The 72,089-nt window shown below is 43.7% G+C and overlaps 1 long non-coding RNA gene across 1 annotated transcript; it reads right to left on the bottom strand.

The window, feature by feature from the left end:
* Window positions 1–20,758: 20,758 nt before the first annotated feature.
* LOC124605470 lies at window positions 20,759–49,745 on the bottom strand. The gene is made up of 2 exons (XR_006978646.1): window positions 49,632–49,745; window positions 20,759–20,913 (listed from the first exon to the last, which is right to left on the bottom strand). It is a non-coding gene; the product is annotated as an uncharacterized LOC124605470 (long non-coding RNA).
* Between the last annotated feature and the right edge of the window lie 22,344 nt (window positions 49,746–72,089).

Below are 72,089 nucleotides of genomic sequence, written 5' to 3'. Positions count from 1 at the left end.
CTCCGATCATGCGAAACTTAGATCATGTCTTTCATATACATATCTTAAGTGCCTTGGCTAGAGATAACCAACTGAATTCAACGTATCGCGACTTTGAAAAAGCTATTGATTTTATTGCACATTGACCTACTAAAAACAATACATTTGTATGGAATATCAAAGAGGTTTGCAATTGGATAGAAAGTTTTCGTCGGGCAGAAGGTATCACAAATCTCTGGAGGGGTAGTCATCGGCAGGCATTGATGTGATGTGGTACCTGAAGTACTCCAGGGGAATGTAATAGGATTACTTTTCGTGTTAACCCTTAACAGACCAAGCGAGGTCCTATAGGTACACCAGATAGTGATTTTTGGTGATACTGCTACACCTTTTTTTTTAAGAATCAATTTATTCTTCATTTTTATTTGTGTCTTGTTCCTCTAAACTCAGAATAGCACTTGCACCGTACGTCCTTAATTATTTGCTGGAGGTATTCCAATCTCAACCTTCCTCTACAGTTATACAGTTACTATTCTCTAAAGCTCCCTCTAGCACCAGGAAGTTGAGCTCTGATGTCTTAACAGATGTCGTATCATCCAGTCGCTCCTTGCCAGTGCTTTCCATATATTCCTTTCCTCACCGATTCTGCGGAGAACGTCCTCATTCTCTACCTTATCAGTGCACCTAGTTTTCAACATTCTTCTGTGGCGCCACAACTCAAATGCTTCGATTCTCATCTGTTCTGGTTTTCCCACAGTCCATGTTTCACCACCATACAATGCTGTGCTCTATATGTACCCCAGACTATACGAATAATGAGTCACAGCTAGTCAGTCATGTGTTACAACTACCTGAATCTACGAATACGTACAATCTTGAAGAGGAGCAACTATCTGACATCAGTCCTACGTTGAAAAAAAATCAATATTTTGCTAGTGTACTGAGAAATTAAGGTCGCCCATGAAAGAAATCGAATGCAAAATATTTCTACGTCTCGCAGAGGAATATTTCTTAGGGGTATGACTTTTTTTTTAAGAAAAATCAGTGGACCCTCTACGCGCCTGCATTTGCATGGTGACCAATACAAGAAGTTATATTGTCACCTCTGCAAAAAAACGGGCTAATAAGCTGACTGAGGACTCACAGGATGTGGGAGTGTGCCACGACCTGCGCCGTTGGAAAAAAAAAGAAAGAAAAGAAAAAAAAAAACCTATGCGAGAGGTTGTCCAAGTGGTAGGGCTGTTGGCGCATTAGTGCAGTAGCGACAGTTCATGCTTGGGTGTAACACGCCGAAGTCATCACCAGAGAGATAAATTTGATTATAAAATCTGGCGCTCGCTGTGCAGAGTCGTGTGGCTTTTTTTTGCGAGTGTTCCGCTTGCCTGTTTTTGTTGGTTAACGCAGCTGACGATGCCAGTCAGAATTGTTGTGTACAGGGGTTCACCAGTATTGTGTTGTTTGTGTTCTGTGATATCCATATCAGGCCGGAATGATAGGGAACATCATACACGTACAAGTAAAGGTGGCATTAATAGTCATAGGCTTGATTGACTGGCGGGAGAATGTAACGAAATGATGAAAAATGTTAACTCTGAGGCACTCGAAGAGAAACATTGTACAAGTGTACACCTCTACTTTGAATGGATGAGAAGAAATCCCAATATATACCTAACGTCCAAAACGTACCGAGACTAATTTTATTCCACTTCAGCGCAGTAATTGCTGTGGCAGCTTGAACTAGAAACAGCAAACAACAGATGTGCATTGGACTAATCAGTTGTGAGCAGGCAATGTTAAGTAGTGGGCGAGAGCCCATTGTGTGTGAACTCTGTCGTGTCCCAAGTCGCAGTGAGCAACATCACAATCAAATATTCAAGTCATTCTCGAGAATATTTTGAAGAAGAGAAAGATGTGCATAAAGTTTTTGCTTCACGCGCCGCATTGATTCCCAGCAAAAACGACTTGTGAACGCCAGCCGTGATTTGGCTGAAATGCAAAACGTGGACAATTCTTTGCTGGGAAAGATCATCACGGGCGATGAGACTTGTAGTTATCAATAAGAATCTACTACAAAACGACAATTTACTGAAATTCACATGACGGGTCAATGCCTTGACGAGCTAGCTGACATTCAATCCAATGCGACGCACAAGTTGAACAATGTCCCAAAGACGGACTTTTGTGACGGTTTCACGTGGTTGTATAAACTTTCTGTGCGTTTTTGTGAACTTTGTTTCTGATGATGCGACATGTTACATAAAAAAGGTATCCTCTCCCACACAGCTGCAGACTATAGATATATCTTTTCCAAATACGTTTTTCCATTACATCTAAACATCTATCGAACTAACTGAAGAACATGTAAGCGAACTTGTGCAAAATGGACTCACCAGTTACCAACCGCATGTTAGAAAGTAAGTTCAAAGCAAAACGGACGTTCGAGAAAACTCATCAAAAAAGCAAGTTCTTTAATGAAATAATAATGTTTACTCAGTTATGTTAGCTATTAGAGTCTTAGCAACGTGCCTCTCCTCGATTCACTTTCACAATTTAATAATGACGTTTACTCATTAAGGATGTGAAATCAAACACCTTTCAGCCGTTTAATTTGCAAACTTATTTTATTTGGCTACCAGCTTCGGCGATTTACTACGCCATCTTCAGGCCCTGACCGACGTGTAGGAATATTCCATCTCGATTCTGGTCAAAATAGGGGCCAGCATTCGAATACTAGTATCTGTAGAGATTTGCCGGCTGTCGGCAGCTGATGGTTGAGGCGATCGTTATAGCAAGCAGAAACCTACGGCTGCTAGTATTCGAATGCTGGCCCCTGTTTTGAACAGAACCGAGGTGGAATCTTCCTACACGTCGGTCAGGGGCCTGAAGATGGCGTAGTAATCCGCCGAAACTTGTAGCCAAATAAAATAAGTTTGGAAATTAAACGGCTGAAAGGTGTTCGATTAGTTTCTTAACACCGTGGTTCTCTTCGCTTCAGCTTTCAAGTTTCGTGGCACCCAAAAGTAAGGTTAGTGGTCAGCCCGGGTCTATAGGATGCAGCCGCTGCCTCGTCGCAGAGTCCGGTGAGACAGCACGAGGTGTGGGCAGGGCGGAAAGCTACGGCAGCGGTCATCGGCACGAGCCAAGCACCCAAGCTGTGACTGGACGCTTACACAGACCTCGTCCGTTGCGTCAGGCGACCTGGAATGCGCCTCGCGTCACTCACTGTCCATTCAGTGTTCTGCCGTGAGGTCACGCGGGGCTGCTATTCTTTCGTAAGTCCACCGCCACGTCAGGCTCTCGTAAGCTTTCCACTTCACTGTAAAGTTTCTTGAGGAAAGTCAGTTTCCTGCGCAGGCTACTCTTTTATTTTGAAATGACCAGTGTATTTCACAATTTAGCGATTAACTAATTTCGCTCACTTGGGAATTATCACGGTACTATCTCAGACATGAAATCCGTATGTAAAATGTTAAAATTGTGACCCTTGGTCACTGTATAATGGCATCCGTCCATCCTTGAGGGATGATGGTGTAACATGCTTGGTTCAGAGTCTGCAGCGTCTGCTGCGACTAAAAAGTCCTACTCGAGAGTGGCAGTCCTTACTGCAGTTTGGACATCTGAAATTTGAGGGACTTCGAACAGAAGCCGCTCTGTCTCTTCGCTTTGTCCTCTTCCTGATTTGTTCCTGTGTGCGTTCGTCCTCTGAGAGCTTGACGCCGTTGCGCACAGTTACTCGCCACTTGACACGGTCATCTGCAATGCTTTTCCAGCGACTTGGATTGATTCTGGTCTTGGTCAGGTCTCTCTTGCAGACATCCTTGAAACGAAAATGCGGTCGTCCCACTGGTCTCACACCCTCCTGAAGTTCTCCGAACAGCAGTTGTTTCGGTATCCGTTCAGGATCCATGCGCCTGACATGTCCCAACCATCTTAGACGTCGATGACTCAGGAGTGCAAAGATGCTGGTTGTGCTTGCACGATGAAAGACTTCGGTGTTGGGTACTCTATCTCTCCAAGTGATCTGAAGGATCTTCCGGAGACAGCGGAGATGGAAGCTGTTGAGTCGAGATTCATGCCTAGAAAGAGTTGTCCATGTCTCACAGCTATAGAGAAGGGTGCTTATAACACAAACGTTGTAGACTTGTAATTTAGTTTTTTTGGTAAGCATTCCGTTGTTCCATACTCTGTTTTTCAATCTAGCCATGACAGATGATGCCTTTGCGATTCTGTTAGTAATTTCACAGTCCATGGACAAGTTGCTACATATTGTGGATCCCAAGCAGGTAAAGTCATCAACTACCTGAAGAAGATTGCCATCAATGCCGATGAATGGAAGGTTGGTAGTGCTCTGCGCCATGATCTTAGTCTTTTGAAGGCTGATGAGTAGACCACGGATAACAACTGTATTTACTTTGGTCTTGGCCTTGGTCACTGTGCGACACAATAAAATACGTTAGTGTAACTATCTACGATGAGAATACCCATGCACTCCATTTGATTTTAAGAAACTGGTCACGCCATGTGCACCCCCGTCAATGCAAAAAGTTTCGCGGCCGGATTAATAAAAAAAGTAGACAAAAGTTAAGATGACGGTTTTAACGCTCCCCCCTCTTCAGTACAACGCACAGAACGTTCATACAAGCGTGTGAAACTGTCAGAAGAGTCCTTTTAGTGACGGGACATCCGAATGGTTTTATCAAGCGATTGGCCAGTCGATTGTTTTTTCGTTCGTTCACTTCTTTCAGTCGAATGAAACAATCGAATGTAACTAGTCTGTGCGGCCTTGATAGCTATATGAATGTTTTCACTCAATCGCGGAGGATGCATGGTTTCAAATGTGAGAGAGTCGACTGATAACAATTCTCTGACACTTACGGCAACTACATAAATGTTTTTCGCTCAGTCTCCGGGACTGAGTGATGAGTGACATACCATTTTAGCCTTGTCGGTTATACATTCATCATCACTAGAGTTAACAACTTTTTTTGAGACACATAAAGTGTCTTCTTTCAAGGAAAGGTGAACCAAAAGTTTATTTCTAAAAAGAAGTATTTTCAAACTTTATGTATCTATTTACTTGAATATGAATTTTTCGTACTTGTAGTATGAAATATGATTTTTTTTGTTGAAAAATGGTTCAAATGGCTCTGAGCATTATGGGACTTAACGTCTGAGGACATCAGTCCCCTAGAACTTAGAACTACTTAAACCTAACTAAACTAAGGACATCACACACATCCATGCCCGAGGCAGGATTCGAACCTGCGACCGTAGCGGTCGCGCGGTTCCAGACAAGCGCCTAGAACCGCTCGGCCACTCCGGCCGGCTTTATTTGTTGATGTTAAAAGGTTAATAACTAGAGCTACATTAAAAACTCTTTTTAAAATAAATGAGCAATTACTTTTTTATGTACAATTATTGAAGCTCTGTCTCCCTCTTCCCTCTGTTTTGGACCCATCACCGATAACTCTCTTTCGGCAAATGCTGAGGAGACGTGTACAGAAAGCATATAAGATACAATGTTTTAATTGTTTGGTGACGTAGTCACTTGCTTTTTTAAGCATATTATCACTTGTTGGATTTTTTGTGAGTCATATTTGTCATCATTCGTCAGTTTTCTTTGAATTTCTTTGATTAATGTAGTTTCGTAATATTAATGAAGACACTATATGTCGCACTGAATTTGTCTTGAGCATAACTTTTTATCCAGTCACATGATTTCTTCTATTTCTACAGAGCTAGGTCATAGTCTTAAAAGGAACTAATGGTGAGTTTGGATTGCGAATTGGAGAATCTCTTTTTGAAGCGTCAAATGTCCTTGTGACAGCATTAAAATCTGGAAAACAAACGCCTGACCAGGTCAAAAGATACTTGAAAGATGTTTTCTTTCCCAATGAGGGCGAAAAATCTGTGTTATTGTTAGGTGCTTCAGGTGGTCAGTGTCAAAAAACCGTTTAAAGTATCGTACCTGAGGACAAGGAATTTGTTCCTCTGGCGATCCCAAACTGCTCGATAGTACAGGTACAATCGTGGGACATATACGACTTCCGATGTTGGAAGAACTTCGTGAGAAGATTTTCAGATCTGGTTCTGTTGAGTGGTTAGCTCCAGTCAAGAATATATATCAGTTCTCTTCTCCAAGGTGTACCTATGAACTGAAATATGCCTGATACAATTCAAGGTAGAAAATTTTGAAATTTGCAGTAAGTTCCTATGGGACCAAACTGCTGAGGTCATCAGTCCAATAGGCTTACACACTACTTAATTTAACTTAAACTTACGCTAAGGACAACACACACACCCATGCCCGGACCTCCGACGGGAGGAGCCGCGCGAACCGTGGCAAGGCCCCAGAGACCGCGCGGCTATCCCGCGCGGCAGATGAAAATATTCTGAGGATCACCCACGACAGTTTCAAATCCTGCTGAATTTTGTTTAATATTGCTCTCCCTCGAGCATATTATATGAAGAAATTTCATTCAATTCATGTGCATGGTGTAAAAGAACGTTATGTTTTAAGTATTTCCTTACAGATTATCACTATTGTAATGATTTTGTATCGTAATAATTAATTAATTATTATTTTCAATTAACAAAATATACGTATTGAAAAACTAACGTATCTGAAAATAAAAAAACATTAATTTAAAACCTAAAGTAACAATTTTAAACAAGAACTAAATATAATTAAAATAAATAATTAGAATAATAATGGATGTTTGAATATTTTAATTAAGTATGATGAAAATACTTTGACACCACATTACGTACAGCTTATTTTCGAAAAATAGTATTTCAGAAACCAGCTTTATTACATGTGAATGTACGTAGCTTAAAAGCTTCTTTAATTTCTGTTGTAAGAAATGTTTTCATTTTTCAAAAGTAATTAATGGTGCCAGGATATTCTGAAAAATTTCATATTATTACAAAAGTTGATTATACTGTTTTCAAGAACGAACTACCCTCGATAGTGAAACTGGGCCGAAAAAAAAAGAAGTTTTGCATGATTTTTTTCCTCTCTGCACACCCGCGAAGTTTCATCAAGATCTTTTATTTACGCGTGGAAATGTTTCCCTCTTAGTGGCACTCAATAAAATGCAAATACTGGAACGGCAGTAACAGTGACGACAAGCGATAATATTGTACAGACAACAGTAATGATTTAACCATATCAAAACGATCGACTGCTTCCTCTCAGAGATTATAGCGCCGGATTTAGTCGACTGGTTTGTGTTGCTCCCACATACAGGTTTCACTCAAAGCAATGTCTGAATAGTCCAACCAATAAGTAAAGCTACAAGCGATCGATTGTTTTCCATCAACTGACTGAATCGATTATTTTCAATCGGTTGTTCTCATTACCATGTCCTTCGGGATGTTGTTCAACTTGAGTATCAAACACCCACTTTCTTCGGTCTTGGCGAACCATGAGAGATCCATTCTGCACTTTGGCGCTTTGTGGTAGGTTCGTCTCCTCACCGATGATGATTTTTTCCAATAGGGACTTATCCTTGGTTTTCATTTCACTCAAGGTGCGCCAGGCGGCATTGTTTTGGTTCGGGAGTCAAAGTGTGCGGAACAAACTTTACATGAACTTTCGTCTTCTTCAAACATTCTGGAGAATGTTTTGAACGCTTGATTTAGAGATGTTAAGTTCATTGCTCCATTGCGGTTTGCGACACAGCAACGTTCACACCCAGTGGCCGTACGTTCACTACTTAAAACTGTCTGCTCACAATTGAGTGATCGAATGCGCATCTGTTGTTTACAGTCGCTAGTTGAAGCTGCCACCATAGATAGCCCAACATCGCTTATATGCCACGAATAAAATCCGTCTCGTAACTTTCTGGACGAACGGTGAATTTTCATTTTAAATAATGACACTAACGCTTTTTAGTACCTTGTGTGCTGCCATAGTCACAAAACCTCACAAGGGCCGCAGTCTTACTATTTTGCATATGCCATTTGTGTTGACACTGTAGCTCGGTGATGACCAAGGGGTCGAAATTAGCTAATAGCTGAGTTATAAAGTGAAGTGGTTATTTCAAAATAAAACAACTGGTTGTGCAGTAAAATGATTTTCTCCAAGAAATACACAGCAGCTATGGATCCATTCTGTAATGTATATCATACCACCTACACCAAACGTCTGGGGTCAAACAGACAGTACAGGCTCCTATAGCGAGCACTTGAGTTAAAGAGCTAAGGGTCTCAAAAGAATATTTAGTTTTAAGTGACGTCAATCTTCGTTTAGATTAGCCGAATGAGGGAGGAATTCGAGCGATTGTCAGGTATTACAAAATAATTTCATTTCCCGTCTCAATGGCAAACTATGTCTAAAGCTATCGTCGATTTCGACGTTTATCATATTGTGAGAGAGCTGGTCGTGTAGGGAGACAAAGATTTACATGCACAGGAGTTGGACAAAAATATGGAAACTCCACGAAAAATGCATGTATCGACATAAATGCAGATGACAAACTGCCTATTGGCTTATGTCTCGGGTTCTTCGGCCGACGTTAATTTTTTGATTTTACTGACGTTGTCAAAGCTTCACCCTCCATTGCTGGTTCACCACCGCCAGCCACTCGTGCTGGCGAAACATCAGTAAAATCATTAGATGAACGTCGGCCCTAGAACCCGAGGCAGAAGCCCAATAGGCAGTTTGTCAACAAATGGCCACGAAAGCCTTAACAATTTTGTATAAATGCAGATGCTAGCCAAGTTGTTGTTGTGCACGGTCCGGTCACATTAATGTGACCACCGCCTGTGTTGGACGCCAACGTGCAATATCCACTCTCAGAGGGCATGACAGCACTAGCAGTGAAGAGTGTATAAAGCTTGTCGGCCGGGGGGGGGGGGGGGGGGGGGGGGGGGTCGCGGACAACAGTGCAGTCGCTATCGTAAAGCAGCAATGGAGCGATTCATCTGACGACGTCCTAAAGGGGACGATCATTAGCTTTCGCCGGCCGGAGTGGCCGTGCGGTTCTAGGCGCTGCAGTCTGGAACCGAGCGACCGCTACGGTCGCAGGTTCGAATCCTGCCTCGGGAATGGATGTGAGTGATGTCCTTAGGTTAGTTAGGTTTAATTAGTTCTAAATTCTAGGCGACTGATGACCTCAGAAGTTATGTCGCATAGTGCTCAGAGCCATTTGAACCATTAGCTTTCGGAACAGTGGTGGGTGCATTTCCGAAACGTTTAAGTTTGTAAAATGTTCGCGTGCCCTGGCGTTTAAGATATACTGTGCATGGAGGAATGATGCTATCCAAAACCGGCGCCCTGGCATTTGTGGTGCACCAAAGTCCTTAGATAACAGAGGTGGAGGACGGCTGCGGTGATGGGTAGGGGCGAACAGACGCGCAACTGATGAGCCCATAGCCGCCCAGACGAACCAAGGGGGATACCAACAGTGTCTCCACAACGACCGTTCAGCAAACGGACTGTGGGCCTGGTTCACGCAACCTTGCTGAATGCTGTCCATCGGCGACGAAAGCTGGAAGTTTCACGCCACTGCCGCACTGCCGCAGCTGGACATCCACCGAGTGGCGACTGGTGTCCTTTTCAAACGAATCACATTATATGCTTCATCTGATATATGGCCGTTGGCTTGTAAGGCATGGAACGTCTGAAAGGAAACGCCCTGCAACGGTCTTCGGAAGAATCCACGGCGGAGGAGGGAGCGTTGTGGTCTGGGTAATGTTTTCGTGGCATTCCCTGTGTGATCTCATCATGCAGGAAGGCACAACAGGTCAACACAAGTAGACAGTGGGGACCATGTCCACTCCTGCGTGCAGTTTGTTTTTTCTTGGCACGATGGCATCTACCAGCAGGACAATGTAACGCGTCACACAGCTCGCAGTGCACGTGCGTGGTTCGAAGAGCACCGGGATGAGTGTACCGTACTCCCTGGGCACCAGACTCCCCGTATTTAAACTCAATCGGGAATTTGTGAGACCACCTTGATCGGTCTGTTGACGCCTTGCATCCTCAGGCGAGAAACCTACTGCATTTCTACATCTACATCTACATACATAATCCGCAATGCACCATATGGTGCGTGGCGGAGGGTACCTCGTACCACAACTAGCATCTTCTCTTCCTGTTCCACCCCCAAACAGAACGAGGGAAAAATGACTGCCTATATGCCTCTGTACCAGCCCTAATCTCTCTTATCTCATCTTTGTGGTCTTTCCGCGAAATATAACTTGGCGGCAGTAAAATTGTACTGCAGTCAGCCTCAAATGCTGCTTCTCTAAATTTCCTCAGTAAAGATTCACGAAAAGAACGCCTTCTTTCCTCCAGAGACTCCCACCCGAGTTCCTGAAGCATTTCCGTAACACTCGCGTGACGATCAAACCTACCAGTAACAAATCTAGCAGCCCGCCTCTGAATTGCCTCTATGTCCTCCCTCAATCCGACCTGATAGGGATCCCAAACGCTCGAGCAGTACTCAAGAATATGTCATATTAGTGTTTTATAAGCGGTCTCCTTTACAGATGAACCACATCTTCCCACAATTCTACCAATGAACCGAAGATGACTATCCGCCTTCCCCACAACTGCCATTACATGCTTGGCCGAGGCACTGGAGTCGTCATGGCGCCAAAGCCCAGAACCTTACCGACTCTTTCTGCACGTCTCGCAGGGGTCTCCGCTGCGAACCGCTGTTTTCCTGGCTTTGGACAGGTGATCACATTAATTGAAACACCTCCTTAGAAACATTAAGAATGACAGTGCTGGTAAAACCTCTTAGGTTATTTGATTTTCAAACAGCTGAGCAAAACTCAACGTACTCAAACAGTTTTCTCTTTACTTATTCTGACCATCACTGAACTGACACACAATATATTTAGCGCAACGCAGTCTGACTTAAAATAATCCCTACAAAAGACTGGCCCTTACTAACAATAACCCACACCTTTCATGAATCACTTACAAAAATCTTGGTTGCTCGAACTACTGCAATACAGCAAGCGCCAATACTGCCAGCTAAATGAAAGATTCTAACTGCTGAAGGCACTAACTACTGATAGGCATAGTTCGCAAATGAAAGATTTTGATGGAGAACAAACAATGTGTTTACCTTATTAGTGTTCAAAAGTCATAATATATATATCAGTTCATGACATTTAGTGTTACAAATTTCCTTTTTCTGACGGACACACGTCCAGATCGTCCGCTCTCAAAACTCTGCCATCTCTCCCCCCACATCCACCACTGCTGGCGGCTCTCCTCCAACTGCACAACGCTACGCACTATTCACATCCAACTCCCCAACACTACAATAGCGAATATTCCAACAATGCAAACCAGCCACAGACTGCACACAGCACAGTCAGTGATTTTCATACAGAGCGCTGCGTGGCGTTACCAACATAAAAACCTAAACAGCCTACATACATAATGTGACTGGACAGTGTATTTGACCACGAGCGACACCCGCATAATGTCCTCAATACGTTACAAGTGTCAGTTGTGGTCAGAAATGTGTTGTATGTAGTTGTGAGTGCATTATGTCGGAGCTAAGAGCGTTCGAACGTGGGCAATTTGTTAGTGTTCTTTTTGTGGGTTGTTCCGTTGTAAGGTGGCTATAATTTCGCATCTTACAAGCACCCATCCACATACTTTGCCGTGATCTAGAAACACAATTAGGTATAATGTGATAGGTTGTACCTTGTGTATATGAATATATAAAGGAGACTGACATTGTCATGTACGTCTTGTAAATAACTGTTCACGCTTATTGCATGAAAAGTGACGGAGTGTCTTTATTATAAGCACGGCGAATGAATGACTAGTAGAGGTTGGAACGCTAGTGGAGATGAAACGGCAGGCAGAACTCAAGCTCTGGATGGAAGGCCCACACAGGTCTTGGTCCTGCTTAAACACAGGAAGTAGTTAGACAGACGTCATGGCACCTGAGCTCTGGAGCACAATAGGGTGACGGCCGGCCGCTATTGTAGTAGGGCCAGCAGGATAACTGGATAATACTTCCGAACTCTGCAAATCTTGGACGCAGGTGAGAGGAACGAAGGAGCAGCACCTCGGAAACCACGCAGGCTGCGTTATCTCCAAGGATTTTTACTCAGAAGCGTACCATTGTACGAGTATAGGTTTTTTCTCGCAAACTTTTCGCGGTGGACGACTAAAGACTAAAACATGGTTGGTCGGCGTTCGGAAGAATCTCTAGAGAGGGAGAATATTCCGTGGTTTCGGGAGTATGATTCGTTTTCGGAATTACGATGCTGGGTAGCTGAGCCTTGCTGGGAAGCCAGTGGTGGAGAGACGCGGTCTTCCGTCGTGAGCGCCCGTGTGTGACGGTCGCTCAATATCAGCTTTGTTGGCACAGACGGACTTGCTGTCTTTGCTCTCAGGAGAGTTTATAGCTAGAATAGTTAGGCACTCTACTGTTGCGAATCATTCCTCTATGCAGACAGCACAAGACAGTATTAGAGTGTATTAGCCAGAGGACCGCCTTCTGCTGTCCTCGTGTTTGACAGAGTTTATTTTGCGGCTGGAGTTCTTCCATCGTCGCAGACGAGTACGAGAACCATTACTTCGACGCACCGGACGCAGTACATACGGTGATATCGCAAATTGCTTCGACTTATTAGGGCTATAAAAGATAAACAGCTGTGATCACGTTAGTTTATTTCCACTGAGGTTCCACACCACGGCAGACCATCTTTGAAAGTAGTGTCTGCTAGTGTTTGGTACTTGGATGACGTCAGTCATTTCGCGTCATTGATATTAGATCGCGTAGTCATAATAAGGGGCGGAGTTGGGCAATTGATTAGTAATTTTACTTAGGAAATGTAAACTTTGCAATATAAAGTTTTTTTAATCTACAATAAATATATAAGCAAGAACAACGTTTATCATTTAGTAGGATTAGTTGCCTTCATCATTCATTTATGTTTAGATTGTAATATATAGAAATAAGGGATCTTAAGATCCGCTTCAGGGGGTAGTCAGACAGGGCCCAATCTTCATTTTAGCGTTTATTATTTTCCGTTGCGCACATTCATTTTACTCCCGCCTGGAGTAGCATCTTGGACCGTAACTAAGTCGGCCGAAGTGTTTGGTGTTGCAAAAGGCATCGTATCGTATACTGTATACAGGGAAAGCTGCAAACATCATCCGCTAGGTCACAAAGAGGACGAAAGCGTGTTCTGAATTATCGTGACAGTGTGTCTTCGAAGAGCATTCTGAAGAAAAATAAGAGATGTCAGATGTAAAAGTTATTGCAGAACTGAACGTCGCACTCGCTAATTCTGTCAGCACCGAAACAACACGGAGGGAGCTCTGGAAACAAGAGCTTGCAGGGCCAGCTGGAATTCCAACACGACTCATCGGTGATGACGCTGGCCGTAGTAGGAAAACGTGGTGCCGAAACGTGTACTAGGGAGCAATGGAAGAAAGTTTCCTGATCGGTTGAGTCTTGTTTCACACTTCTGGCAGGGTTTACGTCCCGAGAGTGAAGCGCGGCGATGGTTCGGTGGTGATTTGGACAGTCATATCGTGGTATTCCAAAGGCCTATACTCTACAAGGTCGCATCATTGTGAATTATTATATACCCATTTTGGCTGGTCAAGTCCATCTCATGGTACAAATTTTGTTCCCCAGTGGGGATGCTGTGTTCCAAGACGACAGAGCCCGTGTCCACACAGCTCGCATCGCCCAGGACTTGTTTCGTGAGCACCAGGATGAATTGTAACATCTCTCCTGTCCACCACAGGCACCATGTTTCAATATTGAGGGCTAGTTTGGAGAGAAGGTTCAAAATGGTTCTGAGCACTATGGGACTTAACATCTGTGGTCATCAGTCCCCTAGAACCTAGAACTACTTAAACCTAACTAACCTAAGGTCATCACACACATCCATGCCCGAGGCAGGATTCGAACCTGCGACCGTAGTAGTCGCGCGGTTCCGGACTGAGCGCCTGAACCGCTAGACCACCGCGGCCGGCTTGGAGAGAAGGGTTCGTGTTCGCTATTCACCCCATCATTGTTACCTGAACTTTGTTTTGCTAGAAGAGTGGTAAAAGATTCTCTTGAATACTATACACGGCCTGTATTTATCAGTTCTGAAACGACTGGAAGCTGTTATGGATGCCAAAGGGGTTGCTACATCTCCCAACTGTAGTTTGCATTGAAACCTTCCCGTCTCCTCTATATCTCTTTTGTTAGACAACCTTCCCTTCTACAATAACCTATGAAACCTCCCCTGAGGATTTCTACCTCTTGCTTAATAATAACAAATGAAATCTTCCATTTGAAATTAATTCTCATTTTCAATCTTCGCATACAAATTTAAATGCTGCTTATTAAAAATTATTTTCTGGTTATTTCGACGAGACATAGAATTTGTCGTCGTCGTAGCCCTCAGTCGTTACCTGCAATAACCCAAAACTATTCCTTACCTTTTTTACTGTTACTGGATCGTCATCTGACAGCTATATCGAACTGCGACATGAATACTTACTCTGTTTTACTATACTCTACTATTCCCGGCTACCATTACAAAATGTATTAATGTGCGGTCTTTCCCGCTCTTTTCTTAAAATGTATCCGTACGCGGTCTCTCCCGCCCTTTTTTCAAAATTATATCAATGTGCGGTCTTTCCTGCCAACAATGCTTTGGTGCAGACATTCCCTGCTACCACAATTATTTCCAACATGACAAATATTAATTATTCCTACTTAATCCTATTAATAAAATATAAACATCTTTCATAAATTGTGGTTTGACAATAGACATATACACGTCTTACAGCATTTATGTGCACATCTGAACTAGATGGCCTCGGTGGTCAGCGTTCAAGAAACGAGGTACTAACTTTTTATGCACTTATCTCATGTTCAGTTGATCAGCATTGACATATCGCATACGACACTCCAACGATTTCCGAAACATCATGGACTGTCTGCGTTCTGTTCCTGTGGTTCACTTCGTGCACTTTGGCGATCGTTGCAGGAGTTGCGCATGATGATGTTCGGCCTGAGTGTTTGCCCTCCGCAACAAACGCACCGTCATATTTAAATCAATTAAACTGCTCAGTGCTCTTGCTTGTTACAAAGCTTGCTCACGAATCGCCCCCTTAGCAGGAGGTGGATAGCAGGTACAGTTTTGCGAAGCTTCAAATATAATTGATCCTTTGTTCCTTCAATTCAACCATTTCGAGATTCACATTCACAGTAGATCACGGTGTAAGGAAATCAACTAAAACTTCCACCCCGATTGTCTCACAATGACGCTATGTGGCAGAGGGGCGTTTGAAAGGCACGCTTGGAGGCAACTTGCGGCGGAAGTTTCCGCTGCTGATTGTTTGGGTGTAATATTCAAATTCTCGCCGATTCTGGGTATCACCTCGTATTTCTATATTTCTGTAGGAGCTTCGCTTACTATACAGAGTGATCACAAAGTCCTATTACACCGTATCACGTGCCCACAAATTCATACATGGTCGCATCATATTAATGTTGGATCAAGGCAGAGGGAAACATTGAGGTACTTGGGCTATTCTTTATTATTTATTGCAGAGTGTCCGAGTTAATAACTTTATTTTCATAACAGAGTATGATTCTTCTCCATGTACGATGCAAAATGACCCTCAACATTGCTTCCGTGATGGCACTAAATGCACTTCGAACAGCGTCCTTAAGTTCGTCAGAAGTCTCATAACGTGTGGCAGCAACATTCTGTGTAATGAAACCCCTTAACGCATTGTCGCAAATCTCCTCGGGATGCCTATTCCAAAGGTGCAAGCAAGTGGACAGAACCACGTCCAATGCATTTATCAGGAAATATCTTATGGCGCTCCATCCTGCTGGAACCGTACACGACCGAGCAGTTTTCGAACTTCCAGTGTGAAATAAACCAAATTCATAACAGGGTGAGACAAGCAATGTGTTTCACAACACAGTCAGAGAAATATGAATACAGCAGGTGGGTTGCAGACACTCTAGCCCCGATAGTGACATGTGATGGGTTGTGCTTCGAATTCTTCATAAAAATTATGTCTTCTTTAATCCACAAAGAAATGATTCTCGCTTTTGTACTGGGATATATTGCACACTCGTCCGGGAAAAAGCACTTTGCCACTTGACGGGAGAAGTTCAAAAACATCGAGCGTTCGCTCACAATCTTGGCGACGTTTTTGCATTTCATTGTCACCCATTTCGTTAACTTCGAATCATTCTTCAGACATTTTTGCAACGTCGAGTATTCCTTTGACCGATTAAGAAAGAACATTTTTGGCGAACTTTCGACTGACGCTGCTGCCTCCATATACACTTCCAGTCGTGGGGGTGGTCGTCCAGATCGGGGCTTATCTTTTATGCAAAAAGAGCTTTTTTCCCCCACCGCAAAACTGCTGGTTCTGGTGGGGAAGATTTCTGAAACCTTGCAATGAGATTATGCTGAATATCTCTTACTGATTTTCCTGTATCCACTTGTTCATTACGACCCGTTCCTCCATAGTGTACGTCGACTCATCAGCCACGATTTAGATGTGTATCAGGACCTGCAACAATAAGAGACAACAGTTCATTAACTGATATATTACATAGGGCATAATGGGGCTTTGTGATCGCTCCTTATAACTGGCAGAATACATTTGCCGCATGCCGACATAGTGCGTCAAATATGTTTCTTCCAGCACGTCACAAAATCACAATATTTTACAACTCTTACACTGCAAAGGTACAGACAGAGAGAGAGAGAGTTCAAAGCTACTGAGATATGTTACGAAAATTTTAATTCTACATAACAGCTCAGTAGCATGTGATTAGTTTTTAAATTACAAATCATAATTAAAATATATTGTATTAGTGTTCTCAGTGCGCTTGTCGCGTTAATTTTCGATGGGAATTCTGGCTTTCGACAGTAACGACCTTTCATCGGGGAAGCAACTGACTGTGTAAGAAGTAACGGAATCACACAGTTGTCACAGATCCGTCGCAAAAGCCTTCGCCGCTGTAATATGAAAATATTATGAAAATCATTAATTTGGAGCTACAGATTTTAGCAAGTTTACATTGCTGCATCACGTACTTTAACCCGATTACAAATTTTATTTCTGTGGGCCACGTAAGTATTCTTTATAGCTTACTGATCTCAGAGTAACATACACTATGTCATCAAAAGTATCCGGATACCCCCAAAAACATACGTTTTTCATATTAGGTGTATTGTGGTGCCACCTACTGCCAGGTACTCCATATTAGCGACCTCAGTAGTCATTAGACATCGTGACAGAGCAGAATGGGGCGCTCTGCGGAACTTACGGACTTCAAACATGGTCAGGTGATCGGGTGTCACTTGTGTCATACCTCAGTACGCGAGGATTTCTGCACTCCTAAACATCCCTAGGCCCACTGTTTCCGATGTGATAGTGAAGTGGAAACGTGAAGGGAGACGAACAGCACCAAAGCGTACAGGCCGGCCTCGTCTGTGGACTGACAGAGACCGTCGACAGGTGCAGAGGGTCGTAATGTGTAATAGGCAGACATCTATCCAGAACGTCACCCAGGAATTCCAAACTGCATCCGGCTCCACTGCAAGTAAAATGCCAGTTAGACCGGAAGTGAGAAAACTTTGATTTCATGGTCGAGTGGCTGCTCATAAGCCACACATTACGCCGGTAAATGCCAAACGTCGCCTCGCTTGGTGTAAGTAGCGTAAACATTGGACCGATTGAACAGTTTAAAACCGTTGTGTAGAGTGAGGAATCACGGTACACAATGTGGCGATCTGATGGCAGGGTGTGGGTATGGCGAATGCGCGGGGAATGTCATCTGCCAGTGTGTGTAATGCCAACAGTAAAATTCGGAGGCCGTGGTGTTATGGTGTGGTCGTGTTTTTCATGGAGGGGGCTTGCACCCCTTGTTGCTTAGCGTGGCACTATCACAGCACAGGCCTACATTGATGTTCTAAGCACCTTCTTGATTCCGATTGCTGAAGAGCAATTCGAGGATGGCGATTGCATCTTTCAACACGGTCGAGCACCTGTTCATGTTCGAAACGTTCAAATGTGTGCGAATTCCTAAGAGACCAAACTGCTGAGGTCATAGGTCCGTAGACTACTTAAAATAACTTATAACAAGTACAACACACACACACCCACGCCCGAGGGAAGACTCGAACCTCCGGCGGGAGGGAACGCGCAATCCGTGACAGGGCGCCTCAAACAGCACGGCCACATCCCTGTAATGGACTGGCCTGCACAGTCCTGACCTCAATCCTGTAGAACATTATTGGGATGCTTTGGAACGCCGACTTCGTGCCAGGCCTCACCGACCGACATCGATACCTCTCCTCAGTGCAGCACACCGTAAAGAATGGGCTGCCACTCCCCAAGAAACCTTCCAGCGCCTGATTGAACGTATGCCTGCGAGGGTGGAAACTGTCATCAAGGCTAAGGATGGACCAGCACCATCCTGAATTCGAGCATTACCGATGGAGGACGCCACGAACTTGAAATTTTCATCCAGGTGTCCAGATACTTTTGATCACATAGTGTATTAAAGAAAGTTAGAACTTGATTAAGTTGGATTCAGTTTCTTTCGTTGAGCAATTTTTGTCTGATCTGCTTAATGCGTGCGAAAATCAAAAGATTTTAAGATCTTCAGGTCTATATCTACATCTACCTCTACATGGATACTCTGCAAATCACATTTAAGTGCCTGGCAGAGCGTTTATCGAATCACCTTCACAATTCCCTATTATTCCAATCCCGTATAGCGCGCGGAAAGAGTGAACACCTATACCTTTCCGTACGAGCTCTTATTTCCCTTATTTTGTCGTGGTGATCGTTCCTCCTTATGTAGGTCGGTGTCAACAAAATATTTTCGCATTCAGAGGAGAAAGTTGGTGATTGGAATTTCGTGAGAAGATTCCGTCGCAACGAAAAACGCCTTTCTTTTAATGATGTCCAGCCCAAATCCTGTATCATTTCCGTGACATTCTCTCCCATATTTCACGATAATACAAAACGTGCTGCCTTTCTTTGAACTTTTTCGATGTACTCCGTCAGTCCTACCTGGTAAGGATCACACACCGCACCGCAGTATTCTAAAAGAGGACGGACAAGCGTAGTGTAGGCAGTCTCCTTAGTAGGTCTGTTACATTTTCTAAGTGTCCTGGCAATAAAACACAGTCTTTGGTTAGCCTTGCCCCACAATATTTTCTATGTGTTCCTTCCAATTTAAGTTGTTCGTAATTGTAATACCTAGGTATTTAGTTGAATTTACGGCTTTTAGATCGGACTGATTTATCGTGTAACCGAAGTTTAACGAGTTTCTTTTGGCACTCATGTGGATGACCTCACACTTTTCGTTATTTAGGGTCAACTGCCAAATTTCGCACCATTCAGATGTCTTTTCTAAATCGTTTTTCAGTTTGTTTTGATCTTCTGATGACTGTATTAGTCGATAAACGACAATGTCATCTGCAAACAACCGAAGAAGGCTGTTCAGATTGTGTCCCAAATCGTTTACTATTCAGTGCTGTAAATTAACGCTAATGTTTCTTCACTAATGCAAGACGGCACATAACCTTGTCACTTCCCTGTATGCCAAACGGAAGACACATGTGCATGTTACAGATAACATAACAGATGTAAAAACATCCTAATCCACCGGATGTATGTGGCTAGGGCCTTCCTTCGCGTAGACCGGTCACCTGGTGCAAGTCTTTTAGCTGAGAGCAACACAACTCTCAGTCCCTGAGTGGAGAAAATCCCCGACCCGGCCGGTAATCGAATTCGGGCCCTTTGCAGGGATTCTTCTTCACCGACCCCTCAGCTCCCACGTAATGATGGACAGACCATTGAAACGCGAATGATTTTAAAAATATAAGAGACTGAAGCAACAAATCGGTGATGTTTTGCACTTTACTTAGTCGCTGCCCTCGAAAAATGATCAATTACGGTAAAAGTATCAGTCCAGTAGCTGTTACAAAATATTTATTTTCCTCTGTTTTCGGCGATGAGGAAATGTAAATCATGGTAGCGGTAGCGGTTTTCGCAAAATTAATATTCTTTCTTATTTAGAATAAGAAAACACAAAAGAGAGAAAATAATGTACGACAAACAAAATACGAATTGCTAGTCAAGGAAGCGGAGAGCAAGTTTGGAACTTTGCCAGCTCATTCGTACTGCAGTTACTGACGAGGTTTTCCCCCGAGCGCTAGCTGTCGAAGAGCCAGTGCGGTTGCTCTCTTTTTGTCCTCCGTGACCGCTGCGACCCTCGCACCAGCCCGCCGGCAGTCGATAAGTCGATGTGCCTGACCTGGGCTTACGTCACTCCGCGGGTCCTCTATCACGCCACCAGTGCTCCCACGTCCATCTTTGTGCACTTTGCGCCTGAGCCAACGAGGGTGGGATAAATAGAGCCGTCATCCGGAATAGGGAACGGACGTTTCGCTCAAGTTGGCCCCATTCTAGATAAGGCAGACGGTCCCTGTGATTCTGGAACTGAAACTGGTATGAATTACAGACTGACGAAGCAACAACGATACGATATGGCATACAATCTCATCATCTATCCTGAAATATAGAGTGTGGAAGAGGGGTGATGGGGGGGGGGGGGGCAGGGCGGTGGATGGGGTTGATGCCTCACTTATGAACATATCCAAGATTTTCGTTGTCGGAGGAGAATGATTTCACATCAACGTTAATGTCTCAAATTAAGTGTCCATTTTCCACAGTCAGCCAATAAATTAACCAATTTTTATGTTCTTTTTTGGAAAAACTGATGAAGTAAATAAAAGTAAATCTTTTTTGCACAATATTTATTGATTCATGTACAAAATTTTTCTGATTTTGTTAAGAAATTCGGTCATCAATAAGCCTCCAATCGAGGAGTTAAGGTTGCTCTGTCCAGAATGGGATGTGTCCATGGCGGAAGCGCTGCAGTCTGCAGATCTTATCTGAAATAAAAAATAAACAATTTTGTTTTGGTATAGGATATTGAGCACGGAATAATAACAGTTTTTTTTTAATTTGAAAAAAATAATAAAGTGGCGGACGTTTGAAACAAATATGTAGTTTTCTCGTGTGGTTTTAGTCAGATTTATTGCAATAACTAATCAATAAATTAAAACAAAAAACAGATTATTACTCCTTACGAACATGCCCGAGGAGTAATTCGCCGGTCGGAGTGGCAGTGCGGTTCTAGGCGCTGCAGTCTGGAGCCGAACGACCGCTACGGTCACAGGTTCGAATCCTGCCTCGGGCATGGATGTGTGTGATGTCCTTAGGTTAGTTAGGTTTAATTAGTTCTAAGTTCTAGGCGACTGATGACCTCAGAAGTTAAGTCGCATAGTGCTCAGAGTCATTTGAGCCATTGAACCAGTAATTAAACCGAAACGCATGATTATTAGATGCTCCAAATAGCTGCTTATAATAAGTAGCCTTTATTTACGACAGACTGTTTCGGCTTTATCGCCATTTTCAAGTACCTGCAACAGATATGGATGCCAATGTCATTTATATTAAAGTAGCTGTATTGTACTCACGTCTAGATTGATGTGACTTCCATACTACGTCGTTAGTGGACTGTTTTATGTCACTGCTTTAATAAGATGGTAAATGATGTAAAGATGTTGAAAATAAAATGCTAATTACGACGTGACAGCAGTTTGACAGTTCACTCTTAAGACGCTATATGTTTACAAGGATTGTGTAGACGAACACCGATATTATTTTATTAACTACAATTTGTTACGATTATCATTGGTTGTTGCCTATCTTACTTCCGATTTATCCATTCTCGTGCTCTAGAAGTTCAATAAAGTTTTTGAAGCAGTTCTTGTGTCTAAATTCTGTATGTTCGTTTAATATTTCTTGTGTGTATTTTCTCGTATACATACATATTTCTAATTCTTCAAGAATTCTTTGCAAAACCTTTTGGTATTCTGCGGAGAATCTGTAGTGCATTTTCGGTCGTATCAGCAGAGTGATTTTGATTTTTCAAGTCTAGAAAGAAGCTCGACTGATTATATTCGCTCTCTCTAATGCATTGTTTATACCTCACGTTAAAATTTCTTCCTGTTTGGTCAATGAAAAAGCTATTTCAGCAGTAAATGGAGATAAAGCTGAAACAGTGTCGTAAGTAAAGATTACTTATTATAAGCAGCTATGACATCGAAACGAAAAAGTGATTCAAGAATTCTGTGTAGTACCTCTAAAGTTAAGTAACAGTGTAACACCTTTAACTTTTGATTATACTGCACAGTTTGTACATAGATATACGTGGAACACAAGCAGACATACACTCCTGGAAATTGAAATAAGAACACCGTGAATTCATTGTCCCAGGAAGGGGAAACTTTATTGACACATTCCTGGGGTCAGATACATCACATGATCACACTGACAGAACCACAGGCACATAGACACAGGCAACAGAGCATGCACAATGTCGGCACTAGTACAGTGTATATCCACCTTTCGCAGCAATGCAGGCTGCTATTCTCCCATGGAGACGATCGTAGAGATGCTGGATGTAGTCCTGTGGAACGGCTTGCCATGCCATTTCCACCTGGCGCCTCAGTTGGACCAGCGTTCGTGCTGGACGTGCAGACCGCGTGAGACGACGCTTCATCCAGTCCCAAACATGCTCAATGGGGGACAGATCCGGAGATCTTGCTGGCCAGGGTAGTTGACTTACACCTTCTAGAGCACGTTGGGTGGCACGGGATACATGCGGACGTGCACTGTCCTGTTGGAAAAGCAAGTTCCCTTGCCGGTCTAGGAATGGTAGAACGATGGGTTCGATGACGGTTTGGATGTACCGTGCACTATTCAGTGTCCCCTCGACGATCACCAGTGGTGTACGGCCAGTGTAGGAGATCGCTCCCCACACCATGATGCCGGGTGTTGGCCCTGTGTGCCTCGGTCGTATGCAGTCCTGATTGTGGCGCTCACCTGCACGGCGCCAAACACGCATACGACCATCATTGGCACCAAGGCAGAAGCGACTCTCATCGCTGAAGACGACAAGTCTCCATTCGTCCCTCCATTCACGCCTGTCGCGACACCACTGGAGGCGGGCTGCACGATGTTGGGGCGTGAGCGGAAGACGGCCTAACGGTGTGCGGGACCGTAGCCCAGCTTCATGGAGACGGTTGCGAATGGTCCTCGCCGATACCCCAGGAGCAACAGTGTCCCTAATTTGCTGGGACGTGGCGGTGCAGTCCCCTACGGCACTGCGTAGGATCCTACGGTCTTGGCGTGCATCCGTGCATCGCTACGGTCCGGTCCCAGGTCGACGGGCACGTGCACCTTCCGCCGACCACTGGCGACAACATCGATGTACTGTGGAGACCTCACGCCCCACGTGTTGAGCAATTCGGCGGTACGTCCAGCCGGCCTCCCGCATGCCCACTATACGCCCCTCGCTCAAAGTCCGTCAACTGCACATACGGTTCACGTCCACGCTGTCGCGGCATGCTACCAGTGTTAAAGACTGCGATGGAGCTCCGTATGCCACGGCAAACTGCACTGACGGCGGCGGTGCACAAATGCTGCGCAGCTAGCGCCATTCGACGGCCAACACCGCGGTTCCTGGTGTGTCCGCTGTGCCGTGCGTGTGATCATTGCTTGTACAGCCCTCTCGCAGTGTCCGGAGCAAGTATGGTGGGTCTGACACACCGGTGTCAATGTGTTCTTTTTTCCATTTCCAGGAGTGTATTCGACGCACGCATAACAAGAAATTCACAAAAATAAAGGTTTTATTATAAGCAGCTATTTGGTGCATCTACTCTAATAATCATGTCGTTATCACACATATATTGTTCTGCTGTCTCTAAAAAAGGAAAATTCCACAAAGACACCTATATTAGTGTACCATATCTCGAGCTGCGGAACTGGTTGCGGGGACGCTAATAAAGATAGCTTTCTGAAATTGGGATGAATTTAACCGTCGAACATGTCCGCAAGAAGTAATAGGCTAATTTTTAATTTGTTCGTTAGTTATTGCAAAAAAAGTGACCAAAAACATACGACAAAACTACTTCTTTGTTTCAAGCGTCCGCCATTTTATTACTTCTTCGAATTGTTCAAATGGCTCTGAGCACTATGGGACTTAACATCTGAGGTCATCAGTCCCCTAGAACTTAGAACTACTTAAACCTAACTAACCTAAGGACATCACACACATCCATGCCCGAGGCAGGATTCGAACCTGCGACCGTAGCGTCGCGTGGTTCCAGACTGAAGCGCCTAGACTCGCTCGGCCACACCGGCCGCTGGCATTACTTCTTCAAATTTCAAAACAGCAGTGCTATTACTACGTGCCAATGTCCTATAGTTTAAGAAAACTCTTTGTTTTTCTATTTCAGATAAGATTTGCAGATTGCAGGACTTCCGTTACTGCATTAACTCACCGGATGGGGGGCTTAATGATGTCCTAATTTCTTTACACGAATTTCTTAACTAAATCCGAATATGTCGCCCAAGAATCAATAAATAATATGCAAAAAGATTTACATTAATGGATTCATTAGCTTTTCAAAGAAAAAAATTGTGAAATTCACTTACTTTGTAGGCTGACTCAGGAGAATGGACCATTAACAAAAGTGAAGATCATTTTTTGAACTGCAATTTTTACTACAGAGCTCCACGACGTATTCGATAAACTTCTCATAAGTGTGGCGATAGATATTGAGTTCGTGGGCCATTGGAATCATGGGACTGTCGATGTCCTATTCACATTGTGCTAATTCCATGAAAACTGTACTGTAAAGAAGAGTGACTCGTACAACAGTTTTCTAGAGTTTCAGAAGGCCTATGTTGGAGTAGCGCGTTAAGCACGTGAATGTCTACTGCAAAAAATCGGTTGTCCCCTGCCATTTCTTTCGGTAGGAGGTTCTCATCTTGAAGACGCCCAATTTATGTTGATTTTTGATATACTATAAGATGAATGATAACGTCTACATCTATATTTTGCGAAACACTGCGCAGTGTCTGAAAGGGGATAAGTTTTTTTGTATTTTGTATAAGCGTTTCCGGAGGCCGAAAGGCTTCTCTGTAGGAATAAACATGCCTTCCGCGGAGACCCATGTCGTCAGAATCGATCCCGTATTCCCTGACCTCTGGAAGGTGTTCAATACAGTTCCGCATTGCCGCATAATGAACAAAAGACGAGAGCACGGACTATCAAAGCAGGAGTTTCTAGTAAACAGAAGACAATGTGTCCTTCTCAACGGAGAAAAATCTTCAGACGTAAAAGTATCTTAAAGTGTACTGTAAGGGAGTGTTACAGGACCATTGCTTATCACAACGACCTTGTGGATAAACTCGGAGGCTCTACGGATAATGTTGTATACGGAGAAGTTGTAATGCTGAAAAATTGTATGGCATTGTAGGAAGACCTGGAGAGGATTGATGATTTTTGCGGGGAATTGCAGCTGACCCTCAACATTGACAAATGTAAGGTCTTGCGCATAAGTAGGTAAAAAAGATTCATCATTATGTGACTATTCGACTGCCGAACAATTATTGGAAGCATTCACAGCCGTAAAATACCTAGGAGTGTGCGTAAGGGGGCGATTTGAAGTGGATCTACCGCATAAAACTAAAGCAAATGCTAGAGTGATACTCACTGGGAGATCCTCAGGAAATGTAGTGCCTCCACAATGGACGTACTCCCAAAACCATCGTCCGACCAGTAGTTGAATATTGCTCTGCAGTCTGGGGTGCGTGCCACGTAGGATGGTCTACTGTTAAATTTCTGAGAACGTTCGTTTCTACAAGAGTAACCAATGCAGCGGTTTCTCTGACGTATATCTCGCGAAAAGACATTGAAGGTCAACTTTGATAGATTCGAGCCCACACGGAGGCTTACCGCCAATCACTCTTCCCACGAACCACTGACTATTGGAACAGGGAAAGGGAGAAGTAACATTTGTATACAAATTACTCTTTGTCACACACCGTAAGGTGTATTGCGGACTATAGGTGTATTAGGCTGGTGCATAAGTTCGTAAGAGTTTTTGTTTTGCATGTTGATATTCCAGTTGCTGTGGTTTTATTTATCGATTGTCTTTTTTTATTTCTAGTTCAGTGTTGCTTATTTGGGTTTACATACTGTCGTTTGGGGATGGTGAGTGCAGTTGTGGATGCTAGAAAATGGAATTCCGTGTGGAGAGATCGGAACATCCCCGATATATTTTTCTGTTTGAGCTAAATAGAGGGAAGAAAACAGCGGAGGCAGCCACAAACACTTTCGCAGTTTATGGGGATAATGCCATTGGACAGAGCACGGCAAGAAATGGTTTTCTCGTTTTAAGGCTTTAGCGACTATCCAAACTCAGGAAGACTTTCGGGGTTTGATGAAGATCATTTAAACGCGTTAATCCACAATGATCAATGTCAGCGGAATCGAGCATTGCCAGATGTGATGAACTGTGATCATTTCACCGTCGTAAATTTGCATGCAGTGGGGACGGTTAAAACATCGGTTGTATGGGTAACGAATGCTCTAAGCCTGAATCACAAAAATCAGCGGGTGGTCTTAAGTGCATATCTGCTTGCTCGTCGTCAATTGGCTCGTGAACTATACATTCCCATCCAGCATCGTTAAGGATGACGAATAATGGTGTCTTTAAAAGGGAAGCAGTGATTGGCAAAGGAGTGAGACAGGGTTGTAGCCTCTCCCCGATTTTATTCAATCTACAACGGAATGTCTCAGCAAAAAAATGGTTCAAATGGCTCTGAGCACTATGGGACTTAACATCTGAGGTCATCAGTCCCCTAGAACTTAGAACTACTTAAACCTAACTAACCTAAGGACATCACACACATCCATGCCCGCGGCAGGATTCGAACCTGCGACCGTAGCAGCAGCGCGGTTCCGGACTGAAGCGCCTAGAACCGCGCGGCCACAACGGTTGGCATCAGAGTTCAACTTCCTGATTCTAGAGAGAGCTGTAGAGGGTAAAAATTGTAGAAGGACATAGAGATTGGAATACATCCAACAAATAAATGAGGACGTAGGGCGCAAGTGCTATTCTGAGATGAAAAGTTTGGCATAGGAAAGATATTCGTGGTGGGATGCTTCAAATCAGTCAGAAGACTGATGACTCAGAGAAAAAAAAATGAACGTGTTACACCGTTGATGATGATCCGTCCGTTGGATGGGGACATTGAACTTGGCGCCCCCCTTCCCCCCCCCCCCCCCCCTGCCCCTCTTTTGGTGCTATTCGAGAGGAGTAGGCTATATGACGGATACATTCATCCTCTCGCTTCTCTCATCATCATATAACACAAAGAGAAGACTGCACTATAAGCGCACCCATCACACTCACGTATACTCTGGAAATACACGTATGACACAATTCCTACCTACCCAGATAGAGAGGGGCCGCTTTCTGCGGAGAGGTGAAGAAGTTGTCTCACCCACTATTAATCGATGAAGTGGAGGGGTGGAATATGAATTGCTTCGTTCCCCTGCTCCCCGTCGACTACTGTCGGTGTTGTCCTACAATGCTGTGGGTCGCGAATCCCGTCGGCCGCACCTTCAGGCACAGCGTCGGCAGCGCAGCGCCGGCCAATGACCCTGCCAAGTCACTTTGCGTCGTGACATACTCGTCAGCCCACTTACCGGGTTCCGTTGCCCGGTGGCCGCTGTATATGAATTCGGCACGGCCCTCGAAACAAAGAGACGGTACCTGATACCTGAAACTGAAACAAACGCCAGCACTCTTCCTGTATATCGTACAAACATACCGTCATTTTACCATCGAACAGACTCCCGTATGGAACACATAGTAATAAGCATCCCCGACGTAGAGAAGAGCTGAAAACAAATAAGTTGCCAGGTCAGGAAGGAATCCCAGTTTGGTTTTCCAAAGAGTACTCTCCGGCATTGGCCCCTTACTTAGCTTCGATTTATCTTAAATCTCTCGCCCAGCGCAAAGTCCCAAGCAACAGGAAAAAAACGCACTGGCTCCTGTGTATAAGAAAGGTAAAGGAACGGATCCGCAGAACTCCAGACCAATATCCCTAAATCGATTTTCTGCAGAATGTTTGAATATGTTCTTAGTTCGAATAAAATAAAGCTTACGTCCACGAATCAGCACCGTTTTAGGAAGATCGCTCTTGCGAATCTCAGTTGCCCTTTTCTCACATGAGATCCTACGAACTATGGATGAAAGGCAACAGGCAGATTCTATATTTCTAGATTTCCGGGTGACATTTGACACGGTGCTCCACTGCAGGCCTTTAGCTAAGGTACGAGCTTATGGAATAGTTTCACAGATGTGTGAGTGGCTCGAAAACTTCTTAAATTATTCCTGTGGCACTACCGATTTCGTCGCCACATCTTCAAGTGAAAACACGATTAAAACAATAGAGGGGAAAGGCTCGGAATCTTATTTCTCAATATTTGTTGTCCGCCAAAACAAAACACGGCTGAAAGACGATGTGTCATGGATTAAAAATTTCCAGATTCCAGTGTGATGGATGGGTCCAAAACAAATCATACTATAGTGATAGCTTCTCTGATCTACAAGGGGGTGTTGGAAAATAAGTTTCCCCTATCGACTGTGGTCAAAGTTGGGTGTGAAAGGAAAAAAAAGAGAATAAGACATTAAAGATAAGACATATCTTTATTTTTCTATATGGCTTCCAAGTACATTAAGACATTCGTCACACCGCTTTATAAGCTTCAAAAACCCTTCCAGGAAAAATTCAGGGCGTTGCATACGGAAGAAGCGTTGAACGGCTTGTTTGACGTCAGCATTGCTGCCAAAGCGCCTTCCGCTGAGAGTCTTCTTCAAAGCAGGAAACAGATGGAAGTCACTTGATGCGAGATTCGGACTGTAAGGCAGATGGTGTAGGCGCTCCCAACCAAGAGTTACAATATGGTTTTGCATTGTCATCCAACAGCAGAACGCCAGACCTGAGAAGGTCAGGCCGCTTTTTCCGAATCACCTCTTTCAATTTCGACGGAGCGGCACAGTACCACGCAGCAGTGATGGTTGCATCCTCCAGAAAGTCCAGCAGCAAAACTCCTTTGGCGTCCCAGACAATGGTGAGTAGCACTTTACCTGCAGACGGAGTGCTTTTGAACTTGTTTCGGGCAGGTGATGAATGATATTTCCACTCCATGGATGTTGTTGTTGTTGTGGTCTTCAGTCCTGAGACTGGTTTGATGCAGCTCTCCATGCTACTCTATCCTGTGCAAGCTTTTTCATCTCCCAGTACCTACTGCAACCTACATCCTTCTGAATCTGCTTAGTGTATTCATCTCTTGGTCTCCCTCTACGATTTTTACCCTCAACGCTGCCCTCCAATACTAAATTGGTGATCCCTTGATGCCTTAGAACATGTCCTACCAACCGATCCCTTCTTCTGGTCAAATTGTGCCACAAACTTCTTTTCTCCCCAATCCTATTCAATACTTCCTCATTAGTTATGTGATCTACCCATCTAATCTTCAGCATTCTTCTGTAGCACCACATTTCGAAAGCTTCTATTCTCTTCTTGTCCAAACTATTTATCGTCCATGTTTCACTTCCATACATGGCTACACTCCATACAAATACTTTCAGAAACGACTTCCTGACACTTAAATCTATACTCGATGTTAACAAATTTCTCTTCTTCAGAAACGCTTTCCTTGCCATTGCCAGTCTACATTTTATATCCTCTCTACTTCGACCATCATCAGTTATTTTGCTCCCTAAGTAGCAAAACTCCTTTACTACTTTAAGTGTCTCATTGCCTAATCTAATTCCCTCAGCATCACCCGACTTAATTAGACTACATTCCATTATCCTTGTTTTGCTTTTGTTGATGTTCATCTTATATTCTCCTTTCAAGACACTGTCCATTCCATTCAACTGCTCTTCCAAGTCCTTTGCTGTCTCTGACAGAATTACAATGTCATCGGCGAACCTCAAAGTTTTTATTTCTTCTCCATGAATTTTAATACCTACTCCGAATTTTTCTTTTGTTTCCCTTACTGCTTGCTCAATATACAGATTGAAGAACATCGGGGAGAGGCTACAACCCTGTCTCACTCCCTTCCCAACCACTGCTTCCCTTTCATGTCCCTCGACTCTTATAACTGCCATCTGGTTTCTGTACAAATTGTAAATAGCCTTTCGCTCCCTGTATTTTACCCCTGCCACCTTTAGAATTTGAAAGAGAGTCTCCTGATAACGACATCCTCTTGAGTAGTCCCCGCCCGGAGATCCGAATGGGGGACTATTTTACCTCCGGAATATTTTACCCAAGAGGACGCCATCATAATTTAATCATACAGTAAAGCTGCATGCTCTCGGGAAAAATTACGGCTGTAGTTTCCCCTTGCTTTCAGCCGTTCGCAGTACCAGCACAGCAAGGCCATTTTGGTTATTGTTACAAGACCAGATCAGTCAATCATCCAGAGTGTTGCCCTTGCAACTCCATGGATGCGGCCTGCAATTCGGGCGTGTAATGGTGGACCCAAGTTTCATCCCCCGTCACAATCCAAAACAGAAAGCCATTGCCAGATTCATGGTAACGCTCTACCAGTCTGAACGCCATGCGTTGTTCCATGTGTGTCGGGGTCAGCTGGCGGGGCACCCATCGTGCTGACACCTTCCTGTATCGAAGCATGTCGTGGATGATCTTGTGAGCTCGCTCATGTCCGATTCCAAGTTCTGCCGCTACTCCATCGATGGTGATCCGCCGGTTCGCGTTAATCATGTCATCCACCTTCCTGACATTTGCATCTGTAGTGCGCGTCCGTCCAGGTCTCGGTATGTCCTGCACTTGCTGACGTCCATCACTGAATTGCTGGCACCATCTCCGCACCATTTGCCTCGACATCACACCTGACCCATGCACCTCACCAAGGCGGTTATGAATTTGTGTGCCTGATACTCTACGTGCCCATTCATAGCGGATAACGCCTGTGACCACGTCTCCAAAACGCACCTTCTCTCCATAGCTCCAGGAAAAGACCGAGCGGCTGGTCTCCGCTTTGCGCAGGCACTGCGACAGCTCCATCTGCTTGATCGCGGTCGACCTCTGCCCACTGGTGCATCGGCTCTGAGCACTATGGGACTTAACATCTATGGTCATCAGTCCCCTAGAACTTAGAACTACTTAAACCTAACTAACTTAAGGACAGCACACAACACCCAGCCATCACGAGGCAGAGAAAATCCCTGACCCCGCCGGGAATCGAACCCGGGAACCCGGGCGTGGGAAGCGAGAACGCTACCGCACGACCACGAGCTGCGGGCAGGTGCATCGGTGACTTGCACGTGCGCGTTCACCTGCCGTATCGTCTGTCGCGCATGTCACACAACAATGCCCACAGTCAACAGGGGAAACTTATTTCCCAACTCCCCCTCGTATATGGAACCGCGTAAAGAGCAGTTTTTAAACCATCACATGCCGTCTTTTAGCAGACAGTGAATGTTGGACATAAAGATTCCGAACTTTTCCGCTGAATGTTTTAATCGTATGTTCACCAGAATATGTGGCCTTTAGAGGACCAAATATAGCTGAAGCGGTTGTTAATAGCCAAGATGAATACCCGTAGCTGTGGTTGCCCCACCTACACGTTGTCTGCAGAAACCAGTATGTCGCCCTCGACGGCAAGTGTTCATCAGAGACAAGGGTATCGCCAGGAGTGTTCGAGGAACACTACAGAGAAAATATGGAAACCAGCATATGAAGCTGAAGGCAGAACGATTCCACTGCCGCCATCGTACATTCCGCCTAAGGACTACGAAGATAAAATAAGGTAAATTAGAGGTCTTACGGAGGAATAAAGACTCTTGTTTTTCCCTCACTCTGTTTGAGAGTTTAACAGGAAAGGAAGTGACTTGTAATGGTAAGGGGTACCAGCTGGCTGATCCTCAATGCCTGAAGTCATTTGCAGCTGTACGGTTTCTCGGCAAACGCCCGACGAGATGGTACCTAAAATTGGAAAAATAGTAACCACTGTTGCTCTGTATCTATGTCGAATCGAAGGTGGATAAGGTTTCCAGATTTTTTCTTTAGATTACTTAGTTGTCTTTGGTACTTTTGCCTCTTTGCTGATTTATGGCTTCCAACTGGTCATGAAATAAGACGTTACGGGGATTCTGCATCACGAGTCAACCTGGCTGATCCTGAACATGTAAGTTCATTCACAGATGTATGCTTTCTGATCGATTATGATTTACAACTCAAAGACGTGGTACCAGAAACTGGAACAACAGTAAGCTTTCTTCTTGTGCATTCGTGGGGATTCAAAAATGGCTCTGAGCACTATGGGACTTAACATCTGAGGTCACCAGTCCCCTAGAACTTAGAACTACTTAAACCTAACTAACCTAAGGACATCACACACATCCATGCCCGAGGCAGGATTCGAACCTGCGACCGTAGCGGTCGCACCGTGCCAGACTGAAGCGCCTAGAACCGCTCGGCCACTACGGCCGGCATTTGTGGGGGATTGGCAAATATATCAGGTTACTTAATTCTCTGTTTATAATTTTTGGTAGTCTTCGGTGCCTTTGTTTCATTGATCAAATACGGTCTCTCACTGGCTATCTAACTAGGTGTTAAATACGTCTACTTATGGACATACAAGTAAATTTCATGTTATCGTACTGACAATGATGTCATCTGCTGATTTTCCTGTTATACGTACAGTTCTGCTTATTACGTTCCGTTTACATGATTGCGCATCGCTATGTGGATGCTACTATTGATATTCACATATGTTTCTGACGAACATGTATTTCCTCTTCTCTGGCCTTTGAGACTGACTAATTTTTTACTCTACTAATATCATGGAGGTTGCCGTCAAATTTGGGCTAAACATAAACGAAGCCAAGACAGAGTACCTCGTTATGACGCGTGGTCATTGTCAGACTGCTGATCATCTACAATCACTGCAGGTTGGGGACCATTCCTAAAAGAGAGGGCAAGAATTCAAATACCTAGGGGCACTTTTCACTGAGAACTCGTCAGGTGAAGCAGAGATCAATGCCAGAATACAAGCAGGAAACCGATCTTACCACAGCCTAGCACAACTGCTTCGGTCCAAATATCTCTCCAGACAGTTCAAGATTGGACTGTACAAAACCTTGATCCAGCCTGTTGTTCTATATGGCTGTGAGACATGGAGTATCCGGAAACAGGACTTCCATAAGCTCCTTGTTTTTGAGAGAAAAGTGCTTCGGAAGATCTTCGGTCCGGTTCTGGATGCAGATACAGGGGAATGGAGGATCAGATACAACCAAGAGCTTGAGGAACTATACCAGCAGATCAACATAGCAGGAACTGTCAAAGCCAAACGAATGCAGTGGGCCGGCCATGTGGCCCGAATGGAGGATCAAAGATGGCCTCGGAAGCTCCTGGATTTCACACCTACAGGAAAGAGACCGCCAGGGAGACCCAAGAAGCGTTGGAGGGATGGACTCCATGAGTATTTAAACCAAGTGTCAACAGATATGAACGGATGGCGGATAGCAGCAATGGACGGAATACACTGGAGGAGGAAACTTGTAGATGTGTGCGGTCCACTGGGCCTGATCACGTAGTAGTAGTAGTAGTAGTAGTACTAGTATCATGGTGTATCCATTTTAATATGTGGTTAAGTCTTCCTTCGGTAATACACAGTGGGGACCGACTTGAGTTGCATACTTGCCGTCATATGACGCTTCTGCTTTTGGGATATGACTGGCCTCCTTGAACACTATTGAACTATTTTGAAGTAAATAGTGGCCGTTGTTTTATTACCTTAAGTGATTTATGCCAGTTTTATCCATCAAAACCTGTTGTTGTTTCAATAATATTTGACTAATTTACTACTTAGTCCAAGTATGAAGTTCAAGTTCGCGGAATGTAATGCGCTCTGACTGAGCCAGTTTTAGGGTTTCATTATTGGTCTGTTGTCCTACGAAACCGGTTTGTTTATTTGGTTTTGTAATGGATATGCGCATACTCGTCTCTTCTGTTATACAAATCCTGGGGTGTACAAGCCTTTCTTTAAATATAGACGGTTGGCACTTTACTATTGCTATTCTCTTGCTTTATGTTGGTACTGTATACAATACACTACTGTAAACATCTTTCTGGTTAAAGCCCTTTTCTTGTCGGTTTGCCTATGAAAACGGTTAAGTTTTGCAAATATGGATATTTAGAGATGGTGCGAGAGAACTTACTTTATCGTATTTAATAATGATGTCATCTGTTCACTTCTTTTTGTAAAATGCCTTCTACAAATTGCGTTCTATTGACAGCGTATCACTATGACGCTACTAATGACACGTATGCTTCAGATATATAGATCATTTCATTCGTTCCAGTCTCTGAAGATAAATAGCTTGATTGCATACTTGTGGTAATATGACGCGTCCATCTTTAATTTAGATTTATCTGTGGTTAGGATTTACTAGTATTGAAACTAGTCTTCCATCTTGTCTTGCAGTTCACTCATTTTGGTATAATGACAATATATACAATGTCAAAGGTCTAACCACTTTTGGAGGTTTCTGATTTGATTCATATCTACGTAATTAACATAGCTTGTGGAACTTCGTATGTGGTAGCCTCATATTGCAAACCTACACATATCTTACTGATCAATGAGTAATATGATTTTATGTATCTACAGATAGTACACTCGTTCCATGTAGTTCTTGTTGTTAATACTCCTGTAAATTTGTTCTTTAGGGCCTAATGATGGCGTATCATGTCGCCGAAACGGTAGTCTATAAAACAAATTGGAGATGAACTTACAGCTGACTGCTTTTTTGATATTTATTACATGTATGTCCGATTGTTGTCCCGCCATCCAACATACCAAGACCAGGTACATCTAAGAAAGCTGTTAAATAGATTCTGCATCACGAGTCAAGTTGGTTGATCTTCGTCAACATCGCTGATGCAGTGTCGAAAAAGACACGGCATGCCCATTATCATTAGAACCAACAAGATTTCCCTGCACGGCTGCTCCGGCGCAGCGCTGAAGTCATTGATCTGTGCACCGGGGTAATCCGATCGAACTGAGGGATGTGAGCCGTCCTGCGGCAGAGGTCGATACTGAATGTCGCAACACTCGATACGATCTGCGGAATGTTCCTGCAGCAAGGTAGCATTGTAGAGAACTGTGCAAACGAAGACAGTTTTCTACACCGAAGTGGAAAAAGAATTGAACCTATGGACTGTGGCGGCACTGAGTGACTGTGTGGAATCTGTGGTTCAAAACCTATCAACGCGAGTACGTACGGCCTGTAACTTCAGTATTAAAACTGCAATATTGATGGCGCTTTGTCTCGGAAACTGCACCTGAAATTTTTAAGATGTGTTGTATATTTCCTTTTCTTATTACAGAACAAACTGACAAATAAGTAGTTGCGAATTTTTAAAATTATGTTCAGTTTTTGCTTTAAAACTCCTCTTTTACCCCCTTCTTAGAAAAAACTGTTAGAGATGGCTGTATTTTGGTAGTTCAGTAGCTGCATTGCACTGAGAGGTACTATCTGTAATAGTGGGTCAAACGTTTTTTAAAAAAGTAATTTTCAGGAAATTAAGTTCAAAGTTTCAGATGATATCAACATACATATGAAGGCATGGCAGCTCCTAGAAGCAGCCAGGCCCATAATCAACATTGTTTGTATACTATTCTTGATCGTCCTGCAATCATTGACACTTCCTTCTTTTCCTACCTCTTGCTTCTTTTGTCATTTTTTCTGCTGCGCGCAGGTTTCTATGACTGTAAATCTAGTCATTCGTTAGAAGGCTTGAAGCTTGTTGGCTCCTGGAGTGCTATCAAATTGCTCCAGTACCTTAATTCATCCCTTGTTGTTGTTGTTGTGATCTTCAGTCCTGTGACTGGTTCGATGCAGCTCTCCATGCTACTCTATCCTGTGCAAGCTTCTTCATCTCCCAGTACCTACTGCAACCTACATCCTTCTGAATCTGCTTAGTGTATTCATCTCTTGGTCTCCCTCTACGATTTTTACCCTCCACGCTGCCCTCCAATGCTAAATTTGTGATCCCTTGATGCCTCAAAACATGTCCTACCAACCGACCCCTTCTTCTAGTCAAGTTGTGCCACAAACTTCTCTTCTCCCCAATCCTATTCAATACATCCTCATTAGTTACGTGATCTACCCACCTTATCTTCAGCATTCTTCTGTAGCACCACATTTCGAAAGCTTCTATTCTCTTCTTGTCCAAACTGGTTATCGTCCATGTTTCACTTCCATACATGGCTACACTCCATACAAATACTTTCAGAAACGACTTCCTGACACTGTTTGACGGTGCAACTACCGTAAAACTCAGGCGGCAGTCTCGGAGAAACAATTTGGGTGCCAAAACAGTTTACCACCTGTAATGAGAGAAGCTGTTAAACCTTTGTATAGAGAGTTAGTTCATCCTGATCTTCTTTTCCAAATGTCTTCATGGTCACACGCAAAACCTGAGAGCCTTTCAGTAATGTCGTTTGGACCCGAATACCAAGCAATTTGTTTGTAGGGATGAAAACTTTACATCTACATGTTTGTGATGCTGTGACAACGTTTATTAATGGCGATAAGGGATGAATTAAATCTATCTCTTAATAGATTTTGTCGAAGTTCTTATTGACAAGTCAACAACAGGGCTACGACTGGTCATATGTGTGGGACTATGAATCACGATGACTGATCGCGGTACCTGGTGGCCATAGTTTCAATTGCTGTGGCCCATGAAAATCATGCACCCCATACTCTGGAGATGAATGCTACCTACTTTGGTACTCGTACGGTAATTAGTTTCCGTGCTATAACGTGTTAAATAAGAAAAGTTTAATTATAACCAACCGGTATTCCCCATACTATGAAGCTCCCTCCTCCGGTATGGATCCATCCGACGATTGTTGCATGTGTCTGCTCTCAGATGTTTCACGCCCATTGATCACAAAACGTGATTCATCTTAAAACGCCACATGTCGCCACTCAGTGGCCGCCAGTTGCGGTATTCGCGTGCAAATTTCATCCTTCGTTCCCGATGAACAGCGGTCAGAGAGGTTGCATGAATCAGGCGCTTGCTGCGGAGACCCATACACAGACTAAGTTCACTGAACGGGCGTTGAACTGCTCCATGGTTCATCTGGGCAGTCAATTACTCAACGGTTGCACGTCTATTCGTCCGTACAAATCTCCGCAACCGTCGTTCATCTCTGTCATCTATGGCCCGTGGGGCACCGCAGTTCACTCGGCGCCGTTTTGACTAACGCCATTTTGCCATGCACGGTTTATATGGTGGAAGGGGGAAACGTTATGGAAACAAAAAATTAATAAAAATTGTACCACTAAATGGTGCTTTAAGCGGCAGAATATGAAGCATAAAAGATGCGGGCTAACCTGCTGTTGTTCAATTTGCGCCTGAGACGCTCAGCATGACTGTCTCAATACAGAAAAGCGAACTGCTAGTAAAGCTCTACGCTACACACTGGGACCGCGAGGCCGCTACGGTCGCAGGTTCGAAGCCTGCCTCGGGCATGGATGTGTGTGATGTCCTTAGGTTAGTTAGGTTTAAGTAGTTCTAAGTTCTAGGGGACTGATGACCTCAGATGTTAACCCCATAGTGCTCAGAGCCATTTGAACCAAAGCTCTTTTACAAGAACGAGACCGTACGGAAAATCTGACACTCACGACTATGAAAAAAGGCGTTGGTCCGATGACTGCCAAGGGTCTGGAGAATATAATTATGAAATTCAAAAAGATAGGTTCTTTTGAAACACAATGCGGCAGATTGAGGGATACAATCTGATGGCAGTAGATGTGGCCACAGTATTACAGGAGGGGTCGAGTGGTGGTGTGCAGACATGCAGGGGACGGGGAATTAACCGAACTTTGGCCTTGCCTATGATCACGGTGTATAAAAATCTACGAAACATCCTACGTTCCCGTCCGTACAAATTCATGCATGTCCAGAAGTTGATTCACGCTGGCCTGCCAATTAGACAAACATGTTTGCTCTAGAATTTCTTGCTCGTATGGAACTGTGCAATGAATGGTCATTGAATATTCTGTGGAAAGCCGAAGCCCAATTCCTTCTTGGTTAAAATGGCTCTGAGCACTATGGGACTTAACTTCTGAGGTCATCAGTCCCCTAGAACTTAGAACTACTTAAACCTAACTAACCTAAGGACATCACACACATCCATGCCCGAGGCAGGCTTCGAACCTGCGACCGTAGCGGTCTCGCGGTTCCAGAGTGTAGCGCCTAGAACAGCTCGGCCACTCCGGCCGGCCATTTCCTTCTCCAAGGACATGTCAGCACACAGAATTGTAGGATATGGCCAACGGAAAATCCGCTCTTTATTCTACAAACGCAACTGTGTGATGTGGGTTGACGGCGTCGCTTGTTGTAGGGCCATACTTTTTCAAGGAGGTGGGTCCTGCAGGTCCTGTTGCCTGTACCGTCACTGGTAAACGCTACACTATGTATCCAGACACCTGGCTGAAAATGACTAACAAGTTCGTGGCGCCCCAGCCGTGTGGCTCGATCAGCGATATTCCCGCCGCCGCTATGGGTCATCCTTCCGGCGGTGTGCGCAATGCGGGAGCTGGCGCCACCTACCGGGCCGATCGGGAGCGAGAGGAAAAGCTGAGGAAGAGGGAGGGATTTTGCTTTGAGACGCCGAGCAGTAACGGCGATTTGGGAACTGTGGCGGACAGCTATGGTCCGGTGTCAGCCAGCAAGCAGGGCATGTCCAGAAGGGACTGTTTACCCGGGTGACGGCACCGCGGCAAACATAGCCGGCGTGGAAAGAAACGTTACTGGGAAGCCGGTGGTGTTGTTTTTCCGCTTGCTTCATGTTTCGTGGCATAGGGATCTGCGGCGGCTGGCTTCGTCGAACAAGCAAGAGGGTAAGGGCCTTGCTTGTCCTGTAAATTGTTGTCGGTATTCACTGCTGGGCTCTGTGCGGTTGACTGTATTTTCTTGGGCGGCCGTCGCTACTCCTACTGAGTCTGGTCTACAATGTGTTGATTTTAATTGGCTTAGTACGTAATGATTTAACGTGTATGTGGTGTGATCATTAAAACTGACGAGGGTTCGGAGTGCTGAGACACAGCCGGCCGGGGTGGCCGAGCGGTTCTAGGTGCTACAGTCTGGAACCGCGCGACCGCTACGGTCGCAGGATCGAATACTGCCTCGGGCATGGATGTGTGTGATGTCCTTAGGTTAGTTAGGTTTAAGTAGTTGTAATTTCTAGGGGACTGATGACCTCAGATGTTAAGTCCCATAGTGCTCAGAGCCATTTGAACCATTTTTTTGCTGAGACATTCCGTTGTAGATCCCTACCAAGTCTTAACCGCCAGTGACAACAGTTTGCTGATCCTTGTTTAAGTACTGCCTGGTTATTGTATTTATAACTATTTATTTTACTGCTGTGTGGTAATAAGTTATTGTGTTTCTAGTTATTTGAGGCGGATGTCAGTCTGTTGTAGATACCCGCTAGTTCTGGGATTATCTCGTGCCCATTCGTGACCGTTGCTGTTCTCGTCTGGGGGTCCATGTCGAGCCTATATTGGAAACAGCAGAACGGGTGGGCGTCCGTTTTCTGAGCGTAGTTGTTGAATCTCACGAGCTTGTTTGCTCACATGAAATTTTATATTTTATATGCTAAATTAACTGAATCATTTTGGTAATAGCGATCACTGTCGTAATGAAACAGTACATTAGTTATAAATTTTAACTCATTTCGGTAAATGTGTAATAGGACATAAGTGACGCGTTTTTATGAGTGTTTAAAATTGAACTAACTTATTTTCTCCTGAATGGTAAATTTTAAGGATGAGTTTTAAAAATGTGACGGTTTTATCTGTCAATTTCTCTTGTTTAAGCGTACGAAATAAAATGTTCGGTGCAACTGTCGATGGTGACTGCCTGATGTGTTAGCCTACATTGCTCCAGTCCTGCCACCCTGCAGCCTATTGTGCTGAGTTTGTGTCGTTGCGTAAAAGGTGTAATTACATGTTGTCTGGACACTTTAGCGCCCTCCATTGGGAATGCCGGAATTCAATATGGTGTTGGCCCACCCTTAGCCTTGATGACAGCTTCCACTCTCGCAGGCCTACGTTCAATCAGGTGCTGGAAGGTTTCTAGGGGATTGGCAGCCCATTCTTCACGGAGTGCTGCACTGAGGACAGGTATCGATGTCGGTCGTTGAGGCCTGGCACCAAATCATTGTTCCAAAACATCCCAAAGGTGTTGTGTAGGATACAGGTCAGGACTCTATGCAGGCCAGGCCATTACAGGAATGTTATTGTCGTGTAACCACTCGGCCACCGGCCGTGCTTTATGAACAGGTTCTCGATCGTGTTGAAAGATGCAATCGCTATCCCCGAATTGCTCTTCAACAGGGGGAAGGAAGAAGGTGCTTAAAATAGCAATGTAGGCCTGTGCTGTGATATTGCCACGGAAAACAAAAAAGGGGTGCAAGCCCTCTCCATGAAAAACACGAGCACACCATAACAGCACCGCCTCCGAATTTTACTGTTCGCACTACACACGCTGGCAGATGACGTTGATCGGGCATTCGCCGTACCCACACCCTGCCATCGGATTGCCACATTGTGTACCGTGATTCGTCAATTCAGACAACGTTTTTCCACTGTTGATTCGTGTAATGTTTACGTTCCATACACCAAGCAAGGCATTTACCGGCGTGATGTGTGACTTATGAGCAGCCGCTCGACCATGAAATCCAAGTTTTCTCACCTCTCGTCTAACTGTTATAGCACTTGCAGTGGATCCTGATGCAGTCTGGAATTCCTGTGTGATGGTCTGGATGGATGTCTGCCTATTACGCATTACGGCCCTCTTCAATGGTCAGCGGTCTCTATCAGTCAGCAGAGGAGGTCGTCCTGTACGCTTTTGTGCTGTACGTGTCCCTTCACGTTTCCACTTCACTATCACATCGGAAACAGTGACGTAGGGATGTTTAGGAGTGTGGAAACCTAGCGTACAGACGTATGACACAAGTGACACCCAATCACCTGACCTCGTTCGAAGTCCGTGAGTCCCGAGGAGCGTCCTATTCTGCTCTCTCACGATGCCTAATGACTACTGAGGTCGCTTATATGGAGTACCTGGGAGTGTGTTGCAGCACAATGGAGCTAATATGAAAACCATATGTTTTGGGGGGCGTCCAGATACTTTTGATCACATAGTGTATGATAGTCTTTTACGCACCATCGTCATTCCGATCCTTCAGCAGCGTGGATGTGTGGGAAGGATCATTTTTATGCAAGATGGCGCTTCTCCGCACACTGTACAGCCAGTGAAGCAGCTGCTGCAAAGGAGTTTTGGAAATGCTAGAATTACCAACCGTCATTTCCCTACAGTCTGGCCATCCAAATCGCCTTATTTTAATCCTTCTGACTTCTGGGTTTGGAGTTATTTGAAAGATGCGGTGTTCAGTGATCTGAATATATAAGTAGCTGAAGTGAAAGCACGGATTGCTCACGGCATTCTGAACGTAACCCCTGAGACACCCCATTTGTTGTTGAACATGCTATTTCTCGATTCCAGCTTGAGGCAGAAAACGGTGGCATGCTTTACGACTTTCTCACGGCAGTTAAAAACCGATTTCATTCTCATTTTTTATAGAGTTTTTGGCCCGAGATCAATTAAAAACAGTTTTTTCCTATCCGGTAGGGTACGTCCTTTCCACGGTGGTCGGGCTTACGTAACCGACAGTGCCACAACCGTTGAAGCGACATCTAGTGGAATATTTACGTTAATTTCTTTTCTTTTTTCTGTTTTGATAACGTTTCCTTCTTCTTCGAGAATATTTCACTCAAATTTGACGTCAGGCTGAGTAGCAGATGTTTCTTACAGCGTTCTGGAACTGGAACTTTAATTATAATCACCCTGTACATTAACCGCGGGAGCACGCGAACAGCTCACAGGCTTAGCCGTTTCGGAAATGCTTCCTCCCTCTGCCCGCAAAGCAACAATCATGGTCTTTTGGAAATCAAATAAATCTCTGTTTCCGCTTTATGACAACGACTGTACTGTTTTCCGCATCCTCCTGACACACTTTATATGGCCTTGACTGCTAGTGTTGCCACCTGACCTCTGTGAGTGGTTACTGCACGTTGACCTCGAACATAGGCTGTGCTCATGTTAATGTGACTGTTTCGTATGTATTGCAGTAAGAAAAAGGCGTTTCCAAGATGAAAAAAAAGTCAGTTGTATACACCTGTGCCACCAGTGGAAAAAAATGGTTCAAATGGCTCTGAGCACTATGGGACTTAACATCTGTGGTCATCAGTCACCTAGAACTTAGAACTACTTAAACCTAACTAACCTAAGGACATCACACACATCCATGCCCGAGGCAGGATTCGAACCTGCGACCGTAGTAGTCACGCGGTTCCGGACTGAGCGCCTGAACCGCTAGACCACCGCGGCTGGCTCCACCAGTGGAAATGACCAAACAAACATGCTTGTTTTTTATTGAAACTCATGTAAGCGTGAAAGTTTCGGAAATAATTCTCTTTTTTAAAAAGGAACACATCCATAAAGCTTGATTCTTCTTTTTCTTCCATATGGAATGCAAAAGCGCGAGAGCCCACTCACTTCAAAAAACTCGCTTTCGCCCGTTGTGCTACAATACTGCGGCTCGTGTGAACACTTCTGGTCCGGATATGTATTGTCGGAAACACTGCCGGAGGTCCGGCAATTTTGCCGGTCGCGTGGCTGCAATTTGTCGGCCCAACAATGCACACTACTGGCCATTAAAATTGCTACACCACGAAGATGACGTGCTACAGACGCGAAATTTAACCGAAAGGAAGAAGATGCTGTGATATGCAAATGATTAGCTTCTCACAGCATTCACACAAGGTTGGCGCCGGTGGCGACACCTACAACGTGCTGACATGACGAAAGTTTCCAACCGATTTCTCATACACAAACAGCAGTTGACCGGCGTTGCCTGTTGAAACGTTGTTGTGATGCCTCGTGTAAGGAGGAGAAATGCGTACCATCACGTTTCCGATTTTGATAAAGGTCGGATTGTAGCCTATCGCTATTGCAGTTTATCGTATCGCGACATTGCTGGTCGTGTTGGTCGAGATCCAATGACTGTTGGCAGAATATGCAATCGGTGGGTTCAGGAGGGTAATACGGAACGCCGTGCTGGATCGCAACGGCCTCGTATCACTAGCAGTCGAGATGACAGGCATCTTATCCGCATGGCAGTAACGGATCGTGCAGCCACGTCTCGATCCCTGAGTCAACAGATGGAGACGTTTGCAAGACAACAACCATCTGCACGAACAGTTCGACGACGTTTGCAGCAGCATGGACTATCAGCTCGGAGACCATGGCTGCGGTTACCCTTGACGCCGCATAACAGACAGGAGCGCCTGCGATGGTGTACCCGAAGACGAACCTGGATGCACGAATGGCAAAACGTCATTTTTACGGACGTATCCAGGTTCTGTTTACAGCATCGTGATGGTCGCATCCCTTTTATGGCGACATCGCGGTGAACGCACATTGGAAGCGTGTATTCGTCATCGCCATACTGGCGTATCACGCGGCGTGATGGTATGGGGTGCCATTGGTTACACGTTTCGGTCACCTCTTGTTCGCATTGACGGCACTTTGAACAGTGGACGTTACATTTCAGATGTGTTACGACCCGTGGTTCTACCCTTAATTCCATCCCTGCGGAACTCTACATTTCAGCAGGATAATGCACGACCGCATGTTGCAGGTCCTGTACGGGCCTTTTCTAGATACAGAAAATGTTCGACTGCTGCCCTGGCCAGCACATTCTCCAGATCTCTCGCCAATTAAAAACGTCTGTTCAATGGTGGCCGAGCAACTGGCTCGTCACAATACGCCAGTCACTACTCTTGATGAACTGTGGTATCGTGTTGAAGCTGCATGGGCAACTGTACCTGTACACGCCATCCAAGCTCTGTTTGACTCAATGCCCAGGCGTATCAAGGCCGTTATTACGGCCAGAGATGGTTGTTCTGGGTACTGATTTCTCAGGATCTATGCACCCAAATTGCGTGAAAATGTAATGACATGTCAGTTCTAGTATAATATATTTGTCCAATGAATACCCGTTTATCATCTGCATTTCTTCTTGGTGTAGCAATTTTAATGGCCAGTAGTGAAGTTGGGCAATACTGACGGGCCGAATACCATTTCCATGTCGCCCGTGGACGTACCTCCAGGCACTAGCCACGGCGGCTTCGCTTAGGATCAGCGGGTTAGCGGACCCCGTGTAACGGCGCACCGCGCTTTGTCAGCAGCTGGTGATAGGGCGCCCCTGGTCAGTGACCGCCGCGCCGCTCGCGTCGTATCCGCCGGCCTTTGCTCTGTCGCACTGCGACAAGGCGCCACTGCTTGCGCGTTGTTAACAGGCGGCGCCAATCGATCACAGCCGCCTGCGACTACGATGCACCCCGTTTCTTACTTAATGCTAGTAGCGGCACCTATTCCCTGCGCACACTTTTTCCATCACTATTTCGTTATTTTTTTGTCCGAAGATTGGTTTGACGAATTCATCATCACCTTTAGTCGGCTGACTCATCACTAGAGCCCGGATTTTAATGACAAATCATATTTTTTCTGAACTAAAGGGTGAATTTTAGAACAATTTATACACAAATCTAGGCATTTTAGTGTCGAAAAAGTATTTTCATTGTGCATATAAAGACATATTTCAACAAATTTTAGTAATAGGTCATATTCCGGCTAACTTTTAATATAATAGGTCATATTTCCGTCACCTATTGCCAAAAATGCATAAACCGTTTCTCTCGTATCTTACGGGACACACGAATAAGAAAATGAAAATGTTGCTCACGAGACAATATTTAACGTGCTATTATGAAAGATAAACAGATAAATTAGTACACAGCTTTATTGCTCAGGACTGTATCAGAAAATCGGTGTACCACAACAGTCGTTTCGCGAACATAAAACATTGTTGCGCAGAATCGACAATACGCTCTCACAGCCAACAAAGGCGGCTTCTGCCGTAATATAATCATTGCAGTCGCACAGATGTTCCTAGTAACCAGTTTGAATACAGCCTTTGCCTTGTTCAACATGCCTAAAGGAAAGTGCTTCGACAGCGTGAAGTTGCGGGGATATGTTCGAGAATTTGGAGAGAAGTTCTTTAGTACTGATGGGAAAATATTATTTTGTAAATGTTGTTGTTGGTGTTCTAAAAGTTGGTGCCGGGGGCAGTGGACTAGCGGTTCTAGGCGCTTCAGTCTGGAACCACGCGACCGCTACGGTCGCAGGTTCAAATCCTGCCTCGGGCATGGATGTCTGTGATGTCCTTAGGTTAGTTAGGTTTAAGTAGTTCTAAGTTATAGGGGACTGATGACCTCAAATGTTAAGTCCCGTAGTCCTCAGAGCCATTTGAACCAAAGTTGATGGCTCTGGAGATATGTTCCTACTAACGTGTGAAGCTCTCGATAGAGTAAACAATTCGACGATTGCTATTTTGTTTGATAACTCTCTGAAGCTACTGTGGCCAGATGGTGTGAAAAGAGACAAAGTTTTGCTGCTTGTAACAGATGGTGCTTCATATATGGCTAAAGCAGCCAAAGGGCTTCAGATTCTCTACCCCAGCATGGTGTACGCCACTTGCCTTGCACATGCGTTGCACAGAGCTGCCGAAGAGGTGCGATCAAATTACCCTGACGGGAACAAATTAATTTCCTGAAGGCTCTGCTACGGGTGCAGAAATTCAAGGAACAAGCACCTTCAACGCCCCTCCCACCTAAACCTGTTCTTACACGATGGGGTTCTTGGCTTAATGCTGCTGAGTATTACTGCACCAACTACACCCAAATAAAGACAAGCTTCTGTGAGTTTGATAGCGATGAATCAAGTGCTATCAAAATTGTGAAAGAAGTTTTTACAGATACATTGTCTCGAAACTTGGCATACATCAACGCCAAGTTTTCAGTGATATCAAAAGCCATCAAACGACTGGAAGCTGTTGGCACTCAGCTGTGTGAGGCCCTGAGTATTGTGCAACATGTGCAGAGTGAGTTGGGTCGAGCTCTTGGTCATGTGGCTGACAAAGTGAAAACCAAATTGCAAAGTGTTCTCCAACGGAATCCTGGATAGTCTACACTGTGCAAAATTAGTGACAGTCTTTCAGGGAATGCCGCAAAATTTGAAGATACTAAAACAAAGCTGAACTCCTGTGACCTGCTTGCCTTCAAATACGCTCCAGTGACGTCTTGTGAAGTGGGGAGGAGCTTTTCCAGGTACAAAACTATCCTCAGCGACAACCGTAGATCTTTTGAAAATGGAAAACCTGAAAATGCACCTTGTGTTGGAAGATGTAAATAGTAACAGCATTTGTGACAAAAAATTAGCAATAGATGTAAACAAGACTGTGAAACAGTTAATTGCAAAGGAAATCCCATCGAGGAAGTAGTTGTATGCAATCAGACATGAAACCTGATATCCCACTGAGCGAAATCGAAAATGCCATCAAGCATATGAAAAACAACAGGTCTAGCTGGTTTCCAGAGGAATGCTGACTGTGATGGGAGAGGAAGGCATGGGTGCTGTACATTTAATATGTATGAATAATACGGTGTGTAAAACTGCTGAATGATGTAAAGACTGGACCATAGTTAGTGGCTGGTCCAATAACAGGACTATAGCAAACTCATAATGAATCAACCAGCTGGTCTATTTCAACAGTGAATAAAACGTAATATGCGTATGGTTTAACGGCTGCCTGCAAAATGTGCACGTGTGTACCCGAAACATTATCTTAATTACTTATTTTAGAGCAATGATTAATTTTTTGGCCAGATGACGAGTTATCCCAGAATATTATCTCGAAGGACATCAGTGAACGAGAATATATTAACTTGTTGATTTCTAAGAGCCAAAATTTGACATTTATTTCTAAGTCAAAAGTAACTGTCACTAAACATATCAGCAAATTTGCTGCATCATGTTACCAGTTTAATTCTTCATCAGTATGAACACTTAGGATGCATCGTCCCAGATATGGGTGGTACCAAGGAAACGAAAGAGCCGGTGCAGACTTTGAATAGCTTTCAGGTGGACAGCAGAACTTGTAGTACTGAGTACAGATGGAGACTACAGGGCAAACGTAGACAGACGGAGGAGGCAACCATCAGCCCGGCTGTCTCACTCCAAAGAGGAAACCAAGGACAATCTACCAAAGCAATCACCTCCTTTTTAGCATACCATTTGTACTTATAATGTAGTTTCTAATAGATGTAAAGAGCTGCCAATCAACCGAAAGATTGATGATGAAGAAAGCAACGTTAACATGGAGATTATTTTTTCTTGCAGCACAGAAGATGCTGTGCTGTGTTATAAAAATGGATTGAAGGAAACCCGTTTGTGCAGAAGAAGGTAATAAGTTTAACAAAAAATCATTTAATATCCTCCGTATTGGTGCTTCTTTGCTACGCTTGACAATAATACCTCTACTACAGCAATTCTGCTTTCTAATTTACATAAAATGGTAGATTATTAATATAGAGCAAAACGTTACTGAGCCTATGATCAACCGCTGAGGAACGCCCATAGTGTTTCCCCCCATACATATGATTGGCGTCACTCTAGTGTGGTTTCTTGCAGATTACCTCACGAATATGGACTAATCCAAGCTAGTGCTAAGACGTGTATTCCAATGAAAATTTCACACAGTTGCTTAGGTGTACATTAATAAGTTTGCGTCTACTATTATTAACTGCAGGTATGGCAGAAAATATAGGTAGGGATATATTTTGTTTACAGAATGGAGCTCGCAGCTGTAAACTACACTGAAGCACCAAAGAAACTGGTGTAGGCACGTGTATTCAAATACAGAGGTATGTAAACAGGCGGAATATGGCGCTGCGGTCGGCAACGCCTATGTAAGACAAGTGTTTGGCGCAGTTGTTGGTTCGGTTACTGCTGCTACATTGGCAGGTTATTAAGATTTAAGTGAGTCTGAACGTGGTGCTACAGTCGGCGCTCGAGCAGTGGGACACAGCATCTCGGAGGTAGCGATGAAGTGGGGATTTTCGTGTACGACCATTTCACGAGTTTACCGTGAATATCAGGAATCCCGTTCAAATGGTTTAAATGGCTCTAAGCAGTATGGGACTTAACATCTGAGGTCATCAGTCCCCTAGACTTAGAACTACTTAAATCTAACTAACCTAACGACATCACACACAGCCATACCCTGCGACTGTAGCAGCAGCGCGGTTCCGGACTGAAGCGCCTAGAACCGCTCGGCCACAGCGACCGGGTCAGGAATCCCGTAAAACATCAAATCTACGACATCGCTGCGGCCGGAAAAAGATCCTGCAAGAACGGGATCAACGACGATTGAAGATAAATTGTTCATTGTGACAGAAGCGTAAGCCTTCCGCAGATTTCAATGCTGGGCCATCAACAAAAGTCAGCGTGCGAACCATTCAACGAAACATCATTGATATGGGGTTTTGGAGGTGATGGCCCGCTAGTGTTGTAATCTCCCCCTTCCTAATCGGACTACTGGTTTGCTTTGTAACTGACCGTAATCGCATATGCCTAATGAAAATTTACAATGAATAAGGCTATCGTTACCGAAGAAAAATAACATTGGTTAGTTGGAGGAAAGTGTACAACAGACTCTCCTGAAGGAAGAATCTATTCTAAATTTATGCTAAATATAGACGATAATTTTGAAACGAGTGGAATATAGTGCAATAACTCACGAACCGCACGAAGGGGGGGGGGGGAGGGGGGGGGGGGGGAGAGTCCACATAATATTTACTACAAAAATCACTACTAACACAAAGAAAACACTAATTAGCTAAAAATGGATAATTAAACGGTCACCAGCCCGCTAGGGCAGCGAATCTACTGAATCTTGAGAAAGGTGATGGTAAAACAATTTAATCAAATAATCACCGGCGTGGCAACAGAAGGCTGTCACGCTTTTCCACACTACAACAATTCACGAGAAATAAATGAATCAGAAAGCACTGAGTTTGCAGTAACTTATTCTGAAATACTAAATTTTGAAAGTAAAGTTAATGAAATTGTTGGTTAAATAAATGACTGGCTGAACTTGAATTTTGTTATGTAAAAAAAAAACTTTCAGAAACCTCAGTGTAACGTAATGCAAAATGTAGAAAAAGGCAAGCAATTTACTTTTGATTATTGAAAGACTGAACTGAATTTAAGCAAATGAGCAATTGATTTTACTTTTAAAATAACAACAATAAAACACATACCAAGCTAGTGGAAGTCGCTCGCTAAGCTAAATACAGAATAAAGTAAGTTGCGCACTCTTAATTTGTGCCGTATCTTTAATTATTAGTTTTGCCAGTGAAATTTTACCTTACTTTAAGTAGGCTCTGTTATGCAATATAAGAATGAACAGTTACAGAGGCAGAATATTTAGACTGAAACTAGTCAGTACCAAATACAACAACTGTCAGTATATATTTAATCAGTTTTCATATTATTACGACACTCGGAGATTGCGTGGAAAGGAAGGGGGCCCTTCTTGGTAATAATGTCTGAGGACAATGACAACACAGATGTCCTACAAGTTTTAACTATTGCAAGTTATTATACAAGTTATTCATACTTTGTGAAAGAAATGTTGCTGGGAATAACCTCTACATACTATGTCACTTAACAGTCTTGCGATGTTGTAGCTGTGCGGACGACGAAGAACGTAGCCGGCGACAATGCTGAGCTACCGTCGTTGCTGCTGCTGCTGTTTGAGAACCCCGAGTCGGCTCCAGAGCCATGGATAGTTATGGGACAGGCAACAGTTGGAATTGCAGCTTCCTCCACCTGTACAGCCCTACCGTCTTCTCAGTACTCACGGGATAACAAATCGGGCGCGTCTAATTGGCGAGAGCATAGCTGCACACCGCGTCGGCGGGAGCGCCCGACTAACACTTCCCGCACTCTTTCATCCTTCAAGCTGCTCTGCCTCTCCTCTGTTCGCACGCGACAGAGACTCTCCACACCCAAAGATAAACAACGGCACAGCTACTGCCATTTCGTAGTTGATATCGATACATTTCAATAAAGTTCCCTTGGCTATTAGCCAGCAATTTAAAATATTTTCATTATAATTACTATCAGTTACATACAGTCAAAATTAAATACGCTAGTGCATCGATTACGTATTAAATATAGTTTCTGTAATACATGTTACGGCTTCAGAATGAAAAGTACAGTCCAAGTTATCAACGAATATTAAACGGCGAAAATTTTGGTTAGTGCGGAAGGTATTTTATCTGCATTTTCGATGTTACAGTGTGCACTTCCTGATTGCACAACACAAAGCTTTATGCCTCGCCTGGGCCCTTCAACACTGACATGTTGCCTGATCGGACGAGTCTCGTTTCATATTACCGAGCTGATGGACGTGCACGGGTATGGAGACAACGTCATGCAGGGGACTGTTCAAGCTGGTGGAGGCTCTGTAATGGTGTGGGGCGTGTGGAGTGGGAGTGATATGCGACCCCTGATATGTCTGGATACGACTCTGGCAGGTGACACGTACGTAAGCATCTTGTCTGATCCTCTGCATCCACTCATGTTTATTGTGCATTTCGACGGACTTGGGTAATTCCATTAGGACACTGAGACACCCCACATGTACAGAATTGTTACAGAGTGGCTCCAAGAACACTCTTCTGAGTTGAAGCACTTCCGCTGGCCACCAAACTCCCCAGACATGAACATTATTGAGCATATCTGGGATGCCTTGCAACGTGCTATTCAGAAGAGATCTCCACTCCCTCGTACTCTTACGAATTTATGGACAGACCTGCAAGATTGATGGCATCAGTTCCCTCCAGCATTGCTTCAGTCATTAGTCGAGTGCATGCATGCTACGTTATGTTGCGGCACTTCTGCGTGCTCACGGGGGCCCTACACAATATTAGGCAGGTGTACCAGTTTCCTTTCCTTTTCTGTGTATAAGTTCCTGTTTTATTTACTCTTTCAGTCCGGAGTGGTAACCTTTTCGTAAGTGCAGCATCATTAGATTTTCAGAGTCTTACTTTTCCCCATTTGGTTGAAGATCCAGCGCTGGACCTGCAGCTCCAGGATCTTACATATGGACTACTTAATTTCCTTGTTAGATGTACCTTATTTGTCCTCTCTTACAGCATGGACAGTTTCGAAACACGAAATTTTATTTTCAGATGTACTTGTGTACAAGTCGTTAAGGACAAATAAATTTATATATTTCTGATTCGTTAATTCTATGAAACTTGCATGCATGATTTTTAAATCTTTTGTAGCCTTTTAGTTATTCAATAATTTCATTATTTATTATTTTTATTAATTACATATTAATTTTGTGCTAATATCAGCGGTGTGTCTGACTTTTAAGCCAGATCGAATGTTTCTGGTCTTTAGAGGATTGTTCCTAGGGAACAGTATTCTGGATGAACAGTGAAAGTGAAGCAAGTAGCGTGTTTTGTTAAATGCAACTATCTGTTTAGAAATTTACGTTCTGCAGTGGCATCAAAAGTGTTAACTGTTCTTATCTATAGTACTCTAATAGTTCTTTTCTTTCTTTCTTTTGCTATTGCCTTTATCCCGCATTGTGCGCAGGGTCGGCAGGGTTAAATACGGATTTGGCATGGTGAATTTTAAGGGGTGGCCGGATGCCCTTCCTGCCGCCATCCCATACCCCCCGGGACGGAAGTAGTGTACCCCAGCTGTCTGTGTCTAGTGTAAGTCGTGAAATAGTGGGAATGTGTTTCAAATGTCGGCGAGTCGTGTAACTGTGGCGGGACGTGGGGACCAGCCAGGTATTCACCTAGCAGGATGTGGAAAACCTCCTAAAAACCACATCCAGGCTGGCCGGCACACCGGCCGTCGTCGTTAATCCGCCGGCGCGCCTACCCGAGTCCAGGAAGCAGCGCGTTAGCGCTCTCGGCTATCCTGGAGGACTCTATAGCACTCTAATAGTATGATATCCAAAATACTTTAAGTAGTCAAGTTTAGAGGACCACGCAAGTCTAAGAGACTCCCCTTCCAATGGATTCTTTCTCCTGATGTCTGCCACCAATGCCGATCAGCAACAAGGCATAATATCCGAAATACCTAATAATAATAACATAAAAATAATTTATTATCCTTGTGGTACTTGTAAATCAAAAGAGGTGCGTTAGGTATCTGAACACGGCAGTGATGGACAAAGTCATAACAGAGATACAAACAAATGAAAAAAAAAAAAAACAGAATAACTCTGTTTAATGAGCTGACACAAGCGGATGGCAGCCTCAATTAATTCGTAAGGTATGCATTTCTCGTTCTGTATTGTGCTTTTGAATACATGAATAACAGTGAGTAAAAGGGACTTGGGAAGATGAAATCTTCGTTGATGGTAAAAATAATTTCGATAGAACTAAGAAAGAGATTCACCACACGTTTTGTTCGGAGTATAGTATTATAAGGCAGGCAGTCAAGGGCAGTGAAAAAGAAAGATTAAAAATACGTGGATAATTTTGTATGTGTTGTAGAGAAAAATACTTAAAGCGAAATGAGCCGTCAGGATAACGAATGAAGAAATATTTCTACGCATAGGAGATGAGGTTTGGCTGGGACATATAACTGCCTATAACAGTGATACATCGAAGGAAAAGATTGCAAAGAAGAAAGATAGAAGAAGATTTGGAATGGTGGATTAAATTTTAATAAAATTTTAGCAACAGATCAAGGAACAGCCGCAGGATGGAGAGAACTGCATGACGTCCAATCGATGCGTGTCGTGAGACAGCTACATTGTAGAAGTAACTGCGTACACTTACAGTAATGACAACACGCGTACCGCAATAAATGTTCGTCTCCATGAATCCCTCCTACATCTTGTCATCATATCGCACCCCAGAACAGTGAGAGAACTTAAAAATGCAATGCATGAGAAAACTCAACTTAAGGAAGCAATTCTATGAAATATACATTGAAATACTCTATGATTCTTCTAAATTTCAGTTGGCAGCAAATTTCATTCTTATTTTCGTGCATGTTGGGGCACTTCACACATATTTATCTTTGACAAAGTAAAAATTGCCGTTTTTTGATCTGTATCACTTGTCTTGCACAGGTGGTATATGACAGAGGTGAAAACGATCGACATTATATTGTGCAGTGCTTTTCTCCGTATTGCCGTAGTTGGTCGCAAATGCCAACATGCGCAGAAGTCGGTAGAATTTATACACAAGGCCAGATAGCCGTCGTTGCCAAATATACTCTCAGCGGGTAATATGCGATAACGGTTGTGGAGTTTTGTTTTATTTCTGGCCACGGAACTGTGACACGGACTTTGCCGATGTAACGGGTCCGTTAACACCGATAGCCTATTTGAGTATGTTTACTCAAGGCATGTAACTCTCTGCACTGACAGAGATGCTTCTAATTCCAGTCTATAATTAACGTGACGTTAGTGCTTCTAGCTGCATTCGATTCTAGCTAAGCAGGAACACAGTATCGCAATTTCGTTAGAATACAGGCTGCCCAAACCTTTAGTGCGAAAATTATACAGATGGTAAAGATAAGGAAGTAAAAGCCCGAAATGAGTAATTTTTTTTCACTGATATAAACAAGTTACACCTTATAGGAAGAACTTAGGCTCGCAGCAGTTGTTCAAAGGGGCGATCGCCGCTCTTCCTGCAAACATGACAAAATAACACGCTATTGCACGAAAAAATTAAAAATTATTTGACCTCACACAAACAGCAACCGGTCCTTGGACTCACTCAGTCCAGCCTTCCACACCTCCTGTCAGCTGTATCTTCTTCTCCCAGACCCAGTATCCGCATGTCTCCCATGGTATTACATCTTCCTCTCTGCCGTCCTCGTGGTATCCTTCCTTCGGCTTCTCCATCCGTTACTGCCTTTATTGCCTCCTCACACGTGCGTATCGCTTTTAGTTTCCACACTCGCTACGATGATAGGTAGTGTCATTTTCTTTCACTGGTCCACATACACTGAAGCGCCAAAGAAACTGGCATAGACTACCTATTCAAATACAGAGATATGTAATCAGGCAGAATACGGCGCTGTGGTCGGCAACGCCGATATAAGACAAGTGTCTGGCGCAGTTTTCAGATCGGTTGCTGCTGCTACAATGGCAGGTTATCAAGGTTTAAGTGACTCTGAACGTCGTGTTATAGTCGGCGCGCGAGTGATGGGACACAGCATCTCCGAGGTAGCGATGAAGTGGGAATTTTCCCGTACGACCATTTCACCAGCGTATCGTGAATATCGGGAATCCGATAAAACATCAAATCTCCGGCATCGCTGCGACCGGAAAAACATCCTGAAAGAACGGGACCAACGACAATTGAAGAGAATCGTTCAACGTGACAGAAGTACAACCCTTCCGCAAATTGCTGCAGATTTCAACGCTCGGCATCAACAAGTGTCAGAGTGCGAGCCATTTCACAAAATATAATCGATATGGGCCTTCGGAGCCGAAGGCCCGCTCATGTACTCTTGATGACTGCATTACACAGAGCTTTACGCTCGCCTGGACCCGTCAACATCGACATTGGACTACTGATGACTGAGAACATGTTGCCAGGTCGGATTAATCTCGTTTCGAATTGAGCGGATGGACGTGTATGGGCATGAAGACAACTTCACGAATACATGGTTACTGTATGTCAGCAGGAGACTGTTGAAGCTGGTGGAGGCTCTGTAATGGTATGGGTCGTGTGCAGTTGGAATGATATGGGACCCCTGTTACATCTAGATACGACTGTGACAGGTGACACGTACGTAAGCATCCTGTCTGACAATCTGTATCCATCCATGTCCACTGTGCATTCCGACGTACTTGGGCAGTTTCAGCAGGAGAATGTGATACCCCACACGTCCAGAATTGCTACAGAATGACTCCATGAAAACTGTTCTGAGTTTAAACACTTCCACTGGCCACCAGACTCCCCAGACATGAACATATCTGGGATGCCTTGCCGTGCTGTTCAGACGAGATCTCCACCCCCTCGTATTTTTACGAATTTATGGACAGCCTTGCAGGATTGATGGTGTCAGTTCCCACCAGCACTACTGCAGACACTAGTTGACTCTATGCAAGTCGTGTTGCGGCGCTTCTGCGTGCTCGCGGGGGCCCTACACGAGATTAGATAGGTGTACCAATTTCTTCGGCTCTTCAGTGTAGTTTTCTCAGTACTTTATTTTGAAAAGCTTCATTTTTACTTTTTTTCAGCGTCCATGTCTAGTTGCGCAGCTTACTATTGGTTTCTTGATGGTTTGGTATATTCTTTTTTAGCCTGCCTGGATAGTAACTTAGATCTTATGATGTTATGTATAGCTCCTAGGCATCTTCCCCTGGCTTGAATTCCCGTTACGATCTCTTGTTCTATATTGTTTTGTTGGCTGATGTTGACACCGATGTACGTGAATGGTCTGTCTTTGTATTATTAGGTTCCTTTTTCGTATTATCATAATTTTGTTAGCTTTCTTTTGACCTATTTTCTTAGGTTTTTCCTTCAGTACAGTTCCCATTTTCTACAGATCTTCAATGCTCTTTCCTATCACTACAGTATCATCCGCGAAAGTCAGAGCATTTATCTTTTTCTCTACGTTGATTCCTGCACATTCTTGTGTTATTCAACTCAGGGTGTTGTTGAGTTCCAAATTGAACAGGGTTGTTGATATAATATCACTTTGTCTCACTCCTGTTTTTACCTCAAAAGTTTCTGTGAACTCCATCACACACGTTTTAGTTCGCTTAATGTGCTTGTCCGGTATCCCACCCTCTGCCATTGTCCTCCACATCTCCTCTCACATTATACTGCCATATGCTTCGCTGAGGTCTATAAAAATTAGGAGTATGTCCTGATAGTTCTCCCAATTCTTATCTAGTATTTGTCTTAGTGTGAATATTTGATCGGCTGTTGACTCACCCTTTCTGAACCCTGGTTGTGCTGTGTAATATTTTTTCAGAGTATGGGTGGAGCTTGTTCAGTGTAATTCTTGGTGTTATTTTATAGTACCTGCATAGTAGAGCTCTCCCTTTACAGTTTTTTGTCAACATTTTGTCTCCCTTGTTATATGTGGAACATACAGCAGCAGGTTTCCATTCTTCCAGTATTAGTTCTTTCCTTTACACCTCTTTTATCAATTCGGCTAACCATTCATATGTCTTGTCACCCCCTTCTTTGATGAGCTCTACTGATATCATGTCTGTACCTGGTGCCTTACCATTTTTCAGTCTTTTTACTGTGTCCTTCGCTTCCATCAGACTTGGTTCTTCGACTAATGGTTGTAGGTTCGGGTTGCTTTCTGCTCTGTTTTCGTTGTCGTAGATATCTACTAGGTTGTTAAGCAGTTCTTTGAAGTATCTTATCCAATTATCTAGATTCCCTTTCTTAGTAGTGACCAGTTTTCCATTCTCATCCATCGTTGTTCTGGCTACAGTCCTCCTCTGCCATCTCTAACTGTTTATTTATGACCCATCTTTTCTCTCACCTGATTGTTCTCTTTATTTGTCGCGTGGCTGTCCTGTATTTTATTTGATTTTCATATATCTTAATACTCATCCTGTCCTGAATGGCTTATCTAGATGTTTCATTGAACCATCATTTGCCCTTAATAATGCCATTATTGTTATCTCCTTGTAGTTCCTGTGCTGTCTCCTTTATAACTGTTGTTATCTTGTTCAATTTTGTATTGATATCGTCACCTTCTTTCCAATTGCTTTCGTTCTCTAATTCTGTGAATCTATTTCTAAGCTTAATTTTAAACTGTTTATTCTCTGCCTCTCCTTTTGATCTACTGACATCTACTCTTTTGGTTCCTTTGCTACTGTTGTTCTTGCTTGGTTGTTTGAGTAATTATTGTTTCATCTTTTTTAGCAGAAGACAATGGTCTGATCCTACCCCAGATCCTCTCAGTGTCCTAAGATGTGTTACAATCCTTTTATGTTTTATTCTCTATCAACACATAGTCTGTTTGGTTCCTAATTAGCCCATTCGACGAGGTCCACGTTTCTTTATGTATGTCTTTATGGGGCTATGATGTACTGACTACTTTCGTGTATTTAGCTATGGCAAAACTGTTATCATTCTACTCAGTGTACAAGCTTAATATGCCTAAATGGGGTCTCATTGCTATTGTTGTTCTGTTTTGGCATTTAAGTCTCAAAGCACAATTTTGATGACCTACTGTGGTAATCGGAGGATATCTGATCTAAGGTGTCATAGAATTCGTCTTTTATGTCTTCCTCCTTGTCCTCGGTTGGGGCATGGACACTTACTAATGAGACGTTTCTGTATTTACCTTAATCCTGATGTAACATATCATTTCATTGACATTTCCTAGTATAATCGCACTGACCAATATTTTGTTATTTATCATAAATCCTGTCCCAAATATCTGGTGACCATGTTTGTTTCCGCTGTGTATGACTTAAATCTCTATACATACCTTTCCCAGACCATCTTATCTCCCTCAGGTCTGTAATATCCATGTTATACTCTGTTAGCTCTTCATCAAATATCTTTGCCTGTCCTGCAACGTATAGTATTCTTATCTTCCATTTTCCTATTCGTAGTTCTTTATTCGTAAGCTTGGGTTATTTATTGTAACATCCATTCCAGTCCGAGGCTGGGTATGAGTGTATAGGAAAGGTCCAGTTCTTTTACAATGTTGAATGGTTAATCCAACGATTAATCCTCCCACTTTATTCGGGTATAGTTATTAGTCGAATTTTGAATTTCGCTGACAAGTTAAAATTTCACTATGATTGAAACTTACGAGTATCCGTGTCGTTCAAGTCACAGAGATGCGTTCAAGGTTGCTGACAAAAAATCCGTAGTGCACTGCAACTTGACGTTTGGGCGTGTTGTTGTCTGATTGTTTGTTTGTTGTTTGCAAACCTCTTCACCTCTGCATAACTACTCATCCTACATCCATTTGACCCCGCCTACTTTTTTCGATCCTTGGTCTCCATTTACAATTTTTACTCCCCCCCCCCCCCGCCCCTCCCCCACACACTTCATTACAGCAGTAAAATGATGGTTTCTTGATGTCTCAGAAAGTGTCCTGTTAATCGATACCATCTGTTAGTCAGGTTGTGCCACAAATTTTTTTTTCCCACTTTTCAGTAACTCCTCCTTAGGTACTCCTCTACCACCTGATCTTCAGCATTCTTCTGTAGTACCACATTACAAAAGCTTGTGTTCTTGTCTGAATTGCTCATCGTCCAGATTTCACTTTCGTTCTAGGCTGCATACCTGAAAAAATTCCCTAATGTTTAAATTTATATTTACCTGAAAAAATTGCCTAATGTTTAAATTTAAATTGAGTGTTAACAAATTTCCTTTCTTTAGAAACGCTTTTCTTACCATTGGCATTCTACATTTTATTTGCTGTCTTCTTCGGTCATCATTATTTATTTTACTGCTCAAATATCAAAACTCACCTACTGCTCTCGGTATCTCATTTCCTAACTTAAGTCCCTCGCCTAATTTGGTTAATGAGATATTCTTTTACGTAGTTTATAAATATTTGGGGATTTTCAATTTCCTCTGAGTAGCTGCACTTTAATTATAATCACTCGATATCTAATACAACTAACAGTTATGCAAAATTTATATTACTGTGTCATGTATTGTGATAAATTGCAGCAGTGATTAATGAGATATTATTTTACTTAGTTTATAAATATCTGAGAATTTTCAATTTCCTGCTTGATATTTACCGACAATCTACTATAGACGTTTACACCAGCATACAAAAGTCGATTGTGAAACATAGAGAGGAAGTCTTTAGTCTGTACGGATATTATTTCCCCTTTTAGTATTGTTCCATCGTGATATGGAGCCAACTCAAAATTGGATAATCCAATTCTGAGGTTGAGTTAACATCCGCTGTTTGATATGCACCGCATCAACAATAGCAAACTGAGGCCAGAGCAATTCGGCTTCAGGAATCACCATTCTACAGCACACTAACTCTTCTGCGTAGCAGAACATGTAGTACACAGCTACATCAGAAACAAGGCAACTGGGACTGTGTTCCTAGACGTCGAAAGTGCCTTCCACTTTGTCTGACACAACTGCCTCATCCACAAACTGGGTGACGCTGTTTTCCCCTATGGGTTCATACGTTTTATACATTCATATCTCCACAAACAGAAGTTTTAGCATTGACATTCAGGGCAAACAGTCAACGTAATATGATGTACAGGCATGTTGGGGCCCTTAATGGCTACCTCTCCATTAATGACATCCTAGTGAAACAAGACGCTGGTGGCCATCTACGTTGATGATATAGCTATCCAGGTTCAAGACTGGACTCCACCAAGCATTAACTCTCTACTACACACTGCACTCAGAGCTACTGAAGCTCGGCTGGGAAACTGAAGTGTCAGAGTAAACATTGATAAGTGTGAAGCAGCTCTGTTCACACGCAGACAGCAACACCGCCGACAAGTAACATTACACACACGTTCAGGGTGATTCCGTATTCCGTGAGAAAGCGAGATACATAGATGTCAGGCTGGACCGGAAACTGGCTGGGGGGGGGATACGTCGCTAACCGAGTGTACGTGAGGCTCATCAGCTCTACCCAATCCTGCGCGGAAAAATACACTGAATACGAGGTTCTTGGGGTCTACATTCATGACTCTTCTTAGACCACTGATGATGTACGTAGCTCTAGTCTGCGAAGATGCAGCTCCAGTTCATCTGTTCCGCCTGCAGGCCATTCAGAACAAGGTTTTGCGAAGCGTACCAATGTTCCACTATACACATTGACCACGGACATGCACACCGAGCCAATTCTGGAGGTATTCAATAAACTCGCCAGGAGACATTTGAACCAATCTTACATCCCAAACTTGTTCAATTACGAACATAATCTTTACTGGGTGCATAACAGACAAAAGGAACTCTTTAGTAGGGAAAACGGAATACCTATGGATAGTTATAACTGAAAAAGACACATAACACTAGATCGGCGAAGCCTTATATCACTGTGAGCCTAGCTAGCCGCTGTGGTCGAGCGGTTGTAGGCGCTTCAGTCCGGAACCACGCGGCTGCTACGGTCGCAGGTTCGAATCCTGCCTCGGGCATGGCTGTGTGTGCTGTCCTTAGGTTAGTTAGGTTTAAGTACTTCAAAATCTAGGGGACTGACGACCTCAGATGTTAGGTCCCATAGTGCTTAGAGCCATTTGAACCATTTTGGTGAGCCTTATTTACTCTACGAGCTATACAGTAAAAACACCCAAGTAAATGGCTCCTACAGCGAAGCTGGCAACACAGAAACGACAAACAAATCCCATATCCCATACGAGAAATGTTACTCACTGGATAATTCTGTAATAAAATTGACCACTCCGATGACGACCTTGGCATGTTACAGGAGTGGGACTACTGCGGTTGGGCCAGGATACATCATCAGCGACCATCAACAGCGGCAACTTTCCCACTACTAACAATCCTTTCACAGTGCGTAAACGGTCGCTTCAGCAGTACAAGTCAGCCAACAGGATCACCATTCCTCCACACTGTCGCACAGGTACCTTTTTCTCACGGCTCGCCGAGGCACATTTTCCTCTCTGCTCTAAACTGCTACTGTTCAAATGTTTCTGTGTACACTAATCTGAAAAACGTAAAGAGTGAGATGGATAAAGTACCATAACATAGTAAATACTCGGTGGAGATGAATGAGAATGCTCGAGCATGTTGCGAGAGGTTTTCCAGTCGTTCACTGATAGCTGGATGTCACGGAGCACAACATACTGAGCGTCGTGCAAAGAGACCATCCCCGTATCGTGATACTCTCAGCTACAATAGTAGATGACCGCTGCATTGTTCAACAGGCAAGAACGTCAAACGACCAACGAGGCTGAGAGCAGATTTAGTTTGAGTAGTAATTTTACAATGTTACCTAAAATCCGTCTTGATTGCAAAATGTTTATTTATATGACCGGTTTCGGTTCCTCTAGAACCATCTTCAGATCTGATATTTCGGTTACAGGAGTAACCCGTCCAAATACAGCAATTTTCATATGCTGCGTCACGCACGTGAATGTTGCTGTATTTGGACGGGTTACTCCTGTAACCGAAATATCAGATCTGAAGATGGTTCTAGAGGAACCGAAACCGGTCATATGAATAAACATTTTGCAATCAAGACGGATTATAAGTAACATTGTAAAATCATTGATTGCGGCTATCCTATCAGACATTATGTCTTTTCTGAATAGTAATTGTTGAAGTACCCTCGCACGGCCAGTGGTGGTAACACGTAATGCCACCAGGAACATACTCGAACAAGATCAACCTCCAAATCTTTGAACACGGCACACTCACTGGTCAACGTTACTGTCCAACAGCACTCCTTTATCATGTGCGTCTTTTGAGGGTTTCGTTCGGCCCTGACTTCATACTTCTGGGCAACAATGCGCCTGTGGTGCAGGGGTAGTGTCTTTGGCTGATAATCAAAACGTCCTCTGTCCCAGGTACGAACTCCGCTTAAGTTTTGTGTAATAATCAGCATAGGTGGCCGAAGAAGTCACCCTCCTTCCGCCCCGGACTTTTCAAAGAGGGCGGAATAGTGGGCAGAGGTTCAGGACACTCTCTTGCCCTTGGGATGGGAAACTGCCACTAAAGGCGGAAGAATCAACAATAATCAAAGGCGTGAGGATGCAAAGACAATGGAAACCTCTGCATTACACACATATTATAAGTATCCATAGGACATGTGTCGTGATGATCTCTCCACTGCCAAAAGACTCCAGAAATAGTCTTCCATTCGGATCTCCGGGAGGTGACTGCCAAGGGGAGGTGATCATGAGGAAAAGAATAATCAACGAAAGGATAATGTTCTACAAGTCGGGTCGTGGAATTTCAGAAGTTTGAAAGTCAAAGGAAAGCTAGAAAATCTGAAAAGCGGAATACAAAGGCACAGTCTAGATATAGCGGGTGTCAATGGAGTGAAATGTTAAGAAGACAGGTATTTCTGAACAGATGAGTATAGGACAATATCAACAGCAAAAGAAAATGGTATAACGGGGGTAGGATTCATTATGAATAGGAAAATAGGGCAGAGAATGTGTTACTGTGAACAGTTCAGTGATAAGGTTCTCATCAGAATCGGTAGCAAACGAACGCCTACAAGGAATAGCTCACTAGGAATTACGGTTGAAGAGAAATGGACATCTCTATAAATGGCAATCACAGAAGTTGGAAAGAAAAACATAGGTACGAAGAAGGTAACTGCGAAGAGACCATGGGTAACAGAAGAAATACTTCAGCTGATCTATGAAAGAAGAAAATACAAAAATGTTCAGGGAAGTTGAGAAATACAGAAATACAAGTCGCTGAGAAATGAAATAAATAGGAAGTGCAGGAAAGCTAAGACGAAATTGTTGCAGGAAACATGTAAAGAAATTGAAAAACATATGATAGTTGGAAGACTGTCTCAGTATATAGGAAACTCAAGACCACCTTCGATGAAATTAAAAGCAATGGCGGTAACGTTAAGAGTGCAACGGGAATTCCACTGTTAAATGCAGAGGAGAGCGGATAGGTGGTAAGAGTACACTGAAGGCCACTATGTGGTTGAAGAAGAAACAGGAGTCGATTTAGAAGAGACAGGGCATCTATAATTAGAATCAGAATTTGAAAGAGCTTTGGAAGACTTTAATCAAATAAGGCAGAAGGGATAGATAACATTACATCAGCATTTCTAAAGTCATTGGGGGAAGTGGCAACAAAACGACTATTCTCCTTGATGTTTAGAATGTATGACGTTGGCGACATACCATCTGACTATAGGGAAAATATGATCCACACAGTTCCATAGACTGCAAAGCTGACAAGTGCGAGAATTATCGCACAATCAGCTTAACAGCTCATGCATGCAAGTTGCTGACAAGAATAATTTCCAGAAGAATGGAAAAGGAAGTTGAGGATGTGTTAGATGATCATCAGTTCGGCTTTAGGAAAGGTAAGGGAACCAAGGAGGCAATTCAGACGTTGCGGTTGGTAATGGAACCAAAATTAAAGAAAAATCAAGACACGTTAATGGAATTTGTCGACCTGGAAAAGCGTTCGAGAATGTAAAATGGTGCAAGATGTTCGAAATTCTGAGAATAACAGGGCTAAGATACAGGGAGAGACTGGTAATATACAATTTGTACAAGAGCCGAGAGGGAATAATGAGAGTGGAGGAGCAAGAACGAAGTGTTCGGATTAAAAAAGGCGTAAGACAGGGATGTAGTTCTTCACCTCTACTGTTCAGTCTTTGTATCGAATGCTGAAAATTAGGTGGACTGAGAAGACATGAGGAGGTTCTGCGCAGAATCGGAGAGGAAAGGAATACATGGAAAATACGGTAGTAGAAGCAACTGTAGAGGGTATAACCTATAGAGGAAGACAACGATTGGCATACGGAGTACATAGGAAGTATTTGAGAATTTAGGCTGCAAGTGCTACTCTGAGATGAAGAGGTTGGCACAGGAGAGGCATTCGTGGAGGGCCGCATCAAACCAGTCAGAAGACTGATGACTCGAAAATGTAAAGTGATACTGCGTCGAATTTCTTGAAGAAGTATCGTAGTACGCCCACATACAGTAACGACCATCCAGCTCTGGTGAAAGAGTGAAATGCCCTACCACCAAGGCAGGCCAGCATGGGATCACGTCGCAGAACATGCGTTGCCGTCCACGGTGTTTACACATCCTATTAATAATCATATAACGTCTTCTGTAATGTCCGGGGCAGAATCATAAATCGCGATGAGTTCAGCGTTGTTATTGTCTTGTTCGTCTCACTGTGTATTTCTTTCCACTACCTTGTGTACTATAAAAATGTTCAAATGTGTGTGAAATCTTATGGGACTTAACTGCTAAGGTCATCAGTCCCTAAGCTTACACACTACTTTACCTAAATCATCGTAAGGACAAAAACACACACCCATGCCCGAGGGAGGACTCGAACCTCCACGGGGAACAGCGGTCTGTACTATAATGTAGCAGTTATTTCTACGCATGGTCCACGTTTCATCAAGCTATGTTACTTGGCTCCAGCACCTTATGCGATGGTTAGTTTCGTTGTTGAGTTTTGCCCACCGGTGTACTACATCCCAGGTGGAACCGTGTAACTGATCGTACCCCAACGTATGGACAACATCACAGATTCGGCGTCCTGTGAGTCCCCGACAGAAATGCCAACCCTTTTTGCCGAGGACAGAACATTATTTGTTATGGTCACCATTCAACTACGAACGTGGAGCGGCCCGATTCCTCCGGTTGTCGCATGCTCCAGAAGTATTGAAAGATAATATTCACGAATGTCTCACAAGCAGAATCGTTTTGCAGACGCCCTCCTTAATAGTTCTTGGAGTATGCTGCTTCACAAACCTGAAATTAATTGCCCTTTTGTTATTTTTTTCGAAAGTTAGCACTGACTAATTTGGAAGTGTCTGGCGAGATAGCAATGCTATGTTACTTGAAATTCTATGGAGTATTTTCCTCATCTAATTTCCATCTGAAAACTGGGCACGAGTCAGTTCTTTAAAATATATGACGCTTCAAATCAAATGCACAACTGAAACTTCTGTTAGATTTCAGTTTGCACAGCGCTTGGTCATAACAGTCATGATTAGGTGTTTTGTGTATGATAAATTTATTAAAAGTACACAACTATGTTTCATTATGACAGTGTATCAATTCTGTAAATATTAGAGTTCCAGTTTAATGTACTCACCTATTTTGACACTCTCCTGACAAATGATCAGGGTAGTGAGTATTGTATTCAAGTGTTTTACGTCTTTTATGTTATACTTTCTGACTGTTTTTCACCCACGAGAATCATCTCATTTTTGGGTCTATGGAACGAAAACTGAATCTAATCTAACCTAAACGACAAATGGTGGTCTTGTGGCAATGAGAAGTTTCATGTATCCGTTTAATATGCGGCCCACGTGTTTGAAAAATTGCAAAAATGCTTCAACACTCCTCACTCTTCGCTACGAAATCAATTTTGAACATTACTGCTTAGGTGGGGCACCGTACTGAGAGCAAACTGAAAAGACTCTAGAGACTCTTGCTTAGCAACCAAACTGACTTTCTTACGACGTCATGAACGGTAGCCAATTAGCACCAACGTACAAGGCCCCCTGTCTCGCAGGAGGGGTTGGGCAGACAGAATAGCACGGACAGTTGTTCCTGGAAAGACTGCGGTATTCTCCACGTGATCTTCGTTGCTGCAGACGGTAGCAGCCCGTTAGGCTTCTCACACGGGAACTTTCACGTTGTCCCCCTCTCCCTCCCCCCACTCCCTCCCCTTTTCCCCAGTCCCTACGCAGCGGTCCACGAAGCGCTAAGCAGCAGGGCACGGCTGCAGCATCACGGGACTCTTAGCCAGCGGTGGCGGATGGGCGATAACCGGGACGCGCCGGAAGCGATAAACCGGCTGAATGCGGTCGCATCTGCTCGCCAGACTGAGCTGCAGCCAGCCACCGTAGCTGAGGTTGCGAGCACGCGCTTGTATTACGGAGGGCGTTGTGGTGGAACAAATTGACGTCGCACGGTAAGGGGTGAACGACCAAGAGAGAAATGCCAGTGCTAGGATACAAAAAAAGCGTAAGCTTTTCTCCTCTACTGTTTACCTTGTACGTCAACAATGCTTAAGTACAGTTAATTATCCGAGTGAAGGGATATCAGTAGTGACACTGTTATCCTCTGTGGAAGTGAAGAAGATTTATAGGACCATTGGAAATCAATCAAAAGTCTACTGAGTGCAGAGTGCGTCGAGAGTTCGAGAGTAAGCCGAAGAAAGACAGAAGTGTTGAGTGACAGCAGAAATGAGAGCAGCGAAAATTTTACGTCGAAATTGGAAATCATATACCGTTAGACCATTAAATGGTATCTTTTGGATTCGACACACATCCAGGCGAACAAATAAAGTGGTACTGTGTGTAGTGATCGACAGCATTCTGACGCACGGCTCAGTGTTGGACACTGAACGAGAGAGAAAGGGGGAAAATTGAGGCTGTCACGATGGATGAGCTTGGGCGGATCGTGAGAGAGACCCACTTTCATCGACTGAGGAATGAATATGTAAGAATGGAGAAGGATGCTGTGAACCAGTCACGTAAAGGATTGATGCTCGAGCGCGGAACTCGTCCGACGGGCGGAGGATCAACGATGGCCTCAGTGTTTGCTCAGCTGGTCTGCGTCAGAGGGTAGGAGCCGAGACAGACCGAGGGCAACGTGGAGCGGAACCATAGTCGTGGACAAGAGGGTTCCGTCGGAAGAAGATTGTTAGCATACAGATTTGTGGCATCTGGGAACAAGCTACCGTTGATAAGTGGAAACGCCTGCTAAAGTAAAGTAAGTGAACTGGAAACCAGAAATAATTTTCTTCGCAAGATCAGTTGTAGCAAATGGAGCTCTCGACCACAAACGTTGAGAACGACGGAACTAGCAACAAGTTACAATGCTGCGGAGTATACGTACACACTACGGCTATAAATCTACCACTGCAAAGGTAGTTGACAAGGCATTAAACTAAACGTGAACGCTTATCTCAGGTTGTTTCATTCTACGCCACTTGTAAAACTCTGCCACCTCGTAGGTATAGCTCCACCAGATATTCGTCGTAAAGTAGCTGGGAATGCGGAGACCACAAATCAGGTTAATCAGGAAAACTATCCATTACATGGGCAAGCTCCAGCACCCTAAGGGTTGAAGTCCAGAAGGAGTTTCCTCGTTTTCGCTTCGGGCTTGCAAACATCAGCAGCTAAAGCAACGAAACAATATTGAGGATGTCTCAAGAATAACTCTGCCTGGCCTCTCTCTTTCGGAAACCCTCTCAAGTGGGCATGAACAGAATTTGATCGCGTGGTGGCCACCTAGCCGCCTTCATCACAGAGTTGGAAGACCCAGGAGTGATGTCCAGAAATGGTGCCTCCCTGTACATACCACCAAGTAAGACTGCGGACAAGTACAGACAATGGAACACCTACTGCAGTGAGTTCTTTCACAGAAGAAGGTCTTCCGCTTGCAACTGCGTCCGTCTGCATTGAAGTTTCAAGATTTTGGTCAAGAATAATCTCATGATTCTTTCGTTTACTTGCTTTTAATTGTAATTACCTTGTATTGTATTTGTTTCTGACTCGAATAAATAATAATACTAGAACTGAAGAAATTCTGCTACAATGGAAGTAACTCATCATCGACGTAGGAGGAAGTCATAAGTAGCAGACTAGCATAGACAAAGAGAATATTCCTCCCCAAAAGATCAAACATACTCAATACTTGAGAAAAAAATTTATGAGAACGTACTTCTACCTCCGGAGCACAGCAGTGTATAGAAGTGAACCACAGATTGTGTGAAAACCGGGAAAGAAGAGAATCTTTTGCCCTTTTGGGCGTTCTGTATTAATGTTGGACCATGCCTCTTTAGGCAGTTTGTAGTTTTACTGTGTTCCGAAGGAGGCGTGGTTATCCGCGCCGAAACCTAGGTCATCAACCGGTTTCTACTTGCAATCGAGGCGGATTCTTTATGATCATTAAATTATTCACGATTGCTGGCGCACTGCAATGTTAAAAGTTCTCAAGAATAGAAGGGTTTCCGTTTCATATGTGGTGTTAAAGAAAGATGCTGAAAATTAAGGTTAACAGGCCGCTTCGAACTCGGAACTATCAAAACAAAACAAAACAAAACAAAAAAAATGTTAGCCAGTATTCAGAGCATGCGGACCGCCTACATTTATGTACTTCATCTTAACTGAGGCATTGTCGAACGATAATTCCTTCTGTCTACTGGGTGCTTCAGTTTAGTTGTATATTTTGATTTGTACCGGGTGATCAAAAAGTCAGTATAAATTTGAAAACTTAATAAACCACGGAATAATGTAGATAGAGAGGTAAAAATTGACACACATGCTTGAAATGACATGAGGTTTTATTAGAAAAAAAAACAACAACTCAGTGTTGCTAGACGCGTGAAAGATCTCTTGCGCGCATCGTTTGGTGATGATCGTGTGCTCAGCCGCCACTTTCGTCATGCTTGGCCTCCCAGGTCCCCAGACCTCAGTCCATGCGATCATTGGCTTTGGGGTTACCTGAAGTCGCAAGTGTATCGTGATCGACCGACCTCTAGGGCTGCTGAAAGACAACACCCGATGCCAATGCCTCACCATAACTCCGAACATGCTTTACAGTGCTGTTCACAACATTATTTCTCGACTAAAGCTATTGTTGAGGAATGATGGTGGACATATTGAGCATTTCCTGTAAAGAACATCATCTTTGCTTTGTCTTACTTTGTTATGCTAATTATTGCTATTCTGATCAGATGAAGCGCCATCTGTCGGCCATTTTTTGAACTTTTGTATTTTTTTTGTTCTATTAAAACCCCATGTCATTCCAAGCATGTGTGTCAATTTGTACCTCTCTATTGCATTATTCCGTGATTTATTCAGTTTTCAAATTTATACTGACTTTTTGATCACCCGGTATTGGCAAAAGGAAGGAAGATTAGTGTTTAACTTCTAATTGACATCACAGTCATTAGAGACGGAACACAAATTTGGACTGGCAAGGAAATCAGTCGTATCCTTTTTCAGGGGAACCGCCCTGTCATTCAGCTTAACTGATTTACCGAAACCTCAGAAAACCTAAAAATGGACGGCCGGGTGAGGCCACCGTGGATGTCAACATTACATCACAGATGTTGCGCCACCCCACGTCCACGATCCGTTGTCAGGATGCGTTTACGATCATCACACGGTGCAGAAGTGAATTATATCCTAAGTCCACGAAGAAGATCAAGAGAGCTCGACGCGGGTTCGGAAAGGAAAACATAGCTGCAGTCGTAGCTGAAATGTGGGTGCAACGCAGGGCTGTACTGGAAAAGTACTGCAAGCACAGAAGCACCAAAGACTTGCAGCGACGATGCGTTTGGAACTCTGCCACCAACACATCGGACACTGCGCCAGGGCTAATCTTGCAACCAGCTGTGCCGTTCATGTACGCATGGGGGAAATCTGGGCGACTGCGACCAGCAGGCTGTAAGGGCTTCGGTGTTGCAACACATTTTAACGACCATCGCAAACTGTGAATTGCTGTGCACGCGGATGAACCTTCAAGTGTTCGGCGAATTGTGAAGGCTACAATGTGGAAAGTGGAACGCCAAGGCTACCTCATAGCATGAATAAAGAAGAAGACTTCAATACTGTTCTCGGCTTTTAAGGTACGGTTCCTCGAATAGTGGAAGTTTCCATATCGTTTGCAGACTCAGATACACAAACATAACACTGTTTTCTCCATTTCGCCTGAAAAGTGCGAAACTCCATACCTCAGTCACAGCACACAAAATCTGTTATTCTCAATATTTGAAGTCGTTGAACGCTTAAGAGTGCCATGGATGTTGACGCAAAAACTAAAATAACTCGTTCGTAACAGGAGATAAAAATCAGTTTTGGCTCTATAAACAGCACCTTGAAATACAGACGAAAAGCGAAATTTCACGTTTTCAAAACGTCGTTTCTACTCTTGAGTGCCGACGATTTCAGCTGATTTGCTGGTGTTACTAAACAAGATTCTGGCAACGAAGGTGTATAGTCATATACGCAGAGAACTATATTTCTTAGGATTCGGATAGTTTACGGAAAAGCGGCTGCGTAAAATCGTTCGTATCAGCCGAAATTTCGATAGGTAAACTCCCTGTCATTTTCAAGAGGCTACCTGGAATTGGAATCTGTAAGATGAAAGCATAAGATATGAATATTACAATAAATTTATTGTCTAGGCAACGAAGTAAATGTAAATTCCAACCAGTAAACAAACAAATACTTCAACAAGGACGATAGATGTGAAACCTCCCCTTAGAAAAATTTATGAATTACTGTGCTGGTAAACCCCTTACGTTATTTGATTTTCAAACAGCTGAGCAGAACTGAACTTACTCAGACATTTCTCTCTTTACTTATTCTGATCAACACTAAACTGACACACAATATTTTTAGCGCAACACAATCTGACTTTCAATAATCCCTACAAAAGAATGGCCCTGACTAACAATAACCTATACCTTTCATAAATAACTTATCTCACAAAAATCTTCGTTACTCGAACTACTGCAATACAGCGAGCGCCAATACTGCCAGCTAAATAAAGGATTCTAACTACTGAAGGCACTAACTACTGACAGGCATAGTTAGCAAATGAAAGATTTTGATAAAGAACAAACAATGTATTTACCTTAATAATGTTCAAAAGTCATCATATATGTATAGCAGTTCATGATATCCAGTATTACAAATTTACTCTTTCTGATGGACACACGTCCAGATAGTCCGCTCTCAGAATTCTGCCATCTCTCTCCTCACATCTACCACTGCTGGCGGCTCTCCTCCAACTGCGCAACGCTACTCGCTGTTCACATGCAACTGCCAAACACTACAATAGCGAAAATTCCAACAATGCCAACCAGCCACAGACTGCACACAACACAGCCAGTGATTTTCATACAGAGCGCTACGTGACGTTACCAACATAAAAACCTAAACAGCCTACTTACAGATGGAGCACCTGATTGGTGTATTTTGATGTGTAAATGGTTATTTCTTTAATTATTTTGCAACAAAAGCACTGTAGTACAATTGTATTTAAAATAAATACTAATGTGCACTATGTACCTCGTTGTTAAGGCTCAAATGGCTCTGAGCACTATGGGACTAAACATCTGTGATCATCAGTCCCCTAGAACTTAGAACTACTTAAACCTAACTAACCTAAGGACATCACACACATCCATGCCCGAGGCAGGATTCGAACCTGCGACCGTAGCGGTCACGCGGCTCCAGACTGACGCGCCTAGAACCGCACGGCCACACCGGCCGGCCCATTGTTAAGTTCTCTCTGAATTAATCACAGCATATTAAAACAAATTTTCTGCAGCACCCCGAGATCATCAGTGCCGCCGGCCGCTGTGGCCGAGCGGTTCTAGGCGCTTCAGTCCGGAACCGCGCTGCTGTTCCTGTCGCAAGTTCGAATCCTGCCTCGGGCATGGATGTGTGTGATGTCAGGCTAGTTAGGTATGAGTAGTTCTGAGTCTAGGGGACTCATGACCTCAGTTGTTAAGTCCCATAGTGCTTAGAGCCATTTGAACCATCATCAGTGTTGTACGACGCAGTTATGTAGGTGTAAAGTCGTCTGTTGCCATGTGTTCACATTTCGCCGCGCCGACCGAAGTGGTCGTGCGGTTCTAGGCACTTCAGTTCGGAACCGCGCGACCGCTACGGTCGCAGGTTCGAATCCTGCCTCGGGCATGGATGTGTGTGATGTCCTTAGGTTAGTAGGTTTAAGTAGTTCTAAGTTCTAGGGGACTGATGACCTCAGATGTTAAGTCCCATAGTGCTCAGAGCCATTTGAACCTTTTTTTGAACATTTCGCCGCTTCTTTCTTGCAATAATGCTGTCTTCCTAGGTTGTCTTAACTGCTCCTCAGCCAGGTTACTGATATCCATGTTCTCCTCTCCTGGTCATTCTTCGAGGAACGACTCTTGGCGTAAATAGTCATTTTCTCGTGAAAGTCATCTGGAGTTGCATTCAACGCAACTGGAGTGCTTGAGAAATTATTTTCTTTGTTTTCATCTTCGTAAGCCTTGCTGGCTTTAAATAGTCTTATTTGTTTCTCCATACGGGGATGCAAAAAGCACTGCCTCTCAGAGAGTGTGTGTGGCCGTCAAACGTTCGTACGGTATCAGGAGAGAAAGTACTGGCGGAAGTAAATCTGCGAGGGTGGGTCGTTAGTTGTGCGTGGATAGCTAATTCACTAAAGTATTAACGTGTGAAAGGCAGTTTTAATCTGCCAGGAAGTTTTGTTGGAACAGTAGTAATACATGATGTGTTAAATGGAATGAACAGTTTAATGAGTACAGGATATGGATTGAGAGTCAATCGAAGAAAGACGAAAGTAGTGAGAAGCAGCAGAAATGACAACAGTGAGAAACTTAAACGCATAGCTGGAGATCACGAAGTAGACGAAGTTAAGGAACTCAGCTAACTAGGCAGCAAAGCAGTCGATGACCGACAGAGTAAGAAGGACATAACAAGCAGA

This window comes from Schistocerca americana, chromosome 3 (genome assembly GCF_021461395.2).
Source record: "Schistocerca americana isolate TAMUIC-IGC-003095 chromosome 3, iqSchAmer2.1, whole genome shotgun sequence".
NCBI classification, from domain to species: domain Eukaryota; kingdom Metazoa; phylum Arthropoda; class Insecta; order Orthoptera; family Acrididae; genus Schistocerca; species Schistocerca americana.
This window is presented reverse-complemented; position numbering and strand designations above follow the sequence as displayed.